We start from the raw sequence: 61,563 nt of genomic DNA on the forward strand, positions 1-61,563 counted from the left end.
TTTAAAATCCCCTGTGATTCCTGGAAAGGCAGGCTGTCTCTCTCTTGTTTCTGTCTGCTTTACATACAGGACCAGCTCCATAGTTTGCACTGAGATTATTTGAATTTCATAGAGTGTTTGACATTTGATAATAGTGCCGTGTGTTTATAGATTCTAGACTTCCTTGCCGAAGGTTTCCTATCATGTTTGTTCAGGTTTCCCCCTCAAAAAAAGCAACTGAATACGAAAAACTCAAATATCTCTGTGTGACATCAAAAAGACAAACCCAATTATTGTTTTAGCTCCGTGTGAGCAGATACATATCAATCAGCCTTCTAGGAATATCTGTATTTACATAAAACATTCAGAGTAGCAGGTGCAATGAAAAGAGAGAGGGGGAGGGGAGGGGGGGGGGTTGTGTTACAGTTGTGCTATCATTTATTATGATGTCTCAATGCCACATAATGACTGAATGTTGTTCACCTGTTGAGACACATTTATTATTTATTCAGTGTCTTTATGTGTATGTAAATCAGACTGTGCTGTCACAGGAGCACTGTTTTATTTTAAATGAGTGATCTTTACTACAGTTGGTTGGCAATCTAAAAAAGAAAGAGAGACAGATTTTTGTGCTGAGAGGTTGTGGACAGATGGGAGATGTGTAGGAGCAGAATGTAGGAGGGTGTATGCACAGTAGGATACTGGCAAGGTACGACAAACAGGTGTGTGTACAGTGTGTGTGTTGAGGTGGTGGGTCTCCAGTCCGATCACATAACAAGATGTCATCCATTTATTGTATACTGTGTCTGATACTGCATTGTACAGCGTAGAGGACGTGCAGATGTTACTACCCTCTACAGGAGCACAGAGTGAATGCAGATCAGTTTGTGCTATAAAAATAAATCAAACATAAAACATCGACATCGAATTGAAATTGCTTCATTTGTTATAACGGTGAGTTCACGTATTTTAACACTATTTTTTGGAAGCTTTTTACTCTGTTTTGGACACCTTGAACTTAACGTGGAACCAATGTTTTGCGATGTCAGAGTTCCCTTCCGGTATGTTTTTATTGTCGCACAGGCAGTAAAGTTGTGGCTGGAGTTGTTGCAGCTTCGGTAACGTTACAGTCTCCTGCTTTACTGATATTATTGGATTAACGGTGTAAATGTCGTTATAACGGTTAAATATAACGTGCTCTGTCCGGTTTATCTAGCAGCGTTTAAAATGTGTCGGTTAGCTGCAAATGTTACACTTGACACTTTATTTAGCAGATTTTATTACGTGTCACATTAAATGTAGCAAAGGCAATTCATATTTCTTAGCTGTTTGTAAAAGAGCTTTTTCTTTGTGCCGTGTTCAAAATGTCCCTCATGATGTGTAATATATTAGCGCTGTCGTTGTTGTCATCTGCGAATACGCTTTACCAGGAGTCTGACGATAATTCACAAAAAGTGAAGAGAAATTTAATTAAATTGTGCCCATTAATTCTGTGTTTACGGATATTACATATTACATACATATTACAATACATGTTTTATAATTACCTTGCATTTGGGTGTTTAAATATACCTGTTAGTTAAAGTTATGATCCAGCCTCGCAGCAGACATCATGTCCTTCAGTGAATCTCTTTGTTTTTGATTGTGATTGTGGGATCAACATGGGCATAGAGTGGATACAGGGTTATCTAAAAATGGCGCTGGAGTCCAATTTCCGAGTTTTTTTTTAATAATTTAATCATTATCTTCCTCCTACAACTGAAGTAGAAAATAGATGGGGTGCACTTTCACTCTGCCCATCCTCCTTAATGACTTCAATAATAAAATTTGACAGTATGACCGTAATTCCCCAAACATCCTAAATAATTGGATTTTCTGCTTGTTTTGTTGTTTTTGCAAAATGTCAAAGGTTGCACTGATGTTTCGGCTGATGTGACAGTGTATCACACAGAGAAGAGTCCCGTTGGCGTGCTCTGCAGGCTCATCACTGCCCTGACACTGGTGATTACCTCAGGCATGTGGCATATTAAATGCAACCATTGAGTTTGGTTCTGGTCAGTCAGCCTCAAAGTTCACAAGGCTGCCTTTCTGTACTCAAATGATTCAGGTGCTCAGAGTTGGCTGCCTCGTACTTTGGCATCGTCCCCAGCTAACCGGAGCATCCAAACATGGACGGAGTCACACGGAGGCAGAGTTGGCGGTTTCAGACACCATGTGACAGAGTTTCGTCATTGTGACCGTGTCACACTCGCAGTTCTGGCTCACGATGTCCTCACCTGCGTTTTGTGGTTGCCAGTTAGGAAATTAGATGCATACATCTGTTTCACTGCGGCAAAGAGTATGTGTGTATTCTGTGTATGTGTGTAACGATGGCGGGCAGTTTTAGCAAATTGTGACATCGGTGGAGCCATGACCAGCTGAGCACAGAACAAGTGATTAAATGACAACCTTTGCCTCCAAAAATCACAGTGAAATGTTGAAATCTCCAAACAGTGCACATGTGAATTCAGCTTAAAATTAGAAGTGTATCATCATTAGAGATTCAGTCTGAACAAGTGCTGTCCTAACTCACCTTCACCGTCTGTCCCACAGCATAAATAAAGACCTTCTCATCAATGGCTACGCTGTGGTCAAAGATCTCTGCTGTCCTGCCTCTTAATGAGGAACAGTTTCACCTGGAGTTCAGTGACAAAGTAGAGTCAAGTGTGGTGGAAATGCTGAAACGGTCCAGGCAGCAGCTGTACAGAGACACTACGAGTGCCAGCCGAATGCTTAATGCTCAGATCATTTTGGATCTTTCATGGGAGAAACTCAACACGGGAACATGGCGCCATGTGGACAAAGAATGGAGACGTGTTTATTCTTACGGTTGCCTGTTCAAAGTGGCCTCTCTGTGCCGTGGAGGTCCGTCCGCAGACGAGGTCGTGCAGGCTGTAAGGACATGTGACATGGGTTTGCTCATGGGTGCAGCCATCATGGATAACATACTTCAGGTTATTGTTCGGATTCTGCAGGATGAAGTCAGGAAATCCACTAAAGAAGAAGATGAAAGCGAACATGCTGAGGTCAAGGTCAGAGGTATTTTTATTTAAAACACACATTATTGTATGTGACTTTGTCACTTTAGTTTGTCAGAAGTTATTACAAGTTTAATGCAACTTTTTAAACATTGATTTCTTAGAATTCTTGAGGCTTAAAATTAATTGCTAACACATTTATTATCTAAGTTACGAAAACAGAAAGAAGGAAATCATCAGTCATCATTACCATAAAACAAGATGTGTACTGCTGGTTACATTAAAAGTGCACCTTTGCCTAACTTCAATGGTATGCTCACTTATTCATGGAAAACAACATAGAAAGGTAGTTTTCTCATAGTTTTACAGGAGCAGTTTTATGTGGTGCAGCAAAGAAAGGGTTCTTTTCTCGAGGATTCAAAGTTTGTGACAAACAGTGAGTGATGAGGAGAAGCCTTTCAGAAGTGTTAGAGAAATATTTCCTTTTGTTGCCCTTCATCTTTTTGCACTCCATCAACAGACACTGAAATGTCAGATCACTTTGTTTGGTTAGCAGCTTTTTTTTTTTCTTTTTGCCTTTAAAAAACTCAAACTTAAAAAAAGGCTTTGATATATTAAAACACCATAACTGTCCATGTCTAACTGCGCTCTACAGCGGGGCTGCAACTTACCACTGTTATCATTATCTCTTAATCTGCCGTTTATTTTCTCGGCTATTCAATTAATTGGTCAATTAAATGTCAGAAAGTAGTGAGAAATCACAAATTAATGTTTTGTTCCACCAACAGAAAATCAGCACATCCGATTGAGAGGCTGTAATTTGTGGCATTTTAGTGACTTAAAAAATGACAATTCATTGATTATCAAAATAGTTGCCTACTATTTTTTCTGACAACTGACTCATCATTTCAGCTCTATTATAGAGAAATAAGAGCACAGACACTCACAGTTTGTCTTCAGTTATTTTCCCCTTAAAGCTTTTACTTTTAGAATTGAGTCAAAGAGCTGACAAAGCCTTGCTGTTTTGGCATCATTAACAGAGAATAAAGATCGAGTGCCCACATGTTCCTGTGATCAAAGAAGAGCTGGCAGTTCCCAGGATCCGATGTCCGTCACTGGAGAGCTTCAACTCAAACTACCTGCTCCCCCTCAAACCAGTGATTCTCGAAGGGATCATCGACCACTGGCCCGCCCTCAGCGAACACCCCTGGAGGTAGTTTTTTTATGTGTGTGTTCTTGTTAAATGAAGTGCTGTTTGCATAATATGGCCTGGTATCATCCATCAGCATCGTTCTGCATTTCTTTTGTCCAGGTGACAATCCATATTATGAACCCATTTATCATTATTAGTATGTTAAACTCATTCAGTCAACCTCTCTTATGGATTAGGTAAAATCACAGTCACAAGGACTTAAAGTACATTTTCATTTAAAAAACACTTCTGTCTACAAGCACGGGCTTCATGTTATTAGTATTAGCATTTACATCAGTAGTCCTCCATCATGGTGAAACACTACAAACCTACTTATGTTCAGTTCAGCCGTGTAATCAGACTGATTTACACTTCAGCCTGCCGAGTGGACTTTTCCAGAAAACCTGCATGATGTAACATGCAATTTCTATCAGTTGATACCAGGCACTGTGACGTATAGTGTAAGTTTCAGACTTAATTGCCTTTGTATGTGGGTATGTGGAAGCAACAAAAACTCACTTTAGGTTGGTTTACTTGTCACAACATCCCTGACTCCTGACTCTAATGTCTGACACCAGAGTCTGATAAAACTGCCTCTCCATTCAAGAATATCCTTCACTGTCCTCCCTCTCACTGCTGACTCCTGACAGCTGACTATTCACTCTGACATCTGACATGCAGCTCCTGGCATCTGACTCTCAGCTCTGATGGTGGAGGAGGACATCCAGAAGTGCACACACGACATATTTTTGAGCAGTGCTAGATGTTTTATATATTTGTTCTGTGAATTATGCTGTAGTATTACGCTAATGTTTAATTCATTCATTTTCTCACTCCCGCAAAGCATAGAATACTTGAGGTCTGTCGCTGGTGTTCGGACTGTTCCTGTTGAGGTGGGCTCCAGGTACACAGACGAGGAATGGTCACAAACACTGCTCACGGTCAATGAATTCATTGATCGATACATTTTAAATAAAGTAAGTAAAAGTCTTGCTCCTGCATTGTTAACATGAACAAAGGTTAAACACCTCCATGTGATTTCTAACACTGTGTTTTTATTTTTATTTTCTCTGCGGATCAAAATCATCCAGGATGGAGTGAAAGGTTTGGGTTATCTCGCTCAGCACCAGCTTTTTGATCAGGTGTGGCACTGTATATATTGTCAGTTTACTAATTGATTATTCGGCTTATATTTTTCGGCACCATGAAGAAAATAATTCTCCTTTTTCGCAGCTTTCATCCTCACACCACATTGCCTTGAACAGTATTGACTTTTTAGGCCTAATTTTACCATACAAGTCAATACATTGTCTGGATTGAACTTTACAAAAAGGGCACCTTGTCAAGCTAAATGTTGGCTGTTTTGGGCTGTTTGATAGATCAGAATGAGGCCAAACGAGGAGTCATCACTCATCCTCATTTTTCACACTACATCGTGATCCTTCAGGAATCACCTGTAATCAGCTGTTTATTTATATGATTTTAGGACTGACTTTACAATGTCATATTATTACCTGAAAGAGACAAATATGATGTTTTACTTTAGAAAATGAACTCATGTTGATTGCAATTTGTGGTCTTTTCTCATGAATAGTTATTTAATTTCTTTCTGTTAATCAAAATAACTGACCAAAAGGGATATTATGTGCATAGAAGTTGTTATGAACTGAATCATTTGAAAGCTAAATGTTGGTGTCTGGGTCATGTTACCTTGGATAAAAATGAGTTCCACACAGTACAGATTTTAAAACTGGGGGAAACAGAGCACAGGTATTGAATCTGCACATAAACTGAGGAATCAGAAAAAGGCGGAGAGTTACGTCACTAATTGCCATTACAGTAGAAGTTGTGAGGAAAATCGCATTACGAACAGGACAGCATTCAGCATACATAACTTAAACTTTTGATTGGATGACTAAAAACATCCAATAAATAAATGTTGAAAAGAACATGAATATCTGCACCAAAGTTCATGATAGTCCATCCAAGATAGTGATAGTTGTCATGATAGTTGTTGAGATATTTCAGTCTGGACCAAAGTGGTGGACTGACTGACAGACCAACCAGCTTTTTTAGCGTGGCTAAAAATCCTTAAAATACCACGAACAGATTCAGAGTAAAAAGAAAAGAAAATGGATTATTGGTGGGATTCTGTTTGTCTGATGTCGCCTTAGATACCAGAGCTGAAGGAAGACATCCGCCTCCCTGATTATTGCTGCCTTGGTGAAGGAGACGAAGACGATATCACTGTGAACGCGTGGTTTGGGCCCGGAGGTACAGTGTCTCCTCTTCACCAAGACCCACAGCAAAACTTTCTGGCTCAGGTGACGATAACAATGCTGCTTTATGAATCCAGTTAGTGTCAAAGATCTGTCACGTGATCGCAGTTTGTTTACCACATGGGATTTCCCCCGTATATACATCAGGTGGTCGGAAGCAAATACATTCGCCTATACTCCCCAGAGGACACACACAAGCTGTACCCTCATCAATCACAGCTCCTTCACAATACCAGTCAGGTGGGATTGACAGTCCATAGAGATAATACATGTTGAGGCTGCAAATATATGCAGTATTTCCAATTTCTGACTCCTTCCATGCAGGTGGAGGTGGAGAATCCAGACACAGAGCGCTTCCCGGAGTTTGCCAATGCTCCGTATCTCGAATGTGTGTTAAAGCCTGGAGACGTGCTGTTCATCCCCGTCCGACACTGGCATTACGTCAGATCCTTAGAACTCAGCTTCTCTGTCAGCTTCTGGTGGTCGTGAATGTAAACGTATAATAAAAAATATATTTTTGTAGAGTAAAATTTGAGTTTAGCTTGTTTTCTGCTGCTGTGGAGGGAAATCAATCTGGAGTTTTTAACTAATGCGAAGCTAATTCTCATAAACAGCACAACCACTGATCACACAAACCTTTGATCCATGAACAGTGAACACACACTGCTGAATGATTAGTTTAATTGTGCTGATGATGATTGCAACAACATTTATTGTGTGGAAAGCTACCAGCAGGAGTAAAAAAAAAACCCAAATTAGCAGTTAAGACTGTTTGTGCTCATTTCATCCTGCATATAATTTACAGAGGGTTGTTAGCCATCTAATTTGATAGGATATGTTTCTCTTTTCAAATTGGCTTATTTAATTGTGTTCTCAACCTTATTCCTACAAATATCCTCAGATGTGTGATTTCCATAATTCATGGAAATGAGGCAAGTCTTCAAATTTAATAACCGAGTGAGTTACAGGTACAAAAACGTGGTAATAAACACGGGTCTCTGGTTAAACTGACAGTCTGAGGCAATCAAGCAGGTCACAGATGAAAATTAATAAATTAAATGAATTAATCCCCTGGGCAGAGACAGACTTTGAAATTAAAACTGTCTCATTGGTTAAGTACCCTGACAGTACAACTCTTGTCGAGCACCAAAAACACAACACCAGACTACAAAAAGAGCTGCGCTTCATTTCAGATTTCAGACCTCTGACAAGCCCCAGTCGTGTATCCCGTAGGTCCATTTCAATCAAGCCCTCTAATTAGAGCCATGAAGTGTGTGAGGATGTGACAAAATGAAGTAGATCAGCACTGATGTACACATTTGATCTGCTTTTAAACCAAATTCGCAGTCAGCTAAAGTAGCGTTCTGGGAAATCAAGGCTGCACAAGGCAGAATACTTCTGAGGAGAAGGTGAAGAGTTGCGTGGAAATTGTTTTAATAAACAAAACAGCTCAAGAAATTTTAATTAAACGTGCAGTTCTGAAAAGATGAGTGAGAGTTTTGGTTATGAACAAAGAAATGACAGTCTAAAACATGAGGAAATGGCTAAAACAAGCTCAATTTGCTGCAAATGTAAAACGTGTAACGGTTTGATGATGAACAGTTAAGTTTTACTTATCTTGACAGTGCTGCAGATAATGTTTTTATTTCTTTTTTATTATGATTTTTATTGGAGAAACATTGTGGAATAACTAATAGCTGATGCATTAGACATGCCAGGTAATAGACTTATCCAAACCTGGTTACTTTCCTTACAAGGTTATCTCTTGAAGCCATTAATATGAACTCTCCCTGAATTTAATTCTGTGAGTAAAAGCTGTATACTTCACTTAGCCCATCAGTGCTTTGTTGTTGTCAAGTAAGTGGCACAATTGACTTAAGATCTCACAAAACTGCTTACTCTCATTATAATTTAATCAATACCCAATTACCAGTGCAGTAATGTGGGACCTCTGGGCCTATAACCCTTTCTCTTCCACCTCGACCCTCTCCTCCTGCTCCGCTTTTGATTAATGGCCGCATGGATTTTCAAATAAATCTGGCAAATCAGGATTAAATCCAGTAGATTTATCTTGTCAAGTGATACAATAAAGTGACTATTGGATGTCCATTCGCTATGTTATGGTGAATAAAACCAACAATCCACTTCAATGTGAAACAGACTGATGGAAAAAAGATCAGTTCCTGGTGTTTCTTAGTAAAGTTTTCCAGATAATGAATTAAACCGGCTTCTTCGAACAGGGCCCTGCTCTGGGAGTGCCACATTGTCAAAGTACTGTGGCCAAAATGGTGCTGAAGCTGCAGGCTGAAAAATAAGCCGTTCTGTAACTCAGTTCAGTCAAGGAACATAAAATTCAATTTGTCTAATTTACAGGTCATAACGCAACTTCATCAACAAGCATGACCTCAGTAAACATTTCTCATTAATATTTATCTACAGATTGAACTTGTTTTCTGTGGCCCTGACTGTTTTACATCTACACCATCTGAACTACCTGTTTATTACAAAATAAATACAGTAAATACTAAAAATGCAAAATGCATAAAAATTTTATTCATCGGAAGATCCACAAAAAACACTGACAACATGCAAAATTTACAAAAAAAGTCAAGAACAATGATTGTCAGGCATTAGTCAGTCAACATTTTTCTGAAACATGACACAAACAATATTGCATTATTTCCTCTTTTCTCTCATCTAATTTGATCAAACCTTCAGTCATTATGACAAGCTATGAACAGCTTTAAAAATTATAAAGTAACAGTTTAAGATGCATAAAATAATATGACATTTGTCTTTAATAAGAAACCTGAGCTGGAAGCAATGCAGATACGCAGGAAAAAGGTGAGTGGTTCTTTTTAAAACCCCACAGTAAGACCAAGTGCAGTAGAAAAATAATGTTAATGATTGACGAGGATGCTGTGTATTGTCGGGTAATTAGAACTGAAGGTGTGAAAGGTTCAATCCAGGCTGATGGATAAACATCCATCTGAAGATAATGCTCTTCAGACGTTTTCTTAAACTCGGTTTCAGTTGCGGCAACAATTTTGAGTGTGTTATCCAAATGTATGTGACCTTCAGTGCATTATACTTGAAAGAGATTTTAAAATCCCCCCCCCCCATGAAATAAAAGATACAGGATTGTTTTTCTCATGGCCTCAGTTCCTCCCACCAAACAATCATACAGAAATGTCTTCTTTCTAATATTCCTGCAAATCTACAGAGAAGTTCTGCATCCTCTCCACCACGAAGAAGCAGAGTGTTCCAGTGAAGCCCAGGAGGACCATCAGCAGGAGCTGCCACATCAACAGGAGGTAACCGCTGTAGAAGAACGCCACTGCTGCAAAAACAGACTGAAAAAGAATCATAGATTTGACTGAAAAGATAAAGTTAGTCCAACACAGGCTAATCCCTGGACTGTGGGAAGTACATTTTATAATCTACCGTTGCTTTATCAAACTAACAGATCCCATGGGTACATTTTACTTTTGTGGCCTTTCGCTAAACCCTTCCCTCATACAGCGATCATCCAATGATAGCTTAGCAACCGTTACCGGGCACGCAGGTCTGTCGAGCTTTGGCGGACTCTGTATGTTGTGTTCTGTAAGCGGTGTTCATGGGGCTGTAGTAAGAGCAATACTCCATTTATAAAGAGTTTGGAGGGTGGAGTATTTTTCCCTCACCCTTACAAAACCAAAAACACAACACAAAAGTGTTAAGGAATTTTTAGAGTAAACATAAGCTGCAGGCATTAGTATGTTAATTTACATCTTACAATAGCTATCTAATGGCATTATTTTGTGGGGTTACAGGTTCCGTTAGAAAAATACTTGTTCAGGATTAAAACATTCACCTTGTGGGATTCAGATGCTACAATATTAGAGTTTAAGAAATGACGGAAGAAGTTTATACTCCAGTAAGTCACGCTAGTTGTCTTCTACATTGATCATCAGCAGGTGAGGATGCTGACTTTCTGCCTGGAACATGTCGAACATGTCGAACATGTAATGTTCAAAGGCTGTTGTCTGGCTCGGTGTGACCGTCTGCCCTACATATGATTTATGCATGATTTGATTGGCTCTATCAACCAGAACAATATTCCATCGAATGAATGCAAACACACAAAAATATAAAATATAAATCTCCCTTTTTGTTTCTGATTTTTCAGAAAAGGAGAACACAGGACAAGTGATTTATTTATGTATGCTGTAGTAAAAAATATAAACTTAAATTTAATTTCAGTTGAACTTAAAAATAACACAATTTCTAGGATTTGTTTCTTGTTAGAGACCAATTTTGCAGCAAAGTAAAGGGGAGATTAAGAGGCGTGTGTGGGTCTTGTTCTTTTCCTTTTTAATGGGGCTTCAGGTGAATTTATTTTATACTTGACGAGACAACATTTTAACCCAGCTTTGCTCAGCTCTGCTAACAATGTCTGAGAATTGGCAACTCGGGATTACCTGGATGAATTTGAAGATGGCAAAAGCAGGCGAGCTTTGTTCAGCGTAAACACGGCCTAATATGCTGTAGAGCTGTGTGTTGAAACAACTGTCCCCAAGTCCAAGCAAGAAGCTGCACAGCAGGGCAATGGATACACTGAGAGAGAAAATGTAGTTCTTATTAAAACACAAAACAGAATCCTGACTGGCTTTCTCCATGTTCCTTACTGTTAAATTGTTAGAGAAATGAATTACCTGGGAGTTAGATATGGCTTCTTTTGGGTGTTGGTATTAAAGACAACAGAGGCATCATCTGGGATGTTGAGGAAAATCAAATAGAAAGCAACAAAATGCACAACCATTCCCAGAAACACCACAGAGGTCCGTCTGAAGCGATTGTTCTTACACAACAACCCAAACAAGCCTCCACCTGATGAGAAAGAACACCTTTATGAATTCATTGACCTCCAGTGACTTCAAATCACCTAAACACGCTCTGATAGAGGAATGTAGACTTACCCACAATTTCTCCAATGCCTAACACAATCCCAGAGATCCCAATCAAGCCTTTAGCTGCTGCTCCAAACTGCGCAGTTGCTCCAATGCACGTCCCATACACTCCACTGTAGAAAGATAGCTCCAGGCCTGGAGAACAAGGGGGACACGCTGTAGCTGCAAGCCTTTACTGGGGGTTAAGATACTCATTACATTAATGCATTCTCCACTCGACTTACCGCTGTATGCCATGCAGGGACTCAGGAGCAGTATAGTTTTAGCCTTCAGAAGCTGCAGGATGGTTTCTGAACAGGAGTGCACACAATACACAGATTTGAATTGCTAATATATACATATTATAATTCTAACACTTGGATACCTTTTTTACAGCTGGATGGAGCTCAGATAAAAATGCAGACGTTAAGGCCCCATTACCCTCTGACAATCAAAGTTCAATGCAGGTGGAAGATGGGAAAATAATCTGTCTCAATAAGCCAAAAAGCCACATTTAAATGCAGGTGGAAAAACACCCAAGAGAGAATTCTCCCCAGGCGGTTCGGGAAATTCAGATTTTAAAAGAAGAATCCCACTAGGTTTGTTTATATATTCCTGGATGCCCTTTCTTGACATAAACCAGTGTGCATCTTCGATAAACCTGATACCTTTAAGGCAGGTTTACACAAGTCTACATGCACACAAAATACACGGAAGACAAAGAGCAATCTGATCATCCAAACAACTTCAGGCTGCACTGAAGGCGGGAGCAAGTGCAGCATAGTTTCCTGTTGACAAACAGAGATATAATCTGAAATAAAAGTCTTGCACAGGCAGTTTTTTGTGTACTCTGTTGTAATGCTAGAAGATTTTTATCCACATGAAAGGTATTTTCACTTGGGAGAAAAACAAAACTGCCTGTGACTGCCTGCTAGTTTCAGACTAAGAGCAGTGAAGTGTGGAGAACTAGAGGTTACCCTGCAGTATGCCAAATAACTGAGAGAGAAAAGGAAAATAACACACATTTCTGTGCAGTCTTAAGTGCCTTTCAACTGTGAAACATCTGTATCTCACACAAATTCACACTGCAAGGAAAAAACGCAGTATCACTTCCACGGCATGTGCATTTTTAGCCATGCTAGTGTATTCATGGATTCAACAGCTGCTTTGGTGCACGCATTCACGTTTCCCTCAGGATGAAGTCAAGTAACTGGTGATCCCGACTTTCCATCCAGAATTTCAGTTTGGCCAATCATCGGTTCATGACTGACTACCTCCAAAACTGATGGCATTCCCATCATCCTCAGCTGTACCTTGTGCTAACTGTGCTAACATGCTACGAGCCACTAGAATAGCTGGAGACTCTTAAACTGTCCCCCAAATCCATACTAATTCTATACCTATGTGCTACATGCTAATCGTCATGGTATATTGTTTTATCAGTATACAAGGAAGTCAACACACTTACCATTTTATACTAAAAGGAAATGATACGTGCAACTCAAACTGTGACTAGTCACTGCCAGATTAACTTCACAAATCAAAATCTTTTTTTCTAGAATTTTACAATTTGTTTTTGTTTTTCTGCAGTTGTCTCCCCAGCACCCACAATTTATTCAAAAATTTCCCAGCTGTGAGCAGCTCCTCAATGTCCTTTGTGCATTGTTATGGGAGAATAATGTGCATCAACAGCACACTCAAACATCAATCGTATTTAGTATGCACACTGTCTGGTTATAGTATACTTCAATTAGTCAGATTTTCCTTTGTGAACACGATACATAGTAAAATCCTGTCTAGAACCAGAATGTAGTTGTGTGTGTGTGTGTATATATATATATATATATATATATATATATATATATATATATATGTATGTGTGTGTGTGTGTGTGTGTATATAAGGAAACATAATGAATACAGTTCATGCATGCTGATGCAAAGTGAAAATGAGTAAATCCCAAGTATTACCTTAACAAAACAGGTGATTTACACTCTAGTCTGGTATTCCATAAAACTTACTGAATTCTGACTTGGCATCCTGCATGGCGGTGTTCGCTCTGTGCTTATACCTAAACAACAGAAAGGAACTTAATTTCAACTTCTACAAAGCTGAAAAGTATCAATAGAAATAAACTGCACACACAAAAAAAAACGATATAACGTCCTTCAGGGGAAGAACAGGTGAAGAAATTTACAAATCAAAAAGACTTTGGCTGCAGAAAGATCACAAGGATTCCTGAAAATCCCAACACACTGCAGAAAAAGTGTTTTTCACAGTGAGTGATGGCTCCCTATAGGATTCCTTGTTACGCTGTTGGAATCATGCACACACACAAACTCAGCCAATAAGCAAGGATCAAATACCTGCATCTAGGAGGTACCCAAAAGAGTTTGTAAACACAATCTGCTGCCACAAGACAGAAACAAGCTAAGAGAATAAGTTTGATGCAAAACCAGATTTCTATATGATCTACTAATTTCAGTCTCATCATGAGCTGATTTTGTTAGTGTTAAAATCTCCTGTACATATCCTCGCACCTGGGCCTTTTCTGGCCTTGTACTTTTTCATGACTTTCAATGGATCTTGTTGCCAGCTATACTTACTACTTATATACTGACTCCGTTAGAATTGCAGTTATCTGGTCATTTGCGAAGGACAAGAGCGTTTTAAATCTCCTGCAGAACTGCAGCGCTAAGTCTCTTTGAAAACCTTTGCAAAATTCAAGGTGGGTTATTTGAGGAAATAATAATTTCAGAGGTGGTCTGGTTATAGCGTAATATGGTCAACTGGATGAAAGGTAAATTAACTTTTATTTGTATATGTAGCATAAAACACAGTCGACTATTTCACTTTTTATTCATCACTGGAGGTTTGTACCCTCTGTGTGCTTTTTCAAGGTGGTTCTGCCATTTTTACATATTATATAGATTTTGTGAGACTAGAGTTAAAAACCTGTAATTATCTAAAGGATATTCATTTACATCATGCGAGTTGAGAGCAGCGACTGCCCTTCCTCTTCAGAGAGCATCTCCTCTTCATGATGGCTCTTTGTCAACACCAGGAAGCTGAGTGTCCCGAGGACGGAGGCGACCAACAGGGACAGAAAAATGTTTTTCCTGCTGCTGTCTGAGAGAGCAAGATTAAAATAAGCCGCTTAATTAAAATACGCAATATATAGTAACAACATTAAGCTAGAGCATATTCAGAATAACCAATCACTCACATAATCCTCTTGATATTTTTCCTTCATCATCATACTAGATTTTGAGTCATGACCGTACTTACTCAAGTTTAAACCTACCTGGTATCTCTGTTCTTCCATTCCATTCAAAATAAATGTAAAGATTGCCAAACAGCATGCTGTAAAGAAGATAGAACAGGTGAATCAAGACGGGCATGACATTAGCATAAATAACATTTCATGGCTGCTGGGTGAACACTTTGTATCTCCAGTGTTGGGAATTTTTATTTTCTTTGCATCATTAAACTCTTTAGGTTTAAAGATGGTTTTTGAACTTTAATTGCTCCCATTAGGACAAAGTGTAATTAATGAAACACTGCCCATACAGTGCTATCTGAAATGTCATCTGAGGAATCCTGTTTGACAGACAGAAAAAGCACTGTGGATTATTTTTTGGTTGGATCAAACACAATAATCTGCATTTCTGCCTCTGAGGAGGCTTCTTTCATTTCTTTTAAAGCTATTTATTTGCCTTTCATGGTGAGCGCTGCAGTCCTATAAAAAACGCTGCGATCTATTTCTGTCTTTAACTACATATCACCTAAACTAAAAAAATGCAGATGAGCAATTAGTCTGTCCCAAAGCCTCAGTGAGGGATAACAAGGGTTATTCATAAAAGATAACAGTAACTGCATTCTGTTTGTGTGTGTGTGTGTGTGTGTGTGTCTGCAGGCTGTGAAGAACTGATTCATAAGTTTGCTGTGGCAGGGATCACCACTGCCGAGTCAGATTAGCATTGCCCTATTGTGAGCTTTGGCGCAGGTGACAGCCAATGTAATTATTATACTAAATCAATTTGCATATTTTAACAAATACAAATTAGTTGTCCGAGCCAGCGTGCAGGAGCAGCGGGCCAAACACCAGAGATGAAAAGGCCAAAACTCTCTTCTGCAGAACTATGTTTTCAGAGGTTTGGGTGTTTTTATGTTTTGCGGAGAATCTAATGACTCACTGACAGATATGACAATTTGTAACATGATTTATTGAATATATTTTTAAATAAAGCATACAGTAATATCCTGTCAGGCTAAAAATGCAGACAGGATAGTATTTTGGCTGCTGCAGTGTATTTACATCTTTGATCAACTGGAATAGTTGCATCAAACAAAAATAGAAACAAAAACCTGGTGATGAATTTAGTTTTATGCACTGAATGTAATAATGGGAAGAAATAATACAGGTTAATTTAATAGCAACCTTGGGTTTAGAAAGCAAACTGGTAGGAGGATTTTTAGATTCTCAAATTTAAAAAATAAAATTGAATTCACTAGTGTAGTGAGTTGAGTCATTTTCAGAGAATCACATACCATATAACCCGAGTGTGGTTTAAATGAACCTTTGAAACTGTAAATGAGGTAATGCATGGAGGTAATGATATTGGGGCTGCATCTATTACCACTGCACGGACTGTCTAACATTACTGTGTCAGTAGCTGCATACCTGCACTGTAAGAGAGCCCAGAACATCCCTGTGTTCCTGTTGATGGTGGAAGCCTCTGAGTTTTCCACCAGAAAGTGCCCTTGAGCTGTCCAGAGCACTGTAGGAAAGTGAGTAAGAGACGTCATTTGAGGGGTAAAAAAATTTACAAGTCATTTAATTGCCTGCATGAAGTGAAAAATTGTCTTTCTGTGTTGGTAAGTAATGCATCTAACCACACAGTAGCCCTGGGACATGATCAAAATTCATCACATTGCAATGATATCAGGCTGCATTAAAAACAGTCCCAAATCATTTCTCTTCATTTTCCCAGTGATTCCACTGACATCTATGAGCAAGCTCAAAGTGCTGCGCAATATTTACAGAAACAGCTCCTAACCCATTTTAGGTCTAATTTGGGATTCACTGTTTATACACACCAACACATCCCAGTCATGATAATCCCTGTATGCATGATTAAACACTATTTGGATTTGAACACAGAAACTGAGCATGAATCGGCTGCAAAAACCAACAGGAAGTTGAAGTATTTATGTGCCTCAGTATCTATTGTTAACACACTGTATCCTGCTGATGTTGATGTGCTGGCTCAACCCTTTATCATTCTGGGATAGGGTAAAAAAAACGCTCTGGCTTGTTTGTATTTGTTTAAACCAATCACAACCGTCTTGGGCGGCGCTTACCCTTGGAAAGCGCTAACATGCAGATAGGGGAAGGGGAGGAGAACCAACTGAAATACATCCGGTGAGTCAGACTACCTTAACCTATAACTTTAACTACAATCTGCACGCAGGTGCAAACATGCATTTTAAAAAAGTGACAGTAGTAGCTTCAACGTCATTGTAACCAAATATAAAAACGATTTAATGTCTGACGTTACAGTAAAAGTCGATGGGAGAGGAACTTACTGGCTGCTCCTATGCCTATCAGAACAGAGGTCAGGTAAAAGGACCATGTTGAAGGGATGATGAACACAGCGATGTACCCACTAAACAGAAAGCATGTAGAACAGTAAGGAGCAACATGTTTCAGCTTCAGCATCTTTGTCAACATCCTGTGTGTAATTATTGCCATGACAACGTTTACCTGTAAAGTAGGCCACTCAGAAACATAGTCATTTTTGGTCCAATTACTGCAACGACTGTTGGTGCAAGTAAATTGGAGAATGAAAAGACTCCATAGATGATTCCAAGACTGTAAAGGAGGCAAAGAGAATAATTAGTCCAGTTCCACTTTAAAATGTACTTGTTTATTAAAATGAACAGCAAAATCTCCATCCTGAGCGGAGGATGTGACCCCGCAGACATACCTGTGGTACCCACTCCCAGTGAAAGTATCATTCTCCAGGCTTTTCACCACAGTTTGCTGAAAATAAGATGGGGGGGGGGGGCTCAGTGAAGCACAGAGTAAGACTGGACAAATGGGTCATAATTATGTCCTCAAGTCATTCATCCGGTTTGATAATTTCACTGATCATTGACGAAAATTAGTAACACGAGGTGCGCCTGACATACAGCTCTGTTTCCTGCTGCCCATTACACATCTGCGGTTGGGTTTTTTTTTTTTAGGTTAAATGTTTTCAATAACAAACTGTACTTACGAAAACTTGCAGCATTCAGAAAAGCATTCGTTTCGTGGTTTATTATTCTCTGAATGAAGGTTTTAAGTAATTATTTGGGACAAATTAGCTATACAAATCTAAAAATGCAATGATTGTACAATATTAAATCCACAGAAATGAGGCTGTAGTTTTGTGTGTTGTTGAAATATAGAGTTGAGGGTCAGGACATCTGTCACATCCATTAAAAGAAATGATAAATCTCAACTCTGTGCAGTGTCTTCTGCAGGAAACAGAGCGATGTGACTTTCAGTAGAAGAAACACTGGTTTTGGTTTGGACGAGTACAAACTCAGTAATAAAGTTTGTTAACTTACTTCAATGTTCCCGCAGGTGGTGAAGGCGGTAAAAATGAACAAAAATCCCACACCCAAAATCACAACGTTGAAAGTCCGTCTGTCTGCCATGGCGTTGTCTTACTCGTCCTAGCAAAACATTTGACTTGTATTGCCGCTAATAATGTGTTGCTGTCAAATCATTTGAACAACAAACCAAGAAAAGATTCCCATACGGATTCATCAAGACTCGGATAAATCCATTCTTCCAAAGTTGACTTCACTAACTGTTTAGTTACACTTTAATGCGCAAACAGCAGGAAGACAGTGGTGTTGAGGAGAGTATGGGACACACACAGCAACAGTGTGGCACTGCTTTGAGGGCACTTCCCTCCTATCATACTAAGTACGCATGACAACTTGTGACTTAAATTAAAAGCAATTTTTACGGTCGTCCTTTTTCTTCTTCGACTTCTTCGTCATGGTTGTCCTCACCAGCTCCGCCTGTGTCTTCTTCTTCTTGTGCAATTTGCGGTCATTTACACGCAGTTATCTTTGCTGCCTTCCAGAGGTGACCAGGAGGAACACTCTCCCAGGAAAAGCAAAACAGCCCTTTGACAATGACGACTTTTGAGCATTTAGTGTTACCGTGGAATTTTAAACCAAAATTAAACATCAATCAAGACGGGTGAGATCACTTACTTTTTGACCAAATAACTCACGGGAACTAAGCACTGATGTCATTTCAAGTGTGTATTTATTATTAAATGTATTTCAGTCTCATTGGTTGACTCACAATTAGAGGAAATTGAATGACTGAGCTCACAGAACCCAGTCAAAAACTATAATTATAATTGTGACACCCATCAATGTGTGGTCACATTTGTGTCAATGTATTTTGTTTTCATGTGTAATCAACATATGAAAACAAAATACATTTCATAAAGGAAATGATTTATAATGCATGTGATGAATAAACTAATTCTGCTGACCAAGGCTAAATGAACACAAGTGTAGTTGCCCCATCTCATTTATTTCTCCTGTAACATAATCACTACGTGCAGATCCAACATGATGAACCATAAAACAATGGTGAATCATGAAAGATCAGGTAGGAAAAGCATGCCAAATTAACACTAAAATGGATTTATTTTAAAGTAGAGGGTCAAAGAGAGTTAAAACCCTCTCAGAATTTGTTTTCACGAGATAAGTGGTAAGAGATCCATTAACGGGGAAACTCATCAGAAATTGCTCAACCTGCATATTAGGTAATGCTTTTTGGATTACGTGTCCCATTTTTCTTGCACAATTTTCAGATTCATACAATTAATTAAGTATATGCAAAAAGAGGTAGCCAGTTTGTTGTCCAACTATCATGTATGCATAAATTACATAGGGTAAACTAAACAATTATTGTAATGCCAATACAAAGAAGTCCTCTATTGAAGTTGACACAAAGATATAGATATGTGGTGCCATAAGATTGTCTTCAAAGTTATTGAAGTGATTTCTACTATGTCCATCAGACTTCCAGCCTAGGTGGAAAAGGGTTTCTGTCTCTGTCAAGGCTTGAGAGAGAGAGAGAGAGAGAGAGAGAGAGAGAGAGAGAGAGAGAGAGAGAGAGAGGTGGGGGGGAATTTTAATTTGTCATGGTTGGAGATGTTTCATAGAATCCAATAGTTGGCGATAATGTATCATTGTAAACCCCAAACCTCATACAATATGATGGAAGAAGAAAACCTTAACCAATAGCCATTGAGTAAAGTGCCACCTCTTGGTGTCTGCTTTTGCTGCCACAACAACAAAGAAGGTTGGCAAAGCGAGAGGAGTCACTACCACTCACTACCGTGTTTGCCAAAGTGCCCGTATGTGGCTACAGTACACAGTTCGTGTTTTCAGTGGTTTTATGTAAAGTATTTATTTTGCGCCAGGCTTACTTGACTACATTAGCTTGAGACATCATTTGGTTAATCATAAATACATCTTCTTTGCCAAAAACAACTGTATTTACTGTTATTTTCGAAGACGCATGCGTATATCCATTCTGTCTTCCTGTCTACCGGTTAACTGAAACCACAAATGTTTAAGCGCTGTGACGGTAAGTATAGTTACACTTGTTATGTCTTTTTTAAAAGATACATTGTTTTTTTCTGTTTGCTATGTTGTCACGCGTAAATGTGCCCTTCAGCACGACTTTCGTTGTAGTCGGTTTTTGCTTCCTGAATATCACCTCTCATCCTGCTCTCTGTAATCTCTTTGCCACAACCTACAACAGATTGTACACAATCATCATGGCGACACAGGATGGTGGGTATTGAGAAAATATTGCAGTATTTCCTTCATATCTTTGCATTGAGCCTAAACACTGTTAATGAAATAACACATATTTGTAATTGACATGCTAATATATGACGCTATTAATGCAGTGTAATGTAAATGTACGTCTCTCCGTAACGTTATTCTTTAAATGTTCACCAGGGTTGTAGCTAGCTAACGTTAACGGTAGCTAACATCAGTCAAATTTAGCTAGATTTGTGGAGGACTAAAGTTAATGTCAGGAGATTTAACCAGTGTTAGGTTTGAATTGGTTAACTTTTGCTGCGAAAGAGCTAACTAAATATGGTTAGGTTACGAATGGTAACGACGAAGTACCAACGCACAGTATGTTACGTTAACGTAACCAGTAAGGCCAACCGTTTTACAAGATCCAGTGTTTTACGAGGGCATATTTCGTTCAAAAAACATTTCTGCTTAGGTCCAGGCGCGGTTCGCTCTTCTTTATCCCCTCGGCCAACACATAAGCAAGAATAGTCGCTTAGATTAAACAAATCAGCAATGGAAAGAGCTAGAAAGACCACGAGAGAGAGAGACAGAGAGGGGGTGAGCAGACAAAGCGAAACTAGACTTCATTACACACATTATACTGTTGACGCATAGTTACACTTTCATACTTGAGCTATGTAGTGTGAGGAAGTATGTGGAAATGCATATAAAACAAATATCATTTATTTTATCAAAAGAGAGCCGTAAGACTTAAGAAACAAACCTTAAGGAGTAAACTACTGTATTTACTACATTTTACTATTTGCTGTTTATTAAATTAAAGGCTCTACAATTAAGAGACTTGGTGGATTTAAAAATGGTCAAATGACAAAATCATGTTTAAAGTAAGAAATAACGTACTTCCTGAAAGTTGTTAAAATCAGAGATAGACAGTATGACTTGAGAGGAATGTAATGTGTAAAAAAACAAAAGGTAAGAAGTTTTTCTTTATCAGAGTTGGTAAGTCATCCAGGTCCAGACACATTTCATCTCTCCAGCATTTGCTGGTCGAAATAGCAAACAATAGTTTTTAAAAAATTAGGAACTGAAGGGTTGAAGCACACTCTGTAAATACAAAAAATACAAAAATAATATTTTAATTGGCAAATATAAAATGCATGATCAAAATGGCATATTGGCATTAGCATGGTACAAATGGGTTTTCATTATGGTTACTAAATAAAAATAATAACTGATAGCATTCCCTAGAAACACAGATCTTCAGTCCTGCGTAGACTGCACATACTGTACACCTCTGTGGTCCGTAGGTGTAAGTGTAAGTGTGTAAGTGTATTTCTGCATCTAAATCAATGTTTTCATGCTCTTCCAGGAAGTGAAGAAGTCACAATGGAAACTGAGGTAAAGCCAAAAGAAGCTGAACCACTAGGTGAAGATGCTGAAAAAGGTGACACAGAAACTACGTCTCACACAGATGCAGGAAACACCACAACTCAGGACTCTAGTATTAGCAATGGGGACGACGCAGACGACAAGCGGGAGATGGTGGATTTGAAGATTATCTGGAACAAGAATAAATATGATCTGAAAATTCCTGTTGATAACACCGGAGCAAAACTAAAAGAGAGCATCCATTCACTCACTGGTAAGAGCACACAGTAGTTCACCTTACGCTAAATGTTATGGTAAAAACGTAATTAATGTTCTCCTTTGTCTTCCAAGGTCTTCCACCGGCAATGCAGAAAGTGATGTACAAAGGATTGCTTCCAGAGGACAAGACGCTACGTGAAATAAAGGTTACAAATGGTGCAAAAATAATGGTGGTAGGATCTACAATAAATGATGTATTAGCTGTGAATACACCCAAAGAGGTCATCCAGCAGGAAGTTAAAGCTGAAGAGAACAAGAAGGAGCCCTTATGCAGCCAAAAGGTAAGATTAATGTCTGCAGAATAGAGTAAAATATTGATGGAGTTTCTTGATTTTAAACCTGCACTGTTATTTCAGCAACACAGGAAGGTTTTGGACAAAGGTAAACCAGATGACATAATGCCAGCTATTAAAGGAACAAAGGTGAGAGAAGATGGTTATTGTTTGCCTTGTGTTGACTGCCACAGCTGCCCAAAGCTGTTTCCACAGATGTATGTGGACGATATCATTTCAATACCAGACACTGTGACTAACCGCGTTGTCCCGCTAACAGGAACGATTACCAACAGTGCCTTTAGCCGGAATGTTTAACAAGTCCGGAGGAAAAGTTAGACTCACTTTCAAACTGGAGCAAGATCAGTTGTGGATTGGAACAAAGGGTGAGATTACAGCTGGCTTCATTTAGCTGAATTTACTGCAACACAAATACGCCGATAATTAAATTTTCTTCATTTTTTTTCTGCAGAGAGAACGGAGAAAGTCCCGATGGGCTCCATTAAAAACGTAGTGTCTGAACCCATTGAAGGCCATGACGACTATCACATGATGGTAACCGTTTGCTACCTGCTATGTCAGATTTATCTGTTTTGTGAAAAGTCATAATGCCAAATGCCCCGAGGCTGAGACACGTGTGCATGGGGGTCATGTAACTAAGCAAAGCTAAGAAGGTGAAATGCATTATTTATTAATTGTATAGGGAACAGCAAAGGAACAGGCCAGATATATGTTTTGAAATTCATTACATTTATGTAAATTTATTTAGTTCAGTTATGCTTTGCTGCTGTCTATAAAAGGTCATTTGTGGAAGTGAACAGTGCAGGGTGAGCTGTTCACTGAAATCACTGTAGTATGTGTGCATCAGAGTGATGGGGTCATCGTTGCTGTTTTGGGCTCTGCAGTGGTGCGGGAAATGTCAGTGCTTTCTCTAGATTAACCTTTCTGTCTAAAGGCACTCCTGTTCTTCATTGTCAGTGAAATAGAAGTTCCAGAACAAGTCACTTAATTGAATCAGGTCGTCTCCTGGAGATCAAGGTCTATTTTTGAAGAGAATAAAGAATATAAAGTTTAGGAGAATGTAATAACGCTCAGTTGATGATTCTGAATATCAGATGTGTTTTTGAACTTGATGTTGCACTGAAGGACGTCTTCTAACTGTAATTACCAACAGCATCTTTTATCTCTTATTGGTATCCTGTACTTTTTACACGAATGGGAAGTAAACAAGACTAGAAAAGTAATCTGATAAATTTCAATTGAGTACAAACTGACAGTTTAATGTGAATTTCATGGCAGTTGGCCACAAGTACAAAAAAAATGTTGAACAGAACATCTTATCTACTGTATGAGTGGAAAGTTGAGGGAATTTCCAGATTTTGATTTTCCTGCCTCCTTGTTTTTGAGGTCTACTACCACCTCCCACTGACAGATTGTGATCGGACTGTGTAGCCAATAACAATGTGTGGGAGTTTGTTACTGTCCAGTTCAGACGTGTTTCATGGTGTGGATCACAGTATATACACTGGATTGATACAGTCACATCGTAGCTTTTAGAACCAATTTATTCATCTAAATCAATGTGTTGTTACACTACAGGCGTAGTAGCGTGGCAGCAGAGTGGAATTACAGCGTCATTGCTTTGTGTTGTAACGTTTTGGCTCAAGAATGAAAAGTGATGCCAGCGACTCACTTAAAGCATTTTCCTGCATCACTGAGGAGGTGATCATGTATGAGGAGTAGATGGAAGAGGAGATGATGATGTTTTAAATTGGCAGGGTGAACAGCAGCATGGGAGAATATAAAAGGCACATTCATTTTTGCATTTCGGATGGCTTTTGGAGTGATTAAGTGGGCAGTAATATACTGCAAAGGACTTTTGCCTCTCTTAAGAGAGGCAGTGTTGCGTACAGTATGCTCAGCTATCAGGTCTTTGAATGTTGATTTATTTAAAAACATTGTTATGTTGCAAACATGCAGAAATCTAAATTGTCATGCAGGTCATTCCAGTTGACTTGATTTTAAATGGTTAAATCTAATTTGATACCTACAGATGTTATGTTGATTTGCATCTGAAACCATTTGTTGGTATTTACATAGCATGTGAACATCTGTAAACTCATTAAATGTGATTTTGTTCCCCACTTTTTAGGCTTTTCAGTTGGGTCCAACAGAAGCTTCTCAATATTGGGTCTACTGGGTGCCTGCACAGTTTGTCGATGCAATCAAAGACACAGTCCTTGGAAAATGGCAGTATTTCTAATGTGCCTCTTTTTTTGACGATGAACTGGGATTGAGAGGAGGAGCCAATGATAAACGAATCTGGAGTCAACAGCGAGGCTTAAGGAACTTCTTGGAATATATTGGAAGGAAACGGACGGGTGCCTGTGGACTAATCATATTGTTTTTAGGTTAAAAGTGCACTATGTGGCAGCATAACATTTCTCAGCCCTGTTGATCGTTCAAGGTTTTCAGCAAATGCAAGAGAAAATGATGAAACAATTGTACAGAAATTGCTAACACTTTTCTTCAGTTATTCTTAAAGAAATAAAACTTATTTAATGAAATGAATTCACAAGGGTATTGTTGTTTTTATCCACCCAAACTTTGTCTACATTTATTTATAATTCACTTTGTGTGGAACCAAAGTGTGCAGGTCTTCACAGTTTGTCTTTGCAAAACTGCTCAAACTCTGTCTAGTTGTGTAGGGGCTTTGAGTGAACAGCAATCGTCAGGTCCTGCCACAAGTTGTGGATCAGATTTGAGGTCCGGACTCTCCCAAGTAGCAGTTCCCTTGCAGCATGTTTTTTCCCAGGATGTCTCTGTATACATTCACAAACCTTCCTGGCCTGCTGAAGTGTGTGGTGTTTGGCTTATATTAAACCTAGCTTTTAGTATGACAGCCAAAATGATTGATCTCTTTGTTTGTATGTAACCCACATAAAGTGCTTTATTCAGCAGAACACCTCTGAATAGAGGAAATTATACTGTGTTTAAAAACGTATATTAGGCTGGTATTTCAAACTGCTTTATTTCCCTGGACATACTGGGGTTAGTAAAATTAATACAGAATGACATAAATAAACAGCCCTGTATTTAAAACATGAAAGTATAGTCAAAAGCAGAGGTGATGCTTTTACTGTGAAGGACTCCAGACCGGAACTGACTACGCCCACATCTTCCGGCACAACTCATGCTTGGCGGGACGCGGATAAACTTTCCCAGCCTGAGACCACCGTCCAAAGACGGCAGAACTTAGTGATGTTCAAAACCATGAACACAACCGTAGAGAGGAAACGCCCGCCGCCCGTTAAAGTGTTGTCCGGTCAGCTGAGGACGGCAGAGAACCGGGGGACAGCCGACAGCGGGGATGGATGTGTTATCCGGCTGGGCAGGGGTCGCTCTCTGCTGGTCTCTCTGGTGTGGATGCAGGGGACTGTGCTGGAGGTCCAGCTGGACAGTAACACCGTGCTGCTGATGGACGAGACGGGGACCTTTGCTGTTCAAGGCGTCAACAACATTCCCAAAGGGAAACCATGTTTGTCCCAAGGTAAATAAACAGACTGAAGTCGGTTTCTGATTCGTTAATAAGTCATATTAAGAGCAGGAGACTGTTTTAGGTGCAGTGTACCTTTGTTTCACTTTTCTACAAATCAGGTCTAGATTAAAAAAAAGATTTAATAAATAAAAACTGCTGTATTTAAATCAGGAAAGCAAATGCCCCAAGACCCCCAAGGGCCCAGATAGGCCCAGGCCCACAGTATGTCAAATGGTTACTGGTAAGTTTGTTGAATGTGAATATGCACAATAGGGCTGCAACTAACAATTATTTTTATTATCGGTTAATCTGCCAATTATTTTATTGGTGAATCGATTGGTCATTTAGTCTATAAAATGTCAGAAAACAGTGAAATACTTATTTGGACTAGCTAAACAGAGAGAGAGTCTGATGACTGTACACATCTGTATGATTTATTTATTATGTTTATGTGATCCATCCAGATCTGGATTTCTCTGGTCTTATTTTATCTCAGTAGAGAAAAACGCTGAAATGTCCCTTTTTTATTTTCAAAAGTAGAACTGAAATTTCTGTCGGCTTTCATAAAAATATCTAGGATCTGGAAATTGAAAATGATGTTACCACATTCAGTCAGTCAAGAAATGTTTCAAGTTCCTTCTTAAATTGCTAATACATTTCAAACAAAATGTGTAGGTGAGGCTGTAGACATTTCTTACAGCACACATTTTATATTTGAGCAGGAAAAGCACAGTTGTAACTGAAAACATCAACTTTGCCTTTGTCCCATTTAAATGTCCTTTAAGCCACATCACTGAGCCAGAACCTGAAGCTGGTAAAACTACCCAGAATGCAACTATCGTTATTGTTACTTCCACCTGCATTTGACCAGCAAAACCATCTCACAAATGAGACCACAGTGCAGTTTGTCTAATTGTCCTGGTTTATTAACATGATTAACGTTTATCAACCAGCATTGAGCATTGTGTCCCTTAAGCAGGAACATTAAGCTTAAAAATGTAAGAAACAGCTACATCTCCCTGCATCACCATCCTTGTTTCCTTGAATCTATTGTCACTGAACAATTTACCACCTGCTGCTGTTTTTACAGGCAAATATGTCATGGTGATGGGTGTCATCCAGGCCATCTCCCCGGAGCCAGTCATCCGTGCAGTGAAGATGGCAGACCTCTCCGAGCTCGCCGCGCTTCACAGACGGATGTGGAAGCTGGAGGTGGAGGAGCTGCAGCAGGTGTTGGCCTGAATGCAGAGCTGTTGGTGGAAATGCTGCCTTGCTGGTGGCAGGACGACCTGCGCCTGTCACACGCTTCCAGCTTCCTGCTGGGGATTCAGTGACTCTTGACAAACGAAAAACTATGTCACAGGACTGAACAGCGGATTCTCCTCGATGTCGGGCTCCTGACGGGGAGGTATGAAGCAAGAGTGGAGACTTGGAGTGTGATGTTCGGAGGGTTTACAGTGTAGCACACATATAGCTGAAGTGCACCTCCTCAGTAGAATTGCTGACACACTAAAAACAGGTTATGAGCTCTCCAACAATCTTTCTTAAATTGTTACCTCCTATCATTTGAAATGTCTTGTCAGATTGCACCACTGGCATCTTCTTTGTTCTTTTAGAGCAGATATAAGATGGTTATACAAATATTTAATAAAGATGATTTAGATTTTAAACTACTCTGCCTACTTTTCTCTACTGAATTTAAAAACACATACTGCATCAGGATTGACACATTGAGAATGTGTAAGGAAAAGGTTTTTCAAGGACAAAATATTAAGAACCATATGATGAGTTTATAAAATCTGAACCATTGTTATAGATTAAAATACCCAACAGTGTATAAAATTACTTTTACTTGTAATGGAGTACTTTTACAGTGGTTATTACTACTTTTTAATTAAGTAAAATATCTGAATACTTCTACCACTGGTTACAGATGTAATTAATAAAACACACAGCAGTTAACACAGATTAAAAAAGAGGCTTTATTTGGTGTGGTGCCCATTACACTGGTAACACTATTAGATACATGGAAAGTGAGAATGTCAACTGAACTCTCAATTTAAGTATTCCATACTTTAAACTTATTGAAGGGCAAAGGTCATTAACATACAAATTGCTCATGAAAAGAAATTACTTGTTTTAGGTCAACGCGTCTCTGATCAAGGTTTACACATGCTTTTTTCAGATACTGAATGGTGCATAGCAAAGCTTCGAGTGTCTTACACTCAGTATTTGCTGTTAACGAGAACACTCCTGTAATTCAGATCAGAGTAAACCAGCCACCAGTCAGAGGGCCGGTCCTGAACGCCCTCTTAAAAATCATGCTGATCAGGCTATTTCCTGTGCACCTCAGAGGCCCTTCAAGGATCACCTGGCTCAAGACTGTTTGAATACTGCATTACTTGCAGGTGAGCATGAGTATTGTCATCACATCAGTATGTCTTTAAGCAGAAAACTGTATTTTCCAAAGTCATTGTCATTTGGTGCTATAAGATGGTCTTTTCTGGCTTTGGCAAGTTTCATCAAAAGGAATTCCCTGCGCTCCATCCACTCTTTTAGTTCCTGTTCCCCATGTGCCAGCTTACACAAGTCATCCTCTGTGCATGTGCCTTTGATGAACCTGTAAGAACACAAGATCAAATGTCAACCATCAAAGACTACTGGAATCAGGCTGGTAACCAGAGACATGCAGTATTCTGTGGCTGATGATCTTACCTCTCACAAACTTTGAAAGTGCCTGTGGGAAATCGATACTGCCAGCAGTTCTGATCATCCTCAGAGTTGAAAACTCTGTCTTTGTGCTTTTCTGAGGTGATATGCTGCTGCCACTGCTTCTCACTGTTGCAGTTTTTACCACACAGCCAACAGTGATTGCCAGCCTGCAAAAACACACAGAGCCATCTCAATTACACAAATGACTAATTACCGTCTGTGTCTTAATCACTCAAATTTATCATTGTTTATTTTAATCACTTGGCAAATAACTACATTAAAACAAGATTCTATCAAAATGTTCACACAATTTATTTATTAGGCACTAATCAATATTCCATCAACAGATTCTAACAACTAAATGATTAGTACAAAACTGAACAGCTGCTAAAGTTTCTGTTTTCATAACAGGACAGTGTGACAGTTTGAACTGATAAAAACAGAAAACCTAGGAAAGGAAAAACTCGTAATTTTACAGCATTTTGCCACACAACCAAAATGAAGAGAAACAGGATCAACTAAATACCACTAACGAGTTTGTAAACATCTTGTGTTTATCACCAGACGAAGGCTTTGTGTCATATTTGCTTTTTAAAACTCACCACTTCTTCAGCGTAGTCTGTTGGCATGTGGATCTGTTTGCCATTCTCCCTCACAGAGTTATTGGAGGTCTCTTCACCCCAGCCAGGCCTCTGAGACTGCAGCCACTGCTCATAAAGCTGATCCATATCTGGAACTAAATGAGTGGATAAAAATGAGTGTGATGACTTCTGGTGCGTCGCATACTAATTCAATTTTAGTAATTAAATTCTACCAAGCAAGAGAGCCCCTCTCCTTGAAAACTCACTGTTGTTTTCCTTCATGTAGGTCCAAAGGTCTCTTTCTTCTATGCTGTGCGCAAACGTACAATTCCCAATGTACTGACACTTCTTGCCAGCTGTCACATGCATGCAGATCTAAGAAAGACAAATAACATTTGGTGACCATTGCTGGAGGTTTGTTTGAATCTGAAACACAAAGAAAAACAACCATGAGCTGGAGAAATGTTTGACACATACCTCAAATTGAGATGGGATGGGTTTTTTGGTTGGAAGTGGTCTAACCGTTGTCCACTTTTTCCTTTCGTGGGAACTTACAAGCACCACCCGCCGGTCTTTTGCCCACCTGAAACAGGAAGAGTTTGTACTGATGTGTTGGATTGCATCGTTTCACTTATCAATTCACCTCCTGTCCACGATTCATTGAAGACTTTGTAATACTCACGTGTGTCTTGCCTTGGCTGAGCAATACTTCTTGTTTTTGTCAGCTTCGCTTAGTTGGCCATTCCTCCAGCACTGGCCACAAACAAACATCATCTTCAGATTTGGAGGCCCAAACCTCCTCTGCGCAGTGGAAAGCTGCTGATGAAATTTGAACAACTGGTTACATTTTTTGTGATTAGAAACCATCAAGCAAATCTCCATCCAATTCTGTTTGGCTGTCAGCAGGCATGATAAATACTGTAAATGTGTTTACATTTATACAAATAACATTAGGAAAGAAAAACAAAACACAATACCACTGACAGACGTTTAATGAACACGTTACATTTAATGTTTATACCCTGTTAGTGGAAATATATATATTATTGAAGTCAAAGCCAATGAGCCGTATTAAAGGTAACCTCAAACTGACAAGAAAGTAGGAAATGAAAGCAGCAAGAAATCAACATGAGAAATCAGTGAACAGAGTCAGAGTGTTGGGCTTACCTGGGCTCCCTGCAATGAAGCGTGTGCACTCCAAAACTTCTTTGCCTCTTGCACAATACTTTCATGAGTGATACCTATACGATGCAAAATAAACAGTATATAAAAATGAACGGATAAAACATTCAATTATATTGAATTTAGCTGTGACAAATACTGCAAAAGGTGTTCTTGTTGGCGGGAAATTGAATAACATTTTAGAAGAAGTGTAGTCCACGTACATCCAGCCCTTAGACGAGTACTTAAAAAAGCAGTCTCACCGAGTTCGTGCTGCATCATCCAGACCTTCAGCTCGATGAGGCTGTGGGCGTAGAAGCAGTCGTCCTCTCTTACGCAGCCGTAGCGGACTTCATGGCGACAGAGATCCAGTTGGCACTGAGAACTCAAGGGTCTGATTTTGGAATAACGGACTGTATTTTCCTTCAAAATGTGGACCAGGCACCTAAAAGACAAACAGGACAACAAAGTCTACAAGCTTATCCTGCTCTTATTCCCTCATATATATTTGCAGAAGTTCTTGTTTGCGATGGTAGATTACTTGAGCTATAAATTCACAAGATAAATGATGGTTTCAGAGCTGCAAAATGTGAAATGACTTACTTCTGATCCTCAAAGTCGTGCTTTGTCACTGGATGAGAGCAAAGTGAAGGATCATCTTTGTTGGTTTTGCTGATTATTCTGGGTTTGTGGTCAAAGCACACCTGCAAATTGGAAAATGTCAATATTCTGTAAAAACAGCAGAGTGACTACAGCAATGACAGAAAAGGGCTACGTGGCTGACACAGGAGCCTCATCCTGCAACAAACCACAAGAAAATACCTTCAAATATCACTCGAACACCCCCAAACAACTGGTCCAAGTATGCCAGCGACCAATGAGCCCCAGACAAACTTATTACACACTATCACTGACATTTTTCTATTTAATGGCCTTATTTTTCAAATTTGCTCTGGATAAAGCAAAAGCAGTGCTTAGAAATGTTGTGGCTTAACAATCATCTGTTGTCTTGACAGAAGAAGATTGTTTCTTGTAAGTATAATTTTTGAGGTAAATATATATATAAATATATGTCGAGCATATTTTCTGAAAAACGATGCTGCCAATGGGCGTCATTGACAACATCCGAGTTCCAGCAGCACTATAACACTGCAGTTACTCTATATTAAATGCATACCACCAGCACAACTCTCTGAGGTCAAACTAGTTTTGAAATATGAAAACTAAAATACTCACTCCACAGAGAAACATGAATATCCCATGATGCTCCTGTAAGATCTTGGGGACAGTCAACCTGACATTGGAGTTGGGCCCATATGGATCGAAGAGTAGTTCTCTGGAGATAAACCCTTTTCGCTCCAGAGTCCAAACATCAATCTCTTCCTGGCAGTATGCAAATGTGCAGTGGCCAGGATACAGGCACTCCTTCCCAACAGCCACCTCTGAAACAGCACCGGTAACATTTTAGTATTAGTGTTATCCAGACAAAGTAGATATAAAATATATAAAGAAAGAAAATAGTTCATGTTAATGTGAATAAATTAATAAAATGCAACCATTTCTGAGCAATTAGATTAACACATTTATAAATGTCACCTTTGCAAATGTAATAAGGTCCAACGTATTGGGTTTTTGTTGGTCTGGGCCGAATGAGCTTCCACGTTTTGTCTAGTGAATGTTTGATTCTGCCGAGTAAAGCGTCCTTTTTGCATTTATGCTCTTCTGTGTGAAGTGTGTAATCCAACACACCGGGCCCTGTGGATATAAAAAGTTAGAAACATATTAGACTGAGCCTTAAAGGACACTGACCACACACACAACTGGACTGTAAAAACAATTCCTCACCAGTTTTGACGTAACAGATTGAGCACGCTTGTTTGAATTCATGTGTTTCAGCTAAGGGGTTCTTCACTAAATCCACAGCAGCAGGAAGACCCTTCACTTCAGGCATACCCACAGCCATTCCCATTGGGGTGTCATTATTGTTCAGCTGTTTAAGAAAAGATGAAATATGACAAAAATAAGACAAAATTATACATTTTGTCAACACTGAAACTGCCTAATAATAAATATGAGAAACAAAGATTACCTGTGGAATGAATGGGCTCTGGGCATAATCTGAAATTGCAACAGAGGGGAGAGAAAGACAGATTTAGTAAGCTGATATTTTTTGATCAATAGTAATAGTATATTATTTGAACCAGAGTAAACCCCATGATGAAGCAGACCAGGTAACAAAGTAGCATACCTGTTTTAAAGTCTGTGAGACTATCCAGGGAGTCCAGTGGAGGTGGGAGGGCGTCAAAAGTGTCCATACCAAAATACGCACTTGACCCCGACTTGTGATACAGCGGGGGCAGAGTTACGGTGCATTGCTGGGCACTACTGTGCAGAAAAGGGTTGATGTGAGATGGCATCAGGAATGGACTCGACATGGAACTGCCCGAGGCAATACTAGTTGGCAAAGGAAGTGGCCCCTTCACTGTGGGTATAACCTGGAGGAAGAGACAAAGGTCACACTTCAGATATCGACACATTGTCACATCCTTATTGAGATCCTGCGGCCATATCTGCTCACTGACCATGGCTGATTCGGGGCCAGCTTGGTCCAGTAGATCATCTAAGTCGTCCCCAATGATGTCTGCGTCAAAATCTTGACTGGTTTCAAGCATCGAGCAAGGCTTACTGGTTCTGCACCCATTAACAAATGTGGGCACCGGAAGAGGGACTGACGAGGGAACAGACACAGGCAGGGGAACAGACTCGAAGCCCGGTGGCTCAGACGGGGGCACAGATGAGATACTGTTGTTGGGAGGAAGTTCATCCACCACTGCTTCATTTAGAGGCGGGTGCACTGCCACTGGAGCTTGGCTAGGAGCTGGAACTGGAGCCACAACACTGCTATCCTGGGACAGCTGAGGCACTTCTAAAAACACATCAGGGTAAAGAAGATGAGTGACTCTTTCCTCCCTGCCCCCCTTTTATGATCCAATCAAAGCTGTATTAAGTATTAAACGTACCAATTTCTATATCTTCGACTGAAGACGAGCCATGGGAAAACTGAATAAATGCAGAAGAAATTCATTGAACAATGTACAGAGTACAATGAGAGTACAGATACACATTTTAGATTGTATATATGTAAAACGTTATGTTGCTTACCTTGTCACATGGTGCATCTTGATAACTTGATCCTCGCAACACATTCAAGGCAGGCTGTTAAAATGAAAAAAACACTCAATTAATGTATGACTTCATGTTGATTATATTGTAGGACAAGAAAAAGAAAGCCGTGGGACTTCTTAGGACATTGTCTTTTTAATATGTGATGATGGTTCGAGATCCGGAGACACACGTACCTTACTCCTTACATAAGCTTTGCGGATTTTCAATCCCAAGATTTTGGCAAGGTCCTGAGTCAGCTGTGTGACACTGGAATCCTGTGGAAACAAGTATTTATTCCAACACACTCTGGACAATCACTTACTTTGATCTTTGGCCATTTTTTATTATGCTCATAAAATTGTACAAAATGCTTTTATTAGAAAATAACATGTTACTGCCTGCAAGTAATTAGTACAATATCCAAATATTAAAAAGAATATTCTGACATGCTTTCCTGAATATATTTTATCAAATGTTTGTTTTCTTTTCATCTGAAAGGATCAATTTTACTTAACTTGTTTTTATTTTGCATGTATTTCAGCAACCTTTTGAAGGTGCAACACATTTCTGAAGTGCTGTTGCTGGTTGAAAACTGTCTTTACACTTCAGTATTTTCTCATAGAGGTCGTCTAAATCTTGTTATCTTGTCAGATTGATACTCCTCGCCACATACAGTATCATACAGCACTCTAAGTCAGTGATGCAGTGTGATGAGCTCTGAGGCTTCTAAAAGCAGAGCTGCTCTGTTGTCAAACATACTGCTTTCCTATTTTTCATGTAGACATGAGAGTGTGTTTGTAAGAAAACAAATGAATAGAAATGTAATAAATTAGGATTTGCCACATCTTAAACCCGATGTAGACATCTGTAACACAAATTAAATGTGGCTGCTAATTAGACCAAAGTTAAACCTACACCAGTTTTACCTGAAATGCCTTAATTCAAACTAAAAGGTAGAACACCAACAGTCACATGTCTTTTAATGTTGAGCTGATCTTTTAATGTTGAGCTGATCTTTTAATGTTGCCATTGGACTCGGTGGCAAGACAAACAAAGGTGAGTGGATTTCCTGCACATTTGGATAAATTGACAAAAGCACACAGATGTTCCACTTTACCTGAGGCACTGCTAGAGAGCATTTGGCAACAGCCTCATAGGCCTCTTGATGTCTCCCCATCTCCTTTAAGGATTTTGCTTTTCTGTACAGTGCTTTGTGGTTCCCCTCGTTCAACTGGAGAGCCTTTTCACAGTCTTCTAATGCTTGGTCATACAGTCCCTAAGAAAAGAAAAAAAACACGTCCCAGAGTAAGAAAAGCTGTACTTAACCATAGTGCTGTGAACACTGATCAAAGAAGCCGCTCTTTGATCGTAAATTGACTTTACATATGCAGTGAGTTGAGTAGATATGGGTGTGCTCTCCCTCAGCCTTTCTTACTGCCATGTAACATGATTCAGTGCAGACGGACAGTGACAGGGTCCAGCGCTCAGCAGTGTTGCCAAGGCTCTGATATAGGTAATTAATAAATACTGATCAAAGCGATCAGTGTATGAGAACGATGCAACAGTTTATAGTCTGGAAGTGTGATAATGTACTAAAAATAATTAAGAAACACACTCGAAAAACAAAGTGCAGCAGTCTTTGTATAGGCCGACCGAACACATTCGCAAAGTTGAACAAAGATGAACTGAGGTTACACCAAAACAATAGATAGAATTGAAGTGAATGGGAAACAGAGCGAAAATTCGTAGGGCGTAAGATGAGTTATCCAGAATGTTGTGACCCATTTTTATCAGTTTTAAAAATAAAAGAACCACAGCTTGGTTTGTCAGCTTGAAGCATGGGAATTTAAAATCTCAGGTGACCTTGATAAAAAAAACAAAAACAAGAGGGCATCACTTCACAGCACAAGCAGCACGACCTTTAACATAATTACATCCTGTGACATATGCAAGGTAGATTCAAAGAAATCTCATTACAAAAGGACAACATTAAGGAGGTTAGCCCCACCCTACTATGTCAAATGAACCTGCCGGTCCTCAGGCTGAGTAAGACAGTCAAACTGGAGGAGCACAGTGTGTCAATGTGGGGAGTTAGAGAAGTAAAAGAAGTTCAAATTGTGAGTACACGATCCAAACAGTCCGTGGATCTTGATAAATGATGTAATGGGAGGCAATAGCGCTCATGGGTGTTATATTTAGTCAAAACACGCCATTTCAAATTGTAAAGCGCTTAAGGTAGAAAAGTGCAGTTTATTTCTCATTTTGTTTTTGTAATTGTTTTTTGGTATATGTGATTTGTTTTAAACAGAGTAAGCAATCCAACAAGCTATTTTATGAGACCAGAAACTGCTGGTTATGTTTTGAACTTCACCATTTAACTTAAACTGTAAACTGACAGGCAGGGTCCAAGGGAGAGAGAATTTGGGACTGAAATTGAAATGAGACTCAAGAATGAAAGTCACCACCTACTTACCGGAACAATGTTTAAGTACGCAGCAGCCCGATTTGCATACAGCTTTTCCAGTAAACCTGTTGGAACACAGATTTCTTCTGAGTCAGCATACTCTGCTATACTCAAGGCTTCGGTGTACATCTCGATGGATTTTGTCCATTCCCCTTCTTTAAACACGTCATTTCCTTCTCCAAATAGATTCCACACGAGATCCTTAATGAACACCTGAACATTCAAGCGAACCAAAAACAGTACAAAATACATATAATTCAGGTGATTTGTCCTTTCATTCCGGCACCTTTATTTTGGAAAAAGAAAATCCAAGGTTGCCTCAATACAGTACAGATGTTGATGCAAGATGAAAGCTGGAAAACCCACATCAAAATTTACATAGCTTACCTCATACTTCTCTTGACTTCCAGGAAATGGAAGGGTTGATCTGAAAGCAAAAAGAGGTTCATGTGACAAACCTTTAAAGTGTCAACAGAACGACCACAACAAGAGTTTTGATCAGAGCTCAGCAGCATTCAGAGCTCATCAAGTTTAATTCAGTACAAAGGAGGACTGAAACTAATCGATTAATCGACCTATTACTTTCTCATTTATCATCATCATTTGGTCATCCTACACATCGTATTATTTATTATCATCAACATCAATTGAGTTAAAGCAGCTTAATTGTCAATGTATTTAAACTGACACAATACATTTCAATATATGCTGGTTTAATGTGTGTCTTTCATCAGTTAATATCTGAAATACTTCAGTGGATACAGTATATTCTGTTCTGCATTGTCATTAAGACAAGACACAGGGACACCAAGACAGAAAGGGGTGTGGGTGTGTGTGTGGGTGTATGTGTGTGTTTGTGGTTTGATAAGTTGCTGTGTGTGCAGGTGCTGATGGCATTGGCTGCTGAATGCAAATAAGTCAGCAAAAGAAACATTTTGTAAACAACCCTTCACTCTATTCAGATTCCACTCAGCATTGAAAATATCTATAATTGTTACATTTTTTTCTAACATTGAAAAAAGGCCAGTTATTATTTGTATGATGCGTCCAATTATACCAAAACATCATAAAAATTTAGTCAATAAGGCTGTATATACTGTAGATATAATTTACTAGTATAATATACATATATATTGTGACAGAACTAAAGTTACTGTCGTGATTAATATCAGCAACAGTGATTAACATTTGGAGCATTGCTAAATTGGGCAGATGATCAAAAGGTTGTGCCATTAAATGACATGATGGAAAATGTTGCAATAATCACTGACAGCGTTTTGTCATGCTGGTTTCTAGTTCAGCTGATGTCTGGCATTTAAAGTTGTCTTTCCTCTTTTGCACACTGGACTGTGGGGGTAGCTAAGTTTTAGTTTAGATCATCACACTTTCATTCAGCCATGCTGAACTCTTTTTCAGATTCCAACTGATGAAGAAAATCACTGCAACACAAAGGCTGTCTGGATATGGTCTTACTTACAAGAGACACCAGCAACATGTGGGAGTGTACACAAACAAGCTACATTTTTAAAAAATCAGTAAACGTCTTCTCGTGTCTCAACACTGCTGCTTATCTTTACGATCCATTTCTAGCATCAGTTATTAGTCTGTAAATGATGAAGTAGTAGTAATAATGTAGCTCATTAAAGTGGCATCACATTTTGTGCATCTATCTTTGAACTATCCACGTCATGACATCAGTGAAGTTTCAAGTTGACTGCACGGTGACGACGTGCACTGTAGTATTTTAAGTATCACTTTTGTTTTACAAGTAAGAGCCCTGGTTGGATTAGATGAAATGCAACACTGCGCTGCCTGGCATAGCTCTGAAACAATATGTGGACATACTGCGAGTCTGCCTGATGCATGAATACAAAGCTCAGATCAGGAACATATCCCACATTAAAAACAAAACTAAAGCAAAGCCAGTAATCAGCTGCCCTGCTGACACCCAGCTGATCTGAACAACAATGCATGATGCAAGGCATTCTACATCATGCAGTCTATAGAGGTGCCCAAGCTTATTCACCAAATGGACCTGCACACACAAGCAGCAACAGCAGCAGAGAAGTACTAGTAGTTGATAAGATCTGAAGAAATCCCAGCTGATGTTTTAGTTACCCCCGACAATATTTCCAAGATAGGATGATAAGAAAGACAAGTGGGTATGGCAACATGTCAAACATCGATCAGAGCAGTCATTACATTTTACACAAGTGTGCTTTCTTATTAGGGTTTGAAGTATTATATTAGTAAAGTTCAGTTACTCAGGTATGGTTTCAGGACTTAAACCATGGCACTTACTGGATGAATTGTAGGCCTTTCTGAATCTCCTGCCAGCGACTTCTTCTGTCCTGAAACGCTCCGGACATGTTTGCGTGTTTTAATATCCGCTCCTCGGTCAGCACCTGAAATTATGAGTTTTATATTAACTGCTGAAAACTCAAACAATGTCAATATAAAAACACTCCTTGGTTATTATGAATCACCATCAGCAGGTTGTCCAACTGGCTGACTGACAGATCACAGGCTCAGAGTTAGTATTACTGAAAGTCTTCATGAGCTGTATCCTGTCTGTCTTTAATGTTTATAGCTTCCGCATTTAATAATGACGACACACGTGTAGTTCCGGAAATTAAGGTTAAACATTTGTTAGCTTGCGAGCTGATGACGTTAACGAAACAGGTGTTTACCGTGTAAACTCAAAACTACACATCCGAAGCTGTGGACGATCAAGGGTGCACTTATTATCCCGGTAAACTGTTTAATCATACCATCTTAAAGCAGGGTGTCCATTATCGGACATCATTATCGGACTACTACTTCACCTTTTAACGTTTATTTTCTGACAAATTCTCGTGTTTCACAAGATACGAATTAACAACATTTACTTTGGGTTAAAATTATAGTTTGTATTGGAGCATATAACGTTATTGTCAGCCATGTATCATGTTTTGATAAGGATTGCAGTCACAGTGCATAAAACCTTCAAGTCAAACTGTCAACCCTGCTTAGTCATAGCTAATGTTTAATAGCAGTTATTGTTTTGACCATTTTACTTAACAAAACTAGCTGCTAATCAAATGAGGATCTGGGTTACTATACATTTTCAACTAATGAGTCAGGAGGATGGTGAAGATGTGATGTTAGCTTTAGACGGGTGCGCCGGGGTCCTGTTTAGGTCAACAAAGCCAAAATTAACTTTAATATAGCAACATGTTTGTGTATAAACGCTTTCTCTGCGAAACAACCATGTCTATTTCAAGACGCCGGACAGTGGAAAGACATCCTTTAAGTTAAGTTACGGATGAGGAAGAGGTGTCCGATAATGGACGCATAGCATTTAGCGCACGTGTGTTACCCGCGGCTTGGGACCACCGAGTGTAGACTTCTCGTTAGCTATCATCATCTGCTAGCAAAGAATAGCAATTTGTAGCTCACATAGTTTAACCACTGTCAACACACAAATAATCTCAACAGATAAAACTCAACAGTTTTCTCCGGTGCTGGAAAAACACCGACCTAGCCAGCAATATGACGTTACCCGACTAAGTTTCTAGGAAGTAGACTGAACCTAACAAAGCTTAGGCATGTACAAGTTAAACTAGTTCCCCAACGCAAACAATAGCGAGCAGTAGATGTTTAGCTCCTGCCTGAGAGCTGTTAAATATCACACAAATGATGTAACAGTGGCAGCTGTACATACTTACATGAATGGATCTTTATTCCAAACAACCCGTACGTCGGTTATCTAAAAGGAGGGAAAGTGATTTTTCGTTGTACCTAAAATAACTTGGCTAGATGTGCTGTATGGCTGAAGGCCGCCCTTTGCTTCTTCTTCTTCTTCTTCTATGACCTGAAGTAGAGCGAACATCGACGCCAGCGCAGTGCTGCCCTCTACAGACTATGGAAGGACATGGCAACATTTCACATTAAAAATGACACCGTAAATTCAAGTATGGATCAACAATTGTATTATGATAAAAATAGTAAAGCTCATTCTTTTTGTTGTTATCATTAATGTAATATAGATGTATAAAAACACAAAAAATAATTAAATCAAATTTAAATAAAGTGTTTCTATGCCTACATTTAAGTTGTTGTTTATTTGTTACATTGCTGTAGTTTCATTTAAGTTGCCTTCTGTGTATGCTAATGAGGATAATTTCCTTGTGGGTAATAGCTGACTGTGTGGATCAAATGTCTTTTCTATACTGTTTGGTCATTTGCAAACAAAACTAACCAGTGAGTAAGTATACAGGTAGTGGCTTTCTAAATGGCAAATGACAGAACTGCCACAGGAAATTAAGCTGAAAGTCATGCCTTCACTAAATATAAACTTTTTTATTGACCAAGAAGCTCATCAAGTTAGCTGCTACAGAGGCTGGCCATCCACAGTCCAGATCAATTTGAGGGAATAGTCATTATCTTATTTATTATATTATTTATTTTTATCAAATGCTAAATAGAGAATAAATACAAATATGACAATAAATGACCATTTATTCCTTCATATGTTAGGAATTAATTAATTTGCACATATGACAGATTTTCCCATTTCTATGTACATTTGCCCATACAGAGGACTCCATCTTAAATCTGACATTGTCAAGCCTTCAGGCCCTTTGCTAATATATACATTGCGAAGACACCCTGTTTCCATCTCTTGAACCAAATCTACAAAGCACATAACAGTTCAAACCGTTCAGCCTGAAACAATGAAAACTCCTCTCACACTCACCTCTCCTTGCTGCAAATCTTCCTCAGTGAGTTTCCTGTTTGTTTCCTCTTTGAATTTATCAAAACACCAAGCTGTAAATGTTCCTAAAGTGTTTTCTTACATATTCTCAGTTTTAATTAATGGCACACCCAGTGATAAAAAAAGTTTTTGATGGCAGTGTAAGGCACTGTAGTTTGGCTCAAATGTCAAGGAAGGTGGTAGGTAGGCAGACTCAGCAGACATCAAGAGTTCCCAGAGGTGAACATTTATTTACAGTGTTCTCCATTTCAGATGTAACTCAAAAATAATAGAAAAAAAACTAAGAAAATGAGCTCATAGCAAATCAAACTAACGGCACATGTTAATGGAAGCACAGCCTCACCTCTCTGGAAGCAAAACAACTGACTTTAAATATGTTGTTCAATTAACACCTAGACTGCTTCAGCCAGTACTAAAAACAAAGCGGGTGAACCACACAGTAAACTTAACATCAGAAAATCAAATACCATTCATGGGCTTACATCTCAGCTCACTGACATTACTAAAGGGCTCTTTAACAGTAAGTAATCCCAACACATTACTTGGAATGCCTCATAGAAAAAAAAAAAAAACTTCCTACAGAAAAGAAAACCCCTCCACTTGGTTTGGCCCAATGATGTCAGCCATGATATCATCAACACCATAAAAATCTGGGTGGCACCCTCCCAAACAATAGTCCTGTGTGGTGGGTCTGAACAAAGGAACAAACAATTAAACCATGTTCAAACTTGCAACTCAATAAAGGAAACTGAAACTAACTTATGGCTGCGTGTTTGCTTTACATGTGCTTTGATGTGGACTGTAACATAAAGCTGACACAAACAAACCCGGGATAGTAAGTGATGCAATGTTACAAAAGCAATGGTAAATTATTGCAAAGTGTGTAGTTCTTCCCACTTAGTCACAGGGAGAAAAAAACTCTTACCAAACAGGGTTCCAATAATGAACCTATTTAGATATTCAGGAGGACATAAAAAGACGTACTCAAGGTTGCTCTCCAACACTAACTATAACCTGGCTAACGCAATTATTGTTTCTTTGTTCAGGAAAAAGTAAATTTTCTTCGCACATTTGTGAAACATGAAAACAGGGACAAAACACATTATTAAAATGCATAATCTAATATGTAGAAATAAGAATAGTGTATCACAATACTATTATAATACTATGCTGTTATTAGTATTAGAGTGAGGAATAGGATGAGCAATGATCCTTCTTTCAACCCCACTCTTACCTCTTGAATCAGTTAAACTATTTTCTTTTTTCTTTTCTTTCTTCCTCCATAATTAATTTGATTTGTTTCATTTTGTCATCTACAAATTAGATTTGCGCTTTGCTCAATGAGAGTCATCAAAACAAGTATGAATGTGTCCGATCTACAGATCTGTGTGAGGAGGCAGACAGCCAACTTCTGCCTTCTTTCTTCTTACTTTTCATCATTTCCTGACTTATTTTTCTTTCCCCAAATTAGTTTGGAGCTACTGTCTGATTCTCATTCAGGAAGTATTCATCCGCAGACTCCCAGCTGGGCAGATAACAACCAGTTCAAACATAAAAAAACAGTAAAACAGCAGTAATTATCCTCTCCTACCACAAAAAAACTGTTACTTTGAAAAGTGCCTTCCTCTTTCTGCATCTTGTAAGCAATGTGTGAAATGTCAAATCCATTATGCATGTATATTTAGTCAGTTTGCATTTTAACAGCACTGGATCAGAGTAGTATTTTGTAATGTGTTTTTGTGTACTTGATTTGGGATTTTTTTTTCCCCAAGCGCTCTCCGTTTATTCTTAAATCAAAAACCAGAATGCTCTGGATGTTTCTCAGCCTCTCAGTATTATCTCACCCTCGACCTTCTGGGAGGCTAATGTCAAGAAAACCAGTATTAAACACCATGAATTGTCTGAGATTTGGCTTTCTCTTCAGTTCATTGCACATTTGTAGCTTATTCAGGGTTCACATTGACATGAAATTGTTCAGCCTGGTGTGTTCAGCTTGATATGATCCAAATGGTGGCTGGATGTTTTGTGGCAATGGATAGGTTAAGCTAAAAATAATCAAGACATACATGGATCGAGGGATGCGTCTCCTCTCATGCAGTGCAGTCATCCTGGCAGCTATAATATCTGCCAGGAGGAGGCGCTTATCTCACATTGTGCAGAAGCATCACTGAGGAACTGAATCACAACAAAACTGTGAATATGTCCCCTGTTATCAAAACCCAAAGCGTGTGTCATTTATGATTTAGCTGCCCTGACATTAGCACAATATGAATTACGATAGAGTCCAGTGCGACAGAGCTGGAAATATACTTTCAGAAAGCATAATAAAAAGATGAAAAGCAAAGATACGACACAATTCATGGCATTTTCAGATCAAGCCTGCAATTTGTCAAAGAAAAACAATCTCAGCTCTGTTAAACTTGGGCAGTTGGAGCGCTGCTCAGTAAATCATGCTGACATTAATGATGGCTACAATATGTTTGAGTGGTTGTTTTATGTCTGTTCTGCTGTTTATTTCCGAGGGGAAGAAGATGGATGAGAGGCATGAGTCTGGAGGGGAAACTGTATCATTAGAGTACAATTACCATAATCTGCAAGTCTGGCTGCATTTGTTGTGAGGAAGTGGAACCATATATTGAGCTGCTCACAGTAACCAAGTATGTGCTGTGTGAGCAACAATTAGCGCTGAGGCTTCATTGAAATCTTCTGGTCCTAAACTTGTGTAGTGTTTTCTATACTTAAGTTTTTTGAATGTGGTATCCAAAATATGCTGTATGAATATAGAATATTTGGAAAGCTCAAAATGACTTGAGTTTTATGTGTTAACCATTGATGGAGAATTAGAATTAGCATCCAGAGTGACTCCGGTCTGTAAATGCAGTTAGTGTTAGATAGTGTTTGATTTGTTTTCTGTCTTCCTGCCTGTTGTGGTTCAGTAAGAGAGTCAAACTTTTCTCTTCTGTCTTGTGGTGCAGGATCGGTGCAACATCCCAAAATATCTTTGTCTGTGATTTTTAGAGGCCACGACGTTTAGACAAGAAACAGTGAGGTTAATAAATGAAAGAAGTCTGAAATCATAGACAAATATGTACCTGTGTACATTTGATTTTCATAAAGCTCCCAAATGTGTAAAAATATTTTCCCCCAGCATTTAACCGGTAGATGCAAACACATACACTCTGGTCCTATAGAGCTGAGAGGAGGCAGTACAAACTTTCTGACTGTTTCCTCTAGGGGGCGTACAGTTTGACAAACACTGGATTAACCTCTGGCCAATGGTGATGCTCAGGAGATTATTCAAGCAGCATCTAAAAAAAGCTCTCCACTCAATGCTACACTCACAGAGTGTGAGTGAACGACACTTGGTGTGAAGTTCAGCGGCCTGTTGCATGCCATGACTGCGTTTTACCGGATTCTTCTGCTTTTATCTGGTAAGTTGATTATTTAGTTTGTGGTGGGGATCCAATTAGTGATGAAATGCAACAGACCTGAAGAGTTATTTTAGGACACAGAGGGAGTCAGTGTAGGTAACAGCCTTGAGGGGAAACTAAGTGTGTTTACATATGCACAGTGATTCAGTGAAAGTGTTATTCTAAGGGAGCAACTGCAAACAAGCTAAATTGATTTTGCTCTGCAACATTATCTACTTTCCCATCATTTCATTCCAAGTCTGAGATGTGTGGAAGTGTAAAGTCAGCGCTGTGAGTCCTGTTTACTATTGTACTGTGGCTTTCAGTGAGATTGCAGAAGCAAAGCATGTGTCTTGTGAAGAAAAAGACTAAAAGTGTTCATGTGCCTTTTCAAGATCCCTTAGATTCTGAAGCTACTTAATAATTGAATTATTTATACATACATCCAATCGTCACTTTATTAGATACACCTAGTTAAAACTAACGCAGTTTAACACATACATCCTACCTTTTGAAGCTTATAATGTTCAGTTTTTGTTGAAAACTGTTTAGGAGAGGTTCAACTATATCATCATTTTGGAGCTGGTAGTTTGTGGTGCTGTTGAACTGTATTGTATTATACGGAGAGGTGTTTCTGTTATTTAGCATACCCTCACTGATATAAATTGGGTGGACAAAATACTAGAAACACCTCTCTGTATAATACAACACAGTTCAAGAGCACCGCAAACTACCAGCTCCAAAATGATGATGAAGTTGAATCAAAATGGAACATTATAACCTCAGTAAAGGGACACTTAACAGTCCAAAAGAAGACAATAATACTACAAAGAAGACTTTTTGATGTTTAATTGTGTTAAGAAGTACCAGTATCCCACAATATATCAAAACCTCATAATAAAAACAGGACACTAAACAGAGTGGATGGGTGTGAAGAAACTGAGACTTGTTTCCATCAGAGATATGAGTTTGTTCTTCCTCTTCTGTTGTTTATATCTCTTTGCAGTGGCTGTGGCCTCTGCAGCGACACGCAGGTCCCAGCGGACAAAAAGAGGGTTACTCGAGTTGGCAGGAGCCATCAAATGCAGCACGGGGAGATCCGCCTTGGCTTACATGATGTACGGATGCTACTGTGGACTGGGCGGTCAAGGCTGGCCCAGAGACAGGGCAGACTGGTGAGGCGCCAGCTTTATTCACACTCTTGACCTGACTGAAGAAAATACAACACTGTCAAGTCTGTTTTGCTTTTTCAAGAATATCACGCATGGACACCTGATGATAGAGTGTAGCACGACGTAAACATTCAGTTGACACTCTATATATGGCCCACTTATACATTATGTGATGCAAAACATATAATTCAGCATGCAATGGTGATGTTTAGCCCTTCACCGCGTGGATGGTGTGCACACATTATTCCCTCCTGCTGGATGCCTTTGGTTCTTCCCAGTCATCCTACATCCTGCTGGTTTACACACAGTTTCCGTTTCTGAATGAGTCGACTGAACCACAAATGCTGTGCGATGGGATGGAAGGAGGGAATGATGTCCAAATTCAGCAGACTCACATGCTCCAGTGGGTACTTCAAAATAGGTCCAAAAATTCCACACCCAAATCCTAATTGCCGTCTCCTTCTTTTCCTTCTTCACCACAAGACATGGAACCCCCTCAAACCCGTTAACTGCTAACTATCTGTTGTGAAAGCTCATGGGGTGATCCTGCCCTGCCTTTAAAATAGCCGTGGTGTGATTTAAACCACAGTGCTGTGACTATCCACCTCCCACTTTCTTGACCCTGCCTTGTCTAGTCTAGAGTGCAGCCTTCAAAATTAAACAGCTATTTTGTTGTTAATCTTTCTGTATGTAGGTGTTGCCACAGACACGATTGCTGTTATGGAGTTGCAGAACATCTTGGCTGCCAAACCAAAACAGACCGGTATCAGTGGACGTGTGAGGACAAGACAGCTGAGTGTGGTATTGAATTTTTCCTGCTTATGCATTTATAAGAAAGCTTTTTGTGTTTGTTATTTGGAAAATAAGGTAGCTGCTGCTTTCTCTTTAAGTGACAGCACACAAAAACCTGACGCTTACCAGTACAACACACTGACATGAGACACAGATCACGCTGCGTGTGATCGACAAATATCCATAGAGTTGATGAAAACAGTCAGCAGGCAGCTGATTGAAAGACAGGATGTTTACAACATATATTTAATGGTATTTTAAGCCTCCATAAACCACAGTCATTTCTGTGCATATATTTTAACAACCTTAATGAGGTTTACACATTTAAGGACTACAAATAGTGGGTTGTTTATGATATTGCTTAAATAAACAAATGTGAAATGAATTCACAATATCCAGAATTACTGCTAGTTCCTTATACGTTTCCGTTCAGTAGCCAGATTTCACTAATTTCCTGAGGAAATGCACCAAATGAACCATTAGGAAGCACAAGTAATAAAGCTGGACATGTTTGTGGCATTAAAATCCCAACAAATTTCACAATGTTAATGAGAAAACAATTCAGAAAAATATGCATAATTACTGAAAATCCTCTTTTCAGCTTGTCACTGAAAGAAGACATTTATGTTCTTCATTGCAGATGATTTGAAGGACAAATGTGAAAAGCTGCTGTGCAAGTGTGACCGAGACGCTGCCAAATGTTTGAGAAAAGCACCTTTCAACCGGAGATATGCCCTATGGCCAGATATGCTCTGTGGTTACGAACAACCGACGTGTAATTTCTACTGACATCATGCATCTGTATGTCCTGTGTGCCTTTTGTAAATACGACATGTTACAGTAATAATAGGGATGGCACTGCTGTAAAATAATCAAGGACTAAATATTTGGCTTATATTGTGTTTTCTTCTACTGTTTTCAATTTCATGTCATTAGCACACACTGAGGTGTGTGAGGAGTAAAACAGTGTCGTGCTTTTGCAACAACTTTTATATCAATATGTTGTTTTAATAAAAGAAAAACAGCTAATAAAACCCCAAAAGAGTTTACAGTAAATGAACACTACGTTTTGACTCGCACACCCTGTGACTGCCTGAAAATCCCTGAGGATTACAGCTGCAGTTCACATAATGAAAAGGCAACTTGATCGTTCCTCTGCTGAAACCCAGTCGAGGCTCAACCAGAAGGTGAAACGTTAATCAGCGAGGGAAAGATCAGATAGCCGGTCCTCACAACAGTACTTTTATTTGTTGTAATACTGTGCGGGGCATTGGCCTCCTTATAACTCTGAAGTTGACTCCCTGCGCTTTGGGAATGTCTGACTACACTTCATTCATTGCGGTTTAAAAAAAACTATTTGGAAATTTAGTGAGCTAATAGGCAAACTGAGGTTTTCCTGCTTTTCTATTTTAAAGTCTGCTGCAACACAAGTTTCTTTCCTTTTTCTGTGAAACACATCAGCTGCAGTGTCAGTGCGATTTCAGGGACATGACAGCCAGCTGAGACCTTATTCACAAACTTCAATGTTGTAAAAATGTGTGAAAACTCTTATATGTTCGTTTCATTTTAAGGTTTTAAGTCTACAGAATAACTGAATAGCTATTAAGTGATCTCATATAAGGTATATGTATGATCTCTCAGTATTAAAAACAAGAGGAGCATGTCACATCTACAACCTCCACATAGTGGGATGCCTCCACAGAAAAAAATAATCACCTGGTTTGTAATGTGTGAAGTCGCCTGTAGATGGTGCCATATTCACAAATACTAAACTTAAAGCACACTGTAACTACAGGAACTGAGCGTTGATGGGTACTCACCTGAACAATGAGAGAGTTTGTCCTTAATAATTATCATTGATATTATTATATTTTAGAGTTGTAAAAAACAGATTTTATATATTGAAGTGCCTATAAATGAGGAGCCTGTTGTTGACGGTGGGTCTGGATGTTTTACTAAATAATAATAAATGACTCTATTTTGGTCCACCACAGTTGGTTTTGGGTTTGGTTTGGGAACCTTCAGATCAAATTGGTGAAAGTCCCACTCTCAAGTCAAAACCTTCATTTACCCTCTGACACCCAGGAAACAGCATCACCATCATGGCTGTAATCACAGTAAACAAAGCCCTGCCAGATGTTGCTGCTCCAGTGAGCGTTTACACTCCTAAGCATCGTCTGTGAGTTCACACAGGAAACACAGTTTCTTTGTTGCACCATTCATGACTGTGGACTGAAATGGGAGATGATGCAGTGCAGTGTCCAAAGTCCAGGACTCGAAATAAGTATCTGGGTCACGGCCCACAAACACTTGCCCGATTGTGTCCAACCTTCAGCGGGTACGAGCTCTGAAGTTGTGGAAGTCATCCACTTCATCCAAAAGGGTGGTTCAAAGTCCCACTTTCCTGTTTATGTATGTTGTTCTTCCTCTACTCTGCAAATGAAAAGGAAAAATTAATGATACTGCAACTGAGGTTTTGCTGCACTGGTTGCTGCTAATTACATGTCATGGATTTAATTTGAAAGTGTTAACATATGAAAATCCCGTGTTAAGCAAAAAGAGAAAAATGCACATGCCTTGTTTTTGTGATGCTAAAATTTAAAATAACTTTTTTAATTTCTTCTTAGCTGTAGTACACAACGTGTCAGTACACCAGCTGTTTGAGTGTACTGGTGGTGTAACACATGCTGTGCTTTCTCAAGCAAAAATAGTCTGATCTGATCTGATTTGATGAACAGTTTGATTCATCAGAGCTGCTGAGAGATAAACATTCACTACCATAACTCTGACATCTCCCGCTGGGTTGTAAGTGTCTGCTGCAAATTTTTTTGAAGGAGAATTTGATGAATGCTGAATCTCTGAATCTTTCTTTGCGTCACACAAGGTGTCCCTTTCATCTCGTGAACCCCTGAGACTCTGTAAGAAAGCAGCCTGAATCCTGGTCCTTTCTTTTCACTGCTGCCTGTGAAGGTTGATGAGGCTTTTCCTCAGAGTGATTTTCTGGCAACACACTCCCCTCTTCTGTTCCTGCTGCCTGGATGTGGCCTTTCAAGGATTTTAGCTCTTGACTGTCTTGATTATCTCTCACTTGTCCTATGTACTTTTGCCAGTTGCCATCATCACACAGCTTTTGCCGTCACCTTAAGCATCTTGCCTGCACCTTCTTCGGACTTGACTCTCTGTCTGTCATTGCTGACTGAAGAGTTGTAAAAGTTCACAACTCCGCCTGGTCACCTTGAATCTCAAAAGAGATGCATCCTGTCCCTCAACAAGTTTAACTGTCAGCACTCAGTTGCAGATGGTTGATGCATTTTATCTGCTGAGAATTTGCCACATAATAATCCAGTGTTACTTCATCACAATTACCATCAGCAGTAGTTGAGGTTGGCTGCAGCTGACGTACAAATACTGATTAAAAACGACTCAACTGACCTCATATGAACATTTCTGGAGCAGTTTTACGCTCTTGAGGAAATCCTGTGATTGAAGAAATGCTGGTCGCCTATCCTACATATGCATGACAGCGTGGTTGTCACAATGAATGAGTGCATTCTTTAATCCCTGCCGGATGAGCTGACAGAACCAGTTCCACGCTAATTGCGTTCTTTAATCAACTGTTTGGCTCCCCAGCCGAGTGCCAGATGGCACACAATGAAGTCTTGGCTTAAACAGTTCAAAACATAAACAATGACAACCATGTGCAGAACAAAGTATGACTTACCAGCATAAGATCTGCATGTCTGTTTGGACTGCTGTGTTCAGGCATATTGTGTGTGATTGGTCACAATACAGATGTCCTTTTTATTTGTTGGTCTCCAAGTCAATTTAATCTACTGATGTGCTGACTGTGCATTTTTTAATGACATAAAATGCATAAATAACAACTTCAGTGCATGCTTTTGATGGGATACAACCTCTTGCATTTATTGTGTGAAAATCTCCACTGGGTTCAGAATGCTACCACCCACACAAACAAGGAAATCAATGTGTGTGCCGCCAACAGCAGACCTGGACATGCTGCCAATATACTGCATGTTACAGACTCTTTTGTCCTCCTCCTACTATTTCAGTCTCCTTTGTGTTTTTTTCCTTTGAAGACTCCTTTCATTTGAAGGGGGCAGAGGAGAAATAAAAGGAGACTGAAATAAAGAATTATATTAATTAAGAATAAAGAAACACGTGTATAAATGCTCAGGACTGCTTTAAAGTTATTGTTAAAATGAATAATAATATCAATTTGTCTAAAAATATTCTATGAAAATTTCAAGGGGGAAGACATAATACCAGCTACAGTTTAATATGTGTGATAATAATGATCAAAGTGATGATACGGGTATACTAATTATTCTGATCAATAACAGTTTAGGAAGGGAAGGGAAACAAATCTCTACACAGCTTGGCAGCTTATTTATGTGGTAATATAACTCTATTTTGCTTTTGTACATATTTAGCAGCACTAAATGCTGATATACAAAGTTGTCTAACAGAATGAAATGTACATCGTCTGTCACTACCTAAGATTTCCACCAGGGGGCTGAATTGACAGTATTTTAAGAGTTGTTCAAGACAGGAAGCAGCCAGTAAATGCACTGAGGGGGTTGGAGACAGGATGAGAAACATGGGAAATATTGTCAGACAGTGTCAAATACTTTGAGAATGAAGATGAGGAAGTTTCAACTTTTGCTTGTAGTGGCTCAATGTGGCCAATTAGCTCCAACTTTCGAGGTATATGTTGTTTTGCTTAGGACAGCAAATTCCCTGTGTTGTTTCCTAATTGGAAGGGCAGCTTTTATTCTGCCTTTTTAACACAGCCCCCATCTGTGCCACAAAAACACTGGGAGAAGGCAGTAAAAGATTGTTAAATTAAAACGTGAGGAAGGCGGACACTTATACTGCTGCTATATCTGGAGGTTAAATAGCAGCTGTGAAGGGCAAAACTATTTCTGAGGGTCCTGATAATTGCTTCCCTAATCTTGTTGTACGAAACGTTTTGCGTCACACTCATTTCCACTAGTGTGAGAATGTGTCATATGCTTACGTAGGCAGACATATACTTTTATGATAAACATTCTTTCAAGATGGCATTCTTCTCTAATTTAAACTGTCTCTGGATCTGTTTGACCCACTATAACTGAACAGTAATATCAGCTAAAGTTGACAGATTTTAAAACAATTCACTATATTTTTTCTTTCAACATCTGTCAAGTCATCTATCAAAAGAAAGAAAGAATGAAAAGGAAGTATTTCATTTCACATATTACTTTCATGGATTATGGGATCAGTGTTTTTTATTATTATTGACACGACCCCCCCTCAACCCAAAAAAATCATACAGGTTACCATGGAAACAAGCTGCTGGCACTGCAGCATGAGCTTACTAATAGATGTCAATCTCAATGGCCTTGACAACACGATGCACATGAGACATTTTTAGTGCTCATGTGAAAAATGATCTTGGACCATCTGAACACAAATTCCCCATAAACAACCTGATCTTTACCACAATAGGAAATGGTCATCTGAGGAAACCTAAAGGGAGCTTTGTACATCAAACCTTGGTGCATTTGGTTTGTTTACATGGTTAGAGCTGCCCGCAGTGTCATAAAGGACCATCTTGATGAATAAACATCAGAACCAGCAATTTTGCCATCTGGATCTAATTTTCAATGACCAAGGTACTGATTTATGTGCTAAATGCAGCATTTCATCATCTCACAGTGGTGGTAGTTGGAAGTCGGACAATATCCACCAGCGATGTGCTGTGGATGTTGCTGACTTGGGTTTTTGCAAACCACTGCAGCAGCTTCCAGTTGTTTCCCGCTATTATCATGCGTCAGTTTACAAAGGGTCACTTCAACAGATGGAACGTGACGATGCGCTGCAGCATGAACCAGATATGAATCATGGATGCTGCAACACGGAGCGTTACCCAGGAAACTGTACAAGTCTGCTCGATCACTGTCAACTGAGTATGCATGATTATAGGGAAATTATCATAACACATTTTTCATGGGAGATTTAATGGAAAATAGTGAAAAACATTCGATGAAATTCTGAAAAATGCTGACTGATGCAGACTGGGCGAGACACAATCACTGTGTTAGTGATGAAAGTGTCAAATCTAAGCACAACGTGGCTTTGACACATATTGGTCTTTTCTTAAACAGAACTTAGTATTTGTTAGTGGCAGCAGACACAGATAGTGTGAATGCAGTAACGTCGCTCAGCCGATCACTAAAGCGCGTATACTTCGTCTACAAACACACACGTTGAAGGAGGAAACAACGGCGAACACGCAAACACACTCAAAAGGCACGGACGGGGTTCGAACCCGCGATCTTCGGTTTACGAGACCGACGCCTTACCACTTGGCCACCGCGCCTGCGCTGAAAACGCTTCCTTACTCCTTTTTTATACACAGTTCTTCATGCTGACGGTTAAATATGTAGCGTGCAGTAGGATAACTATTGTCCTTTACACGCTGCCGTGGCACGACTTCCACCCTCCAACATACACATGAACCACGGGAGCTGCTGAGACAAGCCACCGATATAAATGTATTGTTGCAATTCGGCCACAAGGGGAGGCTGTTATCTACCATGTGTGAACAATGCGCGTCTTCTTCTTTTGCAGATTTCAGCAAGCAGAGGTCTCTGCTCTCCCGCTGCCAGTGTCACACACGACGGTGCACAAAGAAGGTGAGCACGTGCTCTTCACAGTCAGGGTGTTCACGTTGCTACCGGCGTTAACGAAAGTGCACGAGCTACACTGAACTTACTGAGCAACAACCTGAAGGTAACCTAAGATTTCTTAAGGCACTTTGTATGAGACACACTAGGACATGAGGGAGACAGACACTATAAAAACAAATAAGACTAACATTCAGAAACGACACGTGTAACAGTGATTACACCCACAATACAAAAGTGTTTAACATACCATCGTGCTATTCTTAAGATCTTAGAGGTAGTGGGCAGATATAAAGTTTATACTGAGGTAATAAAGGAAAATCCACAGAGTCATTAAAATGAAACGGCCCTCCAGCATTATGCTCAGCAAAGTTGAGAGTTTGGTCAGTAGTGCCCATGCTGGAACAGGTTCATCTTCTTGGCAGCATAAACTCACATCAATCTCCTCATTAGATTTCAATATGCGGGAGAAAACAAAACATACCATGTCAAAGTTTGGTCAAAGGGAAATTTTGGCCTAACAGTGATGCTAGAGAAAAGGTCAGGGGGTCACCATTAATATCCAAACTAAATCTTCTGTGCAAAATATTCTGTTCTGAATCCGTATTGAACAAACTGAGATTGAGCTTGCATAGCTAATAACTATGAGAACCAGTAGGCTGCTTGTAATTCTTTTCTAACCAATACAATATGCATGAAGCCCGACCGCAGCTTTTCTCTGTTTTTCTTTTCAAAACATCAAAGATGAATGCTCGCCTGAGGGGCTTTTCCCCCCCTTTTTTTTGGATCAGATATCCTAGAGGCTGTTTGAAAAATGAATAAGACTCATTTCCATTGGGAATGAGTTAGCAGTGAAAATCACAGATGTGGAGTATTCACCTTGACCTGCTTATAGCAAGTCGTCAGCAGAGAGACCAAAAGAGGGGCCTCTCTTGAATAAACCACATAGGTAGATTTAATTCAGGGCACCTTGAAATGTGACACTGTTTCTCTGAAAGTCCAGTCTTGCTTTATGTTCCATCTGTTTGAAACTTTTGCATAAAATTATCATTTAGCATATCTCCGAGTCCCAAGGTTTTTTGGGAAAGTGTGAATGCTGACTGTTGAGCTGTAATTCTTCTAGTGAATGGATATTTATTTTTTCTCTATTATTTAGGGTTTATGATCTTAAGATGAAGCTTTATTGAACAACATGTAACTGTCTTTAAAGCAAATGATACAGGATAAGCAGCCTTGACTGAGTCAGGACTATATTAAATAGCTGCAGGAGCTTAAAGTTTATTTTATAATGTCACGTGGAATTGATTCGTTTCAGCAGCTCTATGTTTTTATCATAAACCCCTGAAACATCATAACCTGAGAGATACAATATGTTCCAGTCAGAGAACACATGGATCTGGGGCATTTTTGTTCATGCGAGGAACACCAAGCAACTCACTCCCTGAGAGAATAAGAAGTATTACTGTAGCAATCTATTTAATTATTTATTGGTGTATTGCTTTGAAAAATCATCTTGTTTTGCTGTGCTTGTGCAAGAATACCCCTGTGCCCCGAATCTGTGAGAATTATTATTTTTTTTGTTTAACAGACACTTTTTTTCTCTTTTGTTATGTAAACAAGAGGCAGACTCAAGTTCATTTTCTGAGTTGTCTGAATTCTGAACCCTAACCCAAAATGAAAAATATACTGCACTTGTTCGATTGGTGTAAGATGTCTTCGTATAGCCTAATGTAGTGTGGAGGACACAGCAGGGGAATATCAGGGCAAGTTTTTATCACGTGGTAAAGAAGTTCAGATTGATTTTAAACGTCTGCACTGCAATAGCACACAACAATAACACAACTTTGTCAAAACCAAAAGCAGACATGCTAATGAGGAAATGGCCACAACAGAATATGTCCAGTCTTTGTGCTAAGCTAACCTAGCTGCTGACAATAGCTTCATATTTACCGTAATAACACGAAAGTGGTTTCAATCTTCTCATGTAATATATATATGTAATTCTCCGCTAGAAAGTGAATAACCGTATTTCCCAAAATGTCGAACTATGCCTTTAACAATGCTTCAAATTCAGAACTTGTGTTGATAGACTATTTTATAAAGTTAAGAGACTGCGTTGTCCAACTTGAAAGAACCAAGTGCTAAGTAGCAATAAGAGAGATAATGCTAAATGCAAAGCATTACTTCATCTTGAGATGTTTTTAGTGTTAGAGCAAGCTGAAACATTGCTTTGGACCACCCTGAGGCGAAAGAATAACACATCATCTTAAACTTAGTGATGTGGGCATTATTTATTTAAAAAGACCGGGATTCTGTTCTGTGGAAAGTTTTGCTACCATGCTTTATAACTTTTTGTGTCTTAACTGTCTCAGTTTCTGACAGTACTGAGCTGAACTAAAATAAAAGATTTAAGAACTGAAAGAAAGATTTCAGTTTATTCAAAGCAATAGTTAGAAATATTTGCTATGATATGGTACAACATACAATATGTCCCTGCTATCCATCTGAATAACATATCAGACAGTTTTTTCAGACCAAGTCATGAGTTATGAAGAGCTCATCCCTTTGGCATCTTGCTGTTTATCTTGTAATGTCTTATAACCCCTCTCCTGCTTGTCTTTTGCGACTTGTTTTATTTTCTCAAAATATATATTTTTAATATAACTCAAGTACATGTTTGTTTGTACAAACTGACAAGTTTAAATCTGCAAATAAAATGTGTTTAAATGCATCACAATGCAGACAAATGCAAGTGGCAGCCAACACCGTGGGTCTTTGCTGGAGCAGTGTGAGGAGAAAATTGGTCATTGTGAGAAGGGTATGCTGGAGCTGACCCTGGCTACAACCAGACATGCAAGTGTGAAATCCACTTGAAAGGTAAGCAGCTGATAAAGCCACATAACAAAGGCAATATTATCTCTCCCCCTTTCTCCAAAATGTCTTTTCATCCATCTTCTCTCCTCCTTTCTTTGCATTCATAAGTAAGTTTTAATAAAATATCACTTTGTGATGCAGCTAATTGAAAAGCCTTTGGTGCTGAAATGTGTAATGTCCAAGAAACCTATTTGATTTGACACAACACTGCTTAATTTATGTATCTCTTTTTTTCTGTTGCTTAATGTGTACGGAGCAATTAGGTGCACATCACTCATGCCTGTTGGGTCTGTTACCATAGCTACAATACGATTGTGCAGACAATCATCCGGTCCTTGTTTCCTCCAATAGGGTCGCACGGCTGAAGCTGCAATATAAAGTAAAGATGCTCATCTTTCAGCAACACACTAGTAAGAATCAGAAACAGGTTTATGAGTATGAGAAAGTATTGCAGAGTGGCAGGCAGGGGACTGCGCCCAGTCATGGCGGACCACAGAAACAAGATCCGACGAGCCACACAGCAGGAGAGGAAGGTGAGAGCATCTACCATTTTGAAATTCAACTCCTCTTATTGTTCATTGAAAGAGTTTGGCGGAACAAAACAGTGACAGTAAACAAGATACGCCTTTGCATTCAAGCTTTGAATGCAAAAAGGGACCAGGAGGAACAAAAAGGAAGTGTCACTTTAAATGAAATGCATTAGTTGGATGAAAGCAGGCTGTCTGCTTATACTTATAAATGTAGTCAGAGGCTGCTCAGGTCAAATTTAGTTTCAATTGGTGAGATCAAAGAATTCCAGCTGAGCTTTGCTTAAAAGGGAGATGTTCTTAAAAGGGAGATGTTCTTTTTACGTTGCATGTGATGGAACAGCTGGAAATGGGGAAAAATGTCAAAACAGTTTTTTTGGTTTAAATAATCAGAATCTATCATTTACAAATTTGTAAGTAGTCATACAGATGTGGCCTCAATCAAATAGAGCTCAATATCCCATCAACCAGAACATCTGAGGAAAAGATGCGTTCAGGGACAATCATGGAGGAGCTTTGAGGCCAGGCTTGTTGAAATCAAAGGCCTGAGAGGTGAAATAATTCTTTGCAGCCTGTCTGTATCATTCTGAGGAAAATAAATATGGTCAGTTAATCTGCGGCTTGGAAAAGGACAACAGCCAATGCAGCATGTTCAAGCTGCCCCCCTACTGGGCGGCCCATGAGCCTGTCGATATGGTGGTTTGATGTTGGATGGAAAATAAGAACCCCCCACAACAAACAGAGAGGGCTGGAACAGAGAGACTGGAACAGAGAAAGAGAGGGTAAAAAGGGAAGAACCATCGACAGATGGACTCTGTTGTGATTAAAGATGGCGGCAGTCTTCACTGCAGAATACGAAGGACTATACTCGATCCATAGAAAAGCGGTGGGAGTAGTCTGCGATTCAACACAACAAAACCGAGAAGCACACAGTAAGGTAAACCAGCAGGTATGATGTCTGCTTTTGAATCTCTGAGGATGAAAACATACGGTTACCAGTAACTTTCCATTGTATTGTTTATCGTTCTATTATGCCTGTTATTGTCTTTCATGTCAGTGCCATACTGGTTTTGTTGTGTCCTCCCTCTCATCAAAATCGAAGCACATCATTTGAATTGACCAGTGAATGTGCATCCCATGCCCAGACTACTGAAGACCCCGATAGACTGAACGCTTAAATTACTTAGAATTTTTTCAAGCCTGCAGATGTCTGACAATGTACTTTCGCCGTTTGGTACATGGCTACAGATGTATGTCTTTGGTATTATATCACCATAGGAAATATGGGCCTTTTTAATAAGATTTTTCCCTTCTTGTGGGAATATAGTTCTCTGTGAGCTGGAATATCCATCAAAATAAACTCAAGTCTGCAAATTGCTCAATCCTCTGTGCCTAATCCAGTCCAAGGCTTGTTAGTCATGATATATTCAGCCAGGACAAAGGACATCAGCAGGACTCCAGAATACATTTTCTGACAGTCTTTTGATATTACTCTCTGAATCATTGTCAGAACTTAAAACAAACATTAAATGCTTTTAATATGCCGACACACTTTTATTAAAACGCTGTTATTTAAATAACGTAGTTAATCATATCAACGGTTTCGAGTGTCTCAATTTGGTCCATTAGCCCTGTGTATGTTTTCCATTTTTAGTTTTGAGGGCTTTGAAAGATGTCTTGTCTTGTTTGTTTTTTTCTTTTGTTCTTCTTAACTTTTAGTGAATTGTTTAAAGACAGCCAATTTGAAAAATGGAAAACTCTATTGTGTGCACTCAGAACGGGAGCATTCATTTAAACGCCTTAATGGGCTTTTGTTCATCAGAGACTCTTCAACAGAGATAAGCCTATTTCAACCAAGGCCTACTAGGGAGTCTAAATCCACACTGACAGGTGGAACAAAAGACAACTGAAAGGACTGAATCAGGAAACATGAAGTTGTCCTCTGCTAACACTTAACTGCAGTGGGATGTGAATTTGAAAATATTTTAAAACATCAGTATAATTCTTAATAAGTAAATCATTCACACATTTGAATTCATCCTTCTTTAGGAGTCCTGATTATAAGAACTCTTGACAAACTACAGAATTTGTATTTTTCCGTCATCAGAAATTAATATCACGGATCAGTGAGCATATAAAAAAAAAAAGGACAAATAACTCAAACTGTCATTGAAAGCTTTTAACAATCCTGACACAAAATACTACTTTTACATAAACTTGATTTCATAAATAACGAAGTCTGGTTCATACAGAAAGGTCTCCTATTGTTCCTCTGCCTGCTGAGCAGCTCCACTGGGCCAGTTGCTTAAGGGCTTTTAGGGGTTTGTAGTTGCTGAGGAAGGGAAGAGTATTTTTCATTCACCCTCCACACTCAGACGTTTCTTGCTGTTCGATTTAACAACCCTCTGGTCACACAAACTTCTTGCGTTACTGAAATCTAATAGGACGCCAATAGAAGTCAAAATGCATTATCATTTGATATTGTGGTACAAGGGGGAAAAAGTATGTTGATTTACGTTGAGTTTGGGTTTTCTTGGTGCAGATAAAGCTTTATAGAATGGACAAATGCACTTTCAGAAATGACCACAAATCATTTGGTTTGATTATTAGCTGTTATTGTAAATCAAGTCTGTGAGCTGTGTACTGTCTCTGTAGTGAAAAAGCTATTTATGGATAGCATCTCCTCAGTTTGTTATGATCAAAAAAGCCCAAATGCCCTAAAAGATATAGTTAAAAAACAAAAAAGTGAAATGTGTCAGTCAGTATGGTCCAATGTTGAAACAAAATAAAGCAATGGATGCAGCTGATGAGTAGCAGTTCAAGGCGTTGCATCCATAGAGTTCAGTATATACAGATAGAAATAAGATATTACAAATACTACAGATAGCATATTACATAGTGAGTGGGTATGGAGTCCTTTAAAAATGTAATTCCACACAATTTCATGTATATACATATTTCTCTGCTGTACTTATAGTATGTCATTAGTGATGCAACCTTGAGCTGCACCCGTTTTGAGGCTGTGTTTATAGTTTGTGTGTGTGGTAGTTTTCATGGCTGTCCTCTTTTGATTAACTGAGATTAACTGTGGCTGCTGGAGACTGGTCTGAAAACCCTTTGTGGCTCATCTTTATGGGCTCTACACCAGCTGTCTGCAGCACTCATTCATGTGTTCCTTTCTCTTGTTTCTCTTCATCAGTACTGCCCTCCATTTGATCATGCTATGTTCTGACCAACCTTTTGATGTTTAAAACAGCACTGCTGATGATCCAGCGTTGCTCTGGCTAGCAGAGAAGCTGGGATGGGCTAGAGAGGGAGCTGTGTAAACCTTAACTTGATATGTGGTTTGCCTGTCGGTGACTCTTCCGCCTACTCCTACACTCTCTTCCATGTCAACTTGTGAACCTGAAGCCAGGGCCGGTGGTTTATCCACTGCAACAATTCTCCCATGAATGACTATTAACTTTAATTAGCCATATCATATTTATAATTATATATTATACGTTTGGCTGCTCATGCTTCATGACGGGTCCACACACCTGCAAGTAATGGATGATTCTCTAAGCTCTAAACACTGGGACTCCATGTGTTATGTCTTACCAGATGTTACGTCTAAAGTAGTGGTATTAAGCAGTTTATTATGTCTCCATCAGTATGCCTTATGTGTTGTTAAACAGAGTGTTGTTGCAGGTATGATTCTGTCTAGATTTCTGTTGTTTTTAACAAACAAAAGGAAGAAAAGAAAAGATCATACAGTAGTTCCTCAATATTCCCTGCTTTTCTTCGGCCGTGCATAAAGCAGACATAACAAATGTTTCTTCTTCTTCAGGAACAAATGGATGGCAAAGACAAACTATTATGGCGTCATTCTGCTTTGGCCAGGCCTTCTCGTGTCAAGGTGATGAGAGGGATGTTACCGTTCCTGCAGCCCGCTGTGTTAAATAACCGTACAATGGAATCCTCAGTAAATGGATGTACTGCTGGAGGATGTGAGAGGAAGACACTCAAACTCAAGGTAAAACATGTTGATTTGCATGTAACTCGTCGTTTTCTCCATCACCTTCATATGAACATGTACGCACACCACAGACGGGACATTTCTCTTTTTTTCTGGAGCACTTAAGAAAACGACTTAGCCAAAGTTATTTGGTTCATCTGTAGCTTTTGCAAGTGGAAGACAGAAACTCCGTCTTCATCACTTGCAGCAGTGCGACTGGTCTGTTGATGGTGACACAGTGACGCCCAGTTTGACTATCACAATGAATGTTCAGTGAGACTCTTCTGCCAGATCTCTTTTAATAAATAATGCACTTTTACTTCCGAGTACCAATTGAAATGCCAGACATGTTGGAATTGGTGAACTGTTGTTTGCCCAAAGACAATTTGCTTGTTGTAGCAACAATTTCTTAAATAAATTTGACCAGACCTGCATTTTTTTGTTTCAGTAGAATACAGGGATGGGCTGTGAATAAGATTGAGGAGGTTTTGTAGTGAAAGAAAGGGTCATATCCTCAGTCCCTTAGTCGCTTTTTTAATAGTCAAACTTTTGTCAAAAGTCAAGTTTTCGTGGTTGCTTGTATAGTGTGTGATTTTGACGGACCACAGAAATCAACAGGGGAGTGTAAATAAATCCGTGACTGGAAGTCATGGATGATGATGTGATTTGTTTTAGAGGACCATCACATCTTCATTCTGAGTTTCTGAAATATGAGTTTCTAGTGGAAGAAATCCTGACCTTTTGACAAATATGTTGTGAGAACATTGAAGCAGATCCAAAAGATCATACAGTAGATGGCCAGAGAAAACAATGGATGCCATAAAATAAAACTGAGTATTTGAGTATCCGGATGCTTAAATTGTTGCTGCCCAGAATCAATTTTGCCTCGAGGAAGCTGAAGTGTGTTGGGTCTTTTTCGTGTTTTATCTCGCTGGCATGAATATTGTAAGCACTGTGTACTCTGCACACTTTAAGAGGTTTGAGCAGGCGATTGAGGTGATATGATGAGACAGAGGGAAATATATATTCCTGCTCTTTCTCGTGCTCCCAAATGGTTTGATGTAATTACATAATCAAATGTGTTTATGTTTTTATGGTCTTCCATCTGCTTTTCATCTTAGACTCAGTAAAACCGCTTGACTGCTCAATGATTGCCTGGCATGAAAGCATAGAAACTGACAACTGCCTTTATTGCTGCATTTGGTCTATCCTTTAGTCTTTGTACTGTAAAGTCATAAAGTAATGACACGATCAAGTGTGTCTAACAGTTCTGCTATAATGTAGTACAATGTTATGTTGAGTTGGAATACTGTTGCTTTGAATGTCTTGTTTCAGAACAGTCAAATAATGATTTAAATTTTGTCTAATGGTGCTAAGTGGCATGTTGATGGCTGTTTGTAACACTGCAGTGTTTTATACAGAAGAGGTATGTCACTGCTTTGTTTGGTTTTCACCACAGATGTATTGGTTTTATTCATAAACACACCAAAACATGAACAAATATATCTCCATGGCTGTTAGCATGGAGGTAGGAAGCATATCATTCAGACAGAGG

General features: G+C 39.2%; 6 protein-coding genes and 1 non-coding gene across 8 annotated transcripts; 4 read left to right on the top strand and 3 right to left on the bottom strand.

Annotated features, from left to right (window-relative positions):
• The first annotated feature begins 2,594 nt into the window (after positions 1 to 2,594).
• On the top strand, positions 2,595 to 6,987 carry kdm8 (lysine (K)-specific demethylase 8). Of its 2 annotated transcripts, none has more exons than XM_070923636.1 (7): positions 2,595 to 3,050; positions 4,037 to 4,209; positions 5,033 to 5,169; positions 5,287 to 5,330; positions 6,363 to 6,512; positions 6,615 to 6,707; positions 6,792 to 6,987. In XM_070923636.1, the coding sequence occupies exons 1-7, from the start codon at positions 2,595 to 2,597 to the stop codon at positions 6,954 to 6,956; spliced, it is 1,218 nt and encodes a 405-aa protein (XP_070779737.1). In that variant the 3' UTR covers positions 6,957 to 6,987. The 2 variants fall into 2 exon arrangements, with proteins under 2 accessions (XP_070779737.1, XP_070779735.1); XM_070923634.1 differs by having other exon boundaries at positions 5,033 to 5,165; positions 5,280 to 5,330.
• A 2,013-nt stretch (positions 6,988 to 9,000) lies between these two features.
• On the bottom strand, positions 9,001 to 18,447 carry LOC139300188 (UNC93-like protein MFSD11). The gene is made up of 13 exons (XM_070923200.1): positions 18,011 to 18,447; positions 17,386 to 17,441; positions 17,163 to 17,270; positions 16,985 to 17,064; positions 16,080 to 16,176; positions 14,700 to 14,758; positions 14,380 to 14,524; positions 13,417 to 13,466; positions 11,641 to 11,706; positions 11,426 to 11,551; positions 11,162 to 11,336; positions 10,928 to 11,063; positions 9,001 to 9,820 (listed from the first exon to the last, which is right to left on the bottom strand). The coding sequence occupies exons 1-13, from the start codon at positions 18,098 to 18,100 to the stop codon at positions 9,668 to 9,670; spliced, it is 1,341 nt and encodes a 446-aa protein (XP_070779301.1). The 5' UTR covers positions 18,101 to 18,447; the 3' UTR covers positions 9,001 to 9,667.
• Positions 18,448 to 20,255: 1,808 nt separating this feature from the next.
• Positions 20,256 to 24,741, top strand: ubfd1 (ubiquitin family domain containing 1). The gene is made up of 7 exons (XM_070923523.1): positions 20,256 to 20,275; positions 21,621 to 21,893; positions 21,971 to 22,179; positions 22,255 to 22,320; positions 22,451 to 22,556; positions 22,643 to 22,725; positions 24,323 to 24,741. Exons 1-7 carry the CDS (start codon positions 20,260 to 20,262, stop codon positions 24,431 to 24,433), a joined length of 864 nt encoding a protein of 287 aa, XP_070779624.1. The 5' UTR covers positions 20,256 to 20,259; the 3' UTR covers positions 24,434 to 24,741.
• Positions 24,742 to 25,382: 641 nt separating this feature from the next.
• On the top strand, positions 25,383 to 27,330 carry rmi2 (RecQ mediated genome instability 2). Its single transcript, XM_070923903.1, has 2 exons — positions 25,383 to 25,720; positions 26,799 to 27,330. The coding sequence occupies exons 1-2, from the start codon at positions 25,432 to 25,434 to the stop codon at positions 26,948 to 26,950; spliced, it is 441 nt and encodes a 146-aa protein (XP_070780004.1). The 5' UTR covers positions 25,383 to 25,431; the 3' UTR covers positions 26,951 to 27,330.
• A 342-nt stretch (positions 27,331 to 27,672) lies between these two features.
• Positions 27,673 to 39,608, bottom strand: zc3h7a (zinc finger CCCH-type containing 7A). Its single transcript, XM_070922798.1, has 23 exons — positions 39,499 to 39,608; positions 38,093 to 38,196; positions 36,179 to 36,218; positions 35,801 to 36,004; positions 34,445 to 34,603; positions 33,522 to 33,602; positions 33,325 to 33,378; positions 33,183 to 33,222; positions 32,745 to 33,088; positions 32,411 to 32,657; positions 32,252 to 32,280; positions 32,008 to 32,152; positions 31,759 to 31,917; positions 31,399 to 31,604; positions 30,766 to 30,866; positions 30,426 to 30,607; positions 30,169 to 30,242; positions 29,684 to 29,820; positions 29,479 to 29,584; positions 29,268 to 29,376; positions 29,023 to 29,156; positions 28,424 to 28,587; positions 27,673 to 28,328 (listed from the first exon to the last, which is right to left on the bottom strand). Exons 2-23 carry the CDS (start codon positions 38,158 to 38,160, stop codon positions 28,136 to 28,138), a joined length of 2,976 nt encoding a protein of 991 aa, XP_070778899.1. The 5' UTR covers positions 38,161 to 38,196; positions 39,499 to 39,608; the 3' UTR covers positions 27,673 to 28,135.
• Positions 39,609 to 43,941: 4,333 nt separating this feature from the next.
• pla2g10 (phospholipase A2 group X) lies at positions 43,942 to 46,710 on the top strand. Its single transcript, XM_070923928.1, has 4 exons — positions 43,942 to 43,978; positions 44,964 to 45,132; positions 45,824 to 45,930; positions 46,562 to 46,710. The coding sequence occupies exons 1-4, from the start codon at positions 43,942 to 43,944 to the stop codon at positions 46,708 to 46,710; spliced, it is 462 nt and encodes a 153-aa protein (XP_070780029.1).
• A 5,521-nt stretch (positions 46,711 to 52,231) lies between these two features.
• trnat-cgu (transfer RNA threonine (anticodon CGU)) lies at positions 52,232 to 52,303 on the bottom strand. Its single transcript has one exon. It is a non-coding gene; the product is annotated as a tRNA-Thr (tRNA).
• Between the last annotated feature and the right edge of the window lie 9,260 nt (positions 52,304 to 61,563).

Source organism: Enoplosus armatus, chromosome 17, assembly GCF_043641665.1.
Source record: "Enoplosus armatus isolate fEnoArm2 chromosome 17, fEnoArm2.hap1, whole genome shotgun sequence".
Classification (NCBI taxonomy): Eukaryota; Metazoa; Chordata; class Actinopteri; order Centrarchiformes; family Enoplosidae; genus Enoplosus; species Enoplosus armatus.

Excerpts from the sequence above, each read along its gene's own strand:
- kdm8 (XM_070923634.1), top strand. The coding sequence starts at position 2,595 with ATGGCTACGCTGTGGTCAAAGATCTCTGCTGTCCTGCCTCTTAATGAG. Across the intron at positions 5,331-6,362 it reads AGCACCAGCTTTTTGATCAG|ATACCAGAGCTGAAGGAAGA; the intron begins GTGTGGCACTGT and ends ATGTCGCCTTAG. Across the intron at positions 6,513-6,614 it reads AGCAAAACTTTCTGGCTCAG|GTGGTCGGAAGCAAATACAT; the intron begins GTGACGATAACA and ends TATATACATCAG.
- LOC139300188 (XM_070923200.1), bottom strand. The coding sequence starts at position 18,100 with ATGGCAGACAGACGGACTTTCAACGTTGTGATTTTGGGTGTGGGATTT. Across the intron at positions 13,467-14,379 it reads CTGCTCTCAACTCGCATGAT|GTATAAGCACAGAGCGAACA; the intron begins GTAAATGAATAT and ends TCTGTTGTTTAG. Across the intron at positions 9,821-10,927 it reads CCATCTTCAAATTCATCCAG|TCTGTTTTTGCAGCAGTGGC; the intron begins GTAATCCCGAGT and ends ATTCTTTTTCAG.
- ubfd1 (XM_070923523.1), top strand. Across the intron at positions 22,180-22,254 it reads AGCCCTTATGCAGCCAAAAG|CAACACAGGAAGGTTTTGGA; the intron begins GTAAGATTAATG and ends CTGTTATTTCAG. Across the intron at positions 22,321-22,450 it reads CAGCTATTAAAGGAACAAAG|GAACGATTACCAACAGTGCC; the intron begins GTGAGAGAAGAT and ends TCCCGCTAACAG.
- rmi2 (XM_070923903.1), top strand. The coding sequence starts at position 25,432 with ATGTTCAAAACCATGAACACAACCGTAGAGAGGAAACGCCCGCCGCCC. Across the intron at positions 25,721-26,798 it reads GAAACCATGTTTGTCCCAAG|GCAAATATGTCATGGTGATG; the intron begins GTAAATAAACAG and ends CTGTTTTTACAG.
- zc3h7a (XM_070922798.1), bottom strand. The coding sequence starts at position 38,160 with ATGTCCGGAGCGTTTCAGGACAGAAGAAGTCGCTGGCAGGAGATTCAG. Across the intron at positions 31,605-31,758 it reads ACCTTATTACATTTGCAAAG|AGGTGGCTGTTGGGAAGGAG; the intron begins GTGACATTTATA and ends GTGCTGTTTCAG. Across the intron at positions 29,157-29,267 it reads CTACATGAAGGAAAACAACA|TTCCAGATATGGATCAGCTT; the intron begins GTGAGTTTTCAA and ends CCACTCATTTAG.
- pla2g10 (XM_070923928.1), top strand. The coding sequence starts at position 43,942 with ATGACTGCGTTTTACCGGATTCTTCTGCTTTTATCTG. Across the intron at positions 43,979-44,963 it reads GATTCTTCTGCTTTTATCTG|TGGCTGTGGCCTCTGCAGCG; the intron begins GTAAGTTGATTA and ends ATCTCTTTGCAG. Across the intron at positions 45,133-45,823 it reads CCCAGAGACAGGGCAGACTG|GTGTTGCCACAGACACGATT; the intron begins GTGAGGCGCCAG and ends TTCTGTATGTAG.